Raw genomic sequence first — 65,854 nt, forward strand, 5'->3', positions numbered from 1 at the left:
TCAGTGCTGTTTATTGGGAATGTATTTCCACGCAATCGTTGTTGTAACATCTTAACTGTCGTCACCTTTGAAATTTTAAAGTTGTACCAGTTCATTTCGCACATTACTATTTTTATTTGAAGCATATCTTTGCAGTCTCTGTTGTAAATAGCTACATAACCTACGTCATGGTTAAAAAAAAAATTAGAATTGTACAAGCGTCTCTATGATGTTCAGTTTTGACTGTTTTATTGTATAAATTTCAAGATTATTATAGTTTTATAATCAGACTAGATTGATATGATTCATTTTACATCGTGATTATACTGATGAAGGATATCTGTTATCGTTATGTAAAATTTCGTATGGGGACATACTCGTTTATTTCTATACTGAATTAAGGTTCTATTGCATATGAACTTTATATAATTTAACGCTTTTAGCTAAAGCGAGCGAACTAATCATAAACGTCAAAAAGAAGATGGGACATTCTGTATATTTTACCATTTAAAAACTCTGTTTCAAAAACATGATTTTTTTTTAAAAGAACCCTTTTCTTCCGTATACTTTGGTGCATTGTACATCACATTTTCTAATGAATATTTTGTATACGCAAACATTCTTATAATCAATACAACCTCACCATGTATTCAATATAACATGACTGTATGTGTAACATAGGAATAGCCAAGAATGATAAAAAAAATTATACATATTCCATACAATAAGTCATATAGTCTTACAGTTTTAAAGGGCTACCAGTATTGTATTTGAATACAAGATTAGCTCTTTTTCGAGTAGTTTGTTTGAATATAATGCTTTCTGTCTATCTTTTATACGATATAGGATATAGTTTTTCATTTGTTTTAATATCTGACTTTTTAATCCGATGAGTTAAGTCCTTTTTAACTGGTTATGTGTAGGTTGTTCTTAGGTTGTACTGTTACATCATTGTCCCATGTAAGGACGGGGGGGGGGGGGGGGGGGGGGGGGGGGGATAAGCAAACATGTTTAACCCCACCGTATTCTGCACATGTGTCTGTCCCAAGTCAGTAGCCTGTAATTCTAATTCAGTGGTTGTCGTTTATTGTTTTGTACATACATCAGGCCGTCAGTTTTCTCGTTTGAATTGTTTGACATTTGTCATTTGGAGGCCTTATTTAGCTTACTAGGCGGTTTAGATTTTGCTCATTGTTTAAGGCCGTACGATGACCTATAGTTGTTAATTTCTACGTTAAACATTTTTGGTCTCTTGTGGAGAGTTGTCTCATTGGCAATCATACCACATCTTCTTATTTTTATAAAGTCATAGCCACTTACTACTCCCCTCCCATCATATATTATTTTCAACGCTTTTGTCTACATGAATTTGTCACGAACTGTAAAATACGGTAGGTTCCATAAGAATACAAGCTTCTTTAAAGAATTTAAAGAAAGAAGATGTATTTATCTATACTAGGGACAGTTGGTATAAAACGTTTCACATGAATTTATGCGATGTACAGTTACTCCATAAATAAGTAAACAGAAAAGACCAGACACAGTATTTATCATAGAAGTCCAAAGAAGTCGTAAGATAGAATTGCAGCGTATATTTAGAGCTATTTTTTTTCCTAATGCTTGTAGTTTAAAGGTTTGATTGGCTTGCTTGCTTTGTTTGTATAAATGTTTGCTCAAGCATTGTAATTAAGATTGACATCTGCAATCAATAGATCGGCGGGGCTTCAGCTTGTATACATTATACTCTGCATTATACTTTACATCCAATAACATTTAAGTATAATGTATACAAGCTGAAGCCCCGCCAATCTTTTGATTGCAGATGTCAATCTTAATTACAAGTCGTGCGCACCATTTATGAAAGTCGTGTACACCATTTTTGAAAATCGTGCGCACCATTTTTGAGTCGTACGCACCATTTTGAAAGTAGTGCGAGCCAGTTTAAAAGTCATGCGCACCAGTTTGCAAGTCGTGCCCACAATTTTTGAAACTGGTGCGCACCAGATTAAATTTCAGGCAAACGAAAATATTTATATGTAAATGACACTTTAGGGGCTCCGTAACTATGCTTTACTATACTGACTACAAAAAGTTTCTTGTTGACGTCTTTGTTAGATTTGATTGTAAATGTGTTTGAACGTTTAATTCAGTTGTGTTGTATGTCTGTGATGTATGTTTACACAGTTTTTGGCAGCTGGATCCCAGTGATGGCCACCTTAACTAATTATGTCTGTTTGGGTTGCTTACCTAATTTGCCAATTTAACAGAACATTAAATAACTGTCATACAAGTGGGCGTATTAGCTAGCATGAAAGCCAGATTTAACCCAATATTTTTCTATTTTTACCAAAAATCAACAAGGATCTTCAATTTATTGATATGACTGTGCATAAAAATTAATGGAAATCAGATGAGACCATCTTTATTTTTCAAGCGACATAAAACTTATGCAGGACGGACAGACGGACTTATATTGTTATAAGAAAACTAGTCGGTGTGGTATTATCAAATAATCTGATCCAATGGCATTAAACCATCATAGCCCTATTCACAAACAAAAGTGAAGCGGAATAAGTCATGCAAATCTCATCTTTTGTTATACTAATTACAAATATAAATTATCATGTGTTTAAAGAAAAATTTGATTGTTTTCTTGGATTTTTGCAATAACGAATAAGCGGCAACAGATCCTTCACGATCCTTTTCACGATCATTAAAATGCGGTACCCGATCTTTCACGATCCAAAATATCAAATTTTTACAAATTTATGCAAATATTATCATTGTTTGCAAAGTTTCTGATTAAACTAAAACAAAATAACTCTAAGAACTATTTTAAACAGTAATATTGAACGATATTTTTAAGAGAAAAGTAATTTATGCATTAAAAATTAGAAAAAAAATCATGTTTGTTTACATTTTTATTTCTTTGAAAGATGAGCAATCTGCCTTTTGTAGTTTTGTAAAAACAGTGTACTTTTAAACCTTGACTTTCTCGGATACTGATCACACAGTTGAACCATTTTGACAGACAGTTTTATTTTTCCAATATTTGTCATTATAATTGATTAAATCAGATTATTAACTGACGATGCATTTGTCTTCTCGATAAGATTTCCTTCACGATCCTATACCAGATCGTTCACGATCCAATCGCAATACTTTGCCACCGTTATTATTTCACGATCTTTTTTCTCGATATACCGAATGACAGCCGTGTATATGCTTCCTAATAATTCATATTCAGTTTTTGAAAGCTTCTCCAACAGTAAACACCGGACTCAACATTGTTACATCTTTTATATTCTTGTAAGATCGTTTATTAAATTGTTAAACTTTATACCGACTTGAATCTTCATTTGATAGCCAGCAAAAAGTCTGGTTTTAAAAGCATGTAGTATAAAACAACTTAAACACAAGAGCACAAATATAATCATAGACGCACAAAAAAAAAGATAATAAGAACCACGTAAATATGAATGCGATATTTGCATTAAACCAAATTAATTGTACAATCAAGTCACAACTCTTTTTAACTTGCGACTAACAAATGTAACTAAGGGTTTGATTGAAATAAGAAGAATATACTAGATGTTTTGAGTCGAGATTCAAAACTTGCTGTGTCATTAAAATCGATTTTTGCACATTTGAAAAAGTATGTTTCAATGGCATGTTAGCTATGCAGAATGCAAGTTTCCTTCCTCCCTTCATAGGAACGAATACTACAATGTATATATGAAATAAAATTTCCTCTCGGAAATACAAACAATATTTAAAATGTCACAGGGTCCTACCTTCAATAAATAGCCAGAGTATTGGCCCAGTTTTTAATCAGCAGTTTGACATGACTCTCGCGCATGATACCACACACAGACACTGATATATTTCGGTTTAAATTTATTAAGAGGCCTGACATCGATACAAGACGTTTCGTATATGCACACATTTGTATACATAATAAAATATAGTTTTTCACATTTTAAGGTTGTATTCTTATATTATCACTGTCTGTTAACATAAATATGTTTTGTTACATTTTAGTTTAAAAATAATGCAATATTGCTCAAAATTATATACATTTATATTTTTGCCGTAATGACAACTATGTTTACTAGAGCTTTATAATTATATGTAGACAGAGTTTACATTGCTACACAATTCATATACTATACTGTACTGCGCAATAAACACAAGTATTTAAATTCATTGTAATATTATACCAGGATACCAGGATAATTATACCTTGAAATATTTTAATACTTTGAGACTGATAAGATCGGTATTTTATCCTGTTATATTATCAAATTACAACGATCTTGGATCAAATTCATGTATTACAATTGAATTTTATATAACAAGCGTTTTAACTAAAAAAAGATCAATCTTACAAACATGAGGATTTCAGTTTTCATTTTATGAAAATTAACATACAGTAATTCTGTATTGGTACTATATGCCATAGTATGTTCTCTGTATGGTTGTATCATTAGAAGTCGTAACCAAAAATTGCTTCAAAGGGTTATGATGTAAGAAAAAGACAATGGACTTAAACCGTCACTGGACAAGTGGTTCAGTTGCCACCTGTTGCCACCACGAATTAATTGATTGTCACGATTCATCTCGACAGATTGACTTATACACTAGTATTCTACTTCTAATTTATTGATATTGATTTTTAAATGTGTATCTTAACAAGCATGATGATGCAGGTTTACAGAAACTTTGGAATTTATTTACCTTGTCGACGCACTTGGGCTCACTCCGTTGGGAGTTCATGATACTATAATTGTTTTCTTTGTCATATGCATGTTTTTTTGGAGAACAAAACTGACTATTTGCATGTTTTCAAACTATATTTTAACAGTCTTCATAATTGAAAATAGCATGTTCTCTAGTTGTAGAAAAACGTTTTATCTGATTCTCAGGTCAAAAAGATAACCTTAAATTTATTATGCATTAAAGTCTCAGATCATTGAACACTTTGACTTTTGCTTTCGTTCGAACTTCTTGTGGAGTATCATTTTCCTCTGCCACCCATATTCTGTCGTCAGGGTCGACACAAATTGACCACGGTTTCGTTATTCCATCAACCACTGTCAAAATGTATGCTATAAAATGTCCTTCTTGATTTAAAAGGTGGATGAAGTTATTGTCTTTGTCGGCAACGAGAATATTTCCTCGACAGTCTGTATCAATACCACGTGGACTGAACGGTGAACAGGTCTTCAAATCTAATTGACCTCCATACCTGAAGCGAACTATACCGAATGCATTAACAACTATCACTTTTCGTACAGAACAGTCTGAAACACAAACGTCTTTATTTGTATTTTCGCAAACAAACTTTGGTTCGCGATAAATTGGATTTTTTTGTCTATCATAGTTTATCTCTCTTTTTATAGTACCAGTTCTATCAAACTCTACAACTAGTCCACATTTGTCCTCCGTTGTATCAAGACTTGAATACGGAATTAGACATACAAGAAAATTACCAGATTTCGAACAGCAAATGTCCCATGGGTCCGCCCCAGGATATGTGAATATAGTTTTCCTTGATTTGTCAATCGCAACTTCTACAACTCCAGCGTTTCCGTCTGAATAAATTAGGATCTGATTATAAGCTACTGTAAAACCTAGCACTTCCCGGGAGGTGTTGATTGTTTTAAGTTTCTTTCCTCTAATATCAAGCAGTGTGATATTCTTACCATTACCACTTACATAAACTTGATCTTGTCCACAGTAGGATATGTGAAATAACGGAATATGGGCTGTCAAACTCTGCAATACAGCCAGGTAATTCCTTAAAACCTTTCTGTGACCTTGGAGTTGTAGCAATGTCAAGTGATTGTCGCAAGAAAGAACTGTCTTCAAGATTTTCTTTTTTGCGTTGTTTTACTGGTGCTGTTTTAGGTCTTTGCATTAATGTTGTCGTTTGACATTTGCGTCCTTTATTAAATGGTTTCCATTCAACTTTCGAGGGGGTTAAAGTTCCAAACATCTTCTCAGTAAGTGTAACGTCACCCTCCTTAAATGAAGGATTGGTGAAGTTGAAAGTGTCTTTAATTTTAGTGTCTGAAATTTGTAAACCATACTTGCAGAACAATATAAGATCCAATGGAGTACTTTTCTCTAATGCTACTTCGGAAGTCTCAATGTTTACTTTCAACTCATTCAATTTCTCTTTTAACATTTTATCATACTCTTCTACTTGAGATGCATCGGTCTTTTCCATTTCGTTGAGTTTTTTCAAATTCTCTTGCAAAAGGGCATCGGCATTCTTTTTGCACAGTTCCACTTGTTTTTTCATAGCTTTTCTCACATCATCATATATCTTTGATTGGTCTTGATTTGTATTAGTAAGAAAAGATTCAACCTTCCTTTCCTTTTCTTTCATTTTCTTTACGTTTTTTAGTATAAATTTCTTTGTTTCCTCAAAAAGTTCATCATTGCTAATATATTTGTGATTTCTGTGTGTTTTGATTTTACACTCTGCACAAATTGGAACTTTACAATCATCACATCCATTTTCAATACGGAATGAAGGATGATGTTGACATTTTTGATCCAAGGACGAACTTTCACGAATCAAAACAATTTCATGGCTGGCAAAGTAAGCATCTTGATTGTGCGATCTTCTGCAATTTTGGCACATGCGATCCCCACATGGAACACACCTATACTCCGCCTCTGCCCGATCGCAGTGCATGCATCGTATAACATCTTGAGCTTGGCATGTGTAAGTTGATTCAGCCATCTTGTTCCTTTAATTTAAACACGAAGTATATTTGAGACAAAATATATAGATGTTGATAAAAAGGTTTAAATTTCTTTCATATTTAACAAGTAATTTTAAAATTGATAATTGATCTAGTGTTAAGTGTTTTTTATATTAAATTTGGAAGTCGGCCAATATCTTCAATGTTAACAAAACATTTTACAAGAATTCTTTACTTTTTAAATTGCTTGCTTCTAGTACTTGAAATGTATTTGTTGACATTTTTAATACTGTTACTTTTATTCACATGAAGATAAAATCAAACACATGTATATATACATATATCTTTCTCTTCATATTTTATATATATGTCACTCTGAAGGTACAACGTGTATATAACGGGAATTGCTTTCCATTTAGGCATCTGTTCCTGTAGGATTAGATACCGTTGGATACATTTTCCCAGTATCACAGTTTCCCGTGGAATTTTCTTTTTATGAAATTAACATCACCTGCTTTCGAAATAATTGCTTGCATTCATAATTTCCGGTTTCATGCCTTTTCTATGTACATTTTAAATTCAAAATCTATTCGGGACTAATGTTTTTGAAAATAGAAAAATCGTCACTTTCATCACTATAATAATAGAAAATATTAGATATTGAATTAAGGTGGCTGGGGCGTCTTAATTAAAATTGATAGAATTTTTTGATAATTTGTCAAAATGAAGTTGTTATCATGCTTTTTTCAAAAATATAATAAAAAGTATGGGCCACCGGACTTTTTTTCACGCTACAGGTCGTGCAAAATTGTCAGATTTTGTATAGATTATGCATGGAAAATCAAATTTTGTGTGATAAAAAGAAAACTACTTGATAGAACTTTAAGATAAAATGTGAGAAGATAGCTGTTATAACATGCTTTCATATAAGAAAAAGAAAAAATGGGGTCACCGAACTTGTTTTCTTGCTACATATCAAAATAGGTAAATTCACAACACTTTCTATTATAAAAATTACTTTATCTGAGTTATCTCCAATTATTTGGCAAAGTTGAAAAAAATCTAATCAAACACAAAAAAGGTGTTTTTGAGAAGTTACAGCTGTAATTATGATAAAACACACAATGCTCTATATTGACATCAAAAGTCTTTTACATAAATTATATACTACTCTCAAAATATGCACATTTCATCAAATATCTAGACCAACGTTATCTGCTACTTCAAAATCCAAGATGGAAGAAGACACCCGAGCCACCTTAATTAAGTAAATCTTGACTGGATTCACAACTTGATAGAGTCGTCTTGACTTTCGATATCATACCTTGCATATATGTAATGCATTTGCAAGGGCAACTGGATATGATTCTAACATGATTATCTCCCTTTGACCAGAAAAAAAATCAAGTGAAAAAACTCAACTGTTCCATCGCCCATTCCAAATACGTTATTAGTATGTCTGTTATGTAAGTAGCGCCACTAGGTTGGCTATTTCGTGGCGGCCATTATTGGTTGAGGAAGCCGGATTGCTTTCTTTTTTTGTCATGGCGTTGACAGTTTCTCTTGACTTATGAATTTTGAATGTCCTTTTGGTATCTTCCGTCTCTTTAAAAAAAAATTTAATCCAGACTTCAAAGTGAGTTATTAACAATATTATTGTTCTGTTGCCTAAAAACACTTATATGTGTACCTTGCACATGGTCACTGCTTCTGCTGTTTATAATCTTAATCCGTTATAAAGATTAATATGTTAGTCTTTGAAAGCATGGTCTGTTTATAAGTTGAAATTTGGCTTTGCAAAATCTTTCTTTTTTGTTTTTTACATTTTGTTTTATTTTGTTTTAATATTTAAATCATTTTCTAGATGACATGCCATGTGGCAAAGAAAACCTTTTAAAATCTGTCATGGTTGCATATTTTGTTTAAAAATAAATCATATTCTATAAATATATCCTTTTAAGTTATGATAATGAAATGGCATTTTCCTTTTCTGTTTAGGAATATGGAATGGCATTATAAAAGTGGCATTAGCTGTCAAATTCATGTTCACATATTCGACTCAAATTCTCATATTGGATTTATATCATACTAAAACGTATATCCAAATTATAACAAGTCTTAAATGAACAATTTACAATGCACGGACTCGATAGTATGTATCTATCAGCATTTCGTGTGTATTTCAGTCTAGAAGCCATCTAATTAACCATCGAAGCGACCTCCGAAGACTGCCGACGGTCATATAACCCAATGTAAAGATAAATATAGATATAAATAGATAGCGAAAACGTTCAATTGGATTTGTGTAGGTCTGTTTGATTTCATATCATAGGTTAAACAAATATGTTAATCATCGTTTTTATCTGTATAAGAATAAATTTTTGTGGATCGAATTAGTCTACGAAATTGTTGAACCTAGTTTCATTTTCAATGTCGACATTCTTTTCCTTTTAATAGCTAAACACGCCTAGTGCATGCGTAACCCATCTCCAGCTAAGAAGTTAAATTGGAGTTCACGTAAATACGGTTTCAATGAGGTCGAATTATTCACTTGCAAGTAAATAATGATGTTTCTAAGCTTATTTTGTCAAAATTGAACCAAACTGGCTGCTAAAAGCGTATTATTATTTCATTATTTCACATTCATCTCGTAGCTAATGCCCCTTTAACTAATACTATTATTTTCTAAGCGTTTTAAGAGATCCCACACAACATAATGCACGTCTTTGTTTGTCCGTTCATGGAAATATTATCAATATAATACTGCCATGGACCGACGCAGTCTCTTTTTTACCCGATAACTCGAATAAAATGACCAGCTGATTGAAAAAAATCTCTTGGCACTCTTTTTAGGTTATAACTTTCATTAAAAATTCTTTATTAGATATTTTATTTTTGTTTAGAAAAGTTAAAGTTGAGATTTCATATCCTGACAAATAATACATAACATAAATATCAGTATCACTGATAAGGCATGCCTAGTGTTACATTAATCATCTTATCTTACCAATCAGAAATGTATACTGAGAGCATTGCCTTCTGAACATGTGAGTTCAAACTATAGTAATAAAAATCGTTAAATGTCTGGAATGTGAAATATGTGTAGTAAATAAACTCATAATAGATATCAGGATTAAAATTTGGTACACCGGACAAAAGACTCATCAGTGACGCTCGAACAAAAAAAGGTAAACACGCCAAATGAAGTGCGAAGTTGAAGGGCATTGAGGACCAAAAGTTCCGAAATTTTTTGCCAAATACAGCTAAGGTAATCTATGATAATTTCTGGGGTAGAAGATCTTTAGTATTTCGAAAAATTCAAAGGTTTGTTAACAGATAATTTATAGTTATAACCATATCAATGATAATTCAAGTCAACACAGAAGTACTGCAGACTAGGCTGTACTGAACTAAATGAACACACACTTTGATGATAGATGTTTGCTAAACGTTCAGTGGCTGATAATTCACGAATAATCAGGACGAACATGAACATATTTTAGAGATAGTCAAAACCTGGACGAAGTAAAACTATTTATAATATTTTTATACTTAAAAAAAATCAAATATTATGATGAATATAGCATATAAACTTTCATCAACTTGCTGAAAAAACCATACCAAAGAGTATTATTATTTTAAGTGACTCTACGACTTTCTACGATAGTAAATACATTTGTTTAAAAGTCACAAGATGACCAATATGTGAAAAATTCAAAGGAAGAATTAATACCAAATGTATGTCAATCAATTTCGATAATAACAGAACTACATTAGTTTTGCTGAATGAAGACAGACACTTTAAGAGTGTAATGGGATGATGGTAACAGATTAAACTGCCGGATTAATCTACATGAGGAACGATCAAAGAATAAAAATTGGGAAAATCAACTATTTAAAAATATAGCTTTACATAAGGAAATTTCAGCCATTATTTTGTAAGCTTAGAATTTAACAACTTATATCTTTGCCAAAATATGACCTAGCTTAACCAGTGATAGAAATTTACAGGTGCTCATTTTGTGAACCACGCGCGCATTTCGAAATGCAAAGCAATATAAGCCATCATCAAACAAAGAGGTAGAATATTCTTAAAATTAACACTTATTTGATAATTTATAAATATTCAAGCTCCTCACTTATTTGATAATTCATAAATATTCAAGCTCCTCACTTTATTCAAACCGACACATATTTTAACTTCATATTAGTCTGTACTTGAATTTACACCGTAATGCAAATAGCTTTGATTTATTTATTAAAGCGGGTTCTTTTTTAAGTGAATGGCTGGTTTTTTGTATTAGTTGTGATTAGGTCTGTTTTATGGTTAACCACTAGTAGTACATCAGTGATATTTAACATGCAGTTGTATTAGCATTGGCACATCTCATTCCAATAGATATTATTTGGCCCCGCCTCCTCATGCATAGTTTAATTACATTGGCACTTTTGCTTAGTTAACACGTATTAGTTTGTGATTAGGTCAGTTCAAGGGGAACCATTAGCGGTAAGTCAATGATATTTGGTATGCAGATATATTAGTATTGACACATCTTATTTCCATGCAGTTTATTTGGCTTATCCCCTCAGTCATGGTAAATTGACATGAATATTTCCATAGTATACATGTACATGTTAGTGATTAGATAAATATGTATATATCATCGTTTTACTACCCAAAAACAGCAAATGAACATGGCTATTTGAAAACAAATGAAGCATCGACCAAACAGCAAGTATAAAGAACTGCTTCATTGTTTCAGCTGGCGATTTCAACATTCCTGGATGGGACTGGAAAGCAAATTGTTCAAAAGAAAACACACACCATGTTGGAATACATCAAAGATTCGGAGAAATACTGGATGATAATGGTCTTTCACAGTTTGTTGAAGAACCAACAAGGCAGACAAAAACACTTGACTTGCTAATAACAAATGATCCTAATAGTTTTACAAGGGTGGAAACACTTCCAGGGGTATCTGATCATGACATCGTCTTTGCCGAAATAAGTGTCATTCCTTCAGGAAAAAAGCAAGCAGCAAGAAAGATTCCTTTATACAGCAAAGCACTTTGGGATAAGATAAGGGAGTATATAAATAATATTAAAAAAGAAATTGTGATAATGACAACCAGCAATAGTAACATCAACGACATGCATATGGATAGAATTTAAAACAATTTTGGAGAAAAGCGTCAATTTGAATATCCCGCACAAACAGGCAAGAATCAAGGACAGCCCACCATGGATATCCAGAGATCTCAAACGACTCATCCGAAAGAGAGATCGACTGTATAAGAAAAAGAAGAAATCTAATGACAAAAAAGACTCTGCGATATACAAAACAATCAAGCGCCAGGTACAACAAGGCCTGAGGAGGTCATACTGGAAGTATGTGGAATCTATTGTAACACCACCAGAAGATAACACCACCGAAAACGTGGCTATATGAAGAGATTCTGGACATTCATAAAGCACAAAAGAAGTGACGGAAATGAAGTCTCGCGACTGAAAAAAAGATGGTCTACTTTGGATAGAGCCAACATACTTAACCAACAGTTCCAGTCTGCTTTTTCTGAAAAACAGGAATTCCAAGATAAATGTGGATCTTCAAATAAAAATCTATGCCAGAAGTTAACATCACATATAATGGAATAATGAAAATACTAAAACATCTAAATCCACATAAGGCAGCTGGTCCCGACCAAATTACATCTAGGGCTCTGAACGAACTAGCCAACGAAAATGCAACCAATATTCAGTATCGTCTTTCAAAAGTCATATGAATCTGCAGAATTACCAATAGACTGGAAATTGGCCAACGTCTGTCCTATCTTCAAAAAAGGGCAAATGTACAAAGCAGAAAACTACCGTCCAGTATCTTTAACTTGTTAATCCTGCAAAATCATGGAACACATAATTACCAGCAACATCATGTCCCACTCAGACAAACATAATAACCTACATCCTATGCAGCATGGGTTCCGCAAAAAAAGGCACGTGAAACTCAACTCATCGAGCTCATAGATGATATAACACAAAACGTAGATGAAGGAAAGCAAACAGATTGCTTAATTATGGACTTCTCTAAGGCTTTGGACAAAGTAAGCCATTCACTTCTGATCCATAAACTAAGGCAATACGGGATCGAAGGTAGAACCAACAGATGGATTCTCAGTTTTCTAAGTGGGAGACAACAGTCAGTAGTGGTTGAAGGAGTAAGCCCTGGCCTCGTTTATGTTGAATCAGGTGTACCACAGGGCTCAGTCCTAGGTCCTGCTCTTTTCCTCTACTACATCATTGATATGCCAGAGAGAGTTCGATCTAGAACAAGATTGTTTGCCGACGACACTATCATTTACCTCACAATAACAACAGATGCAGATACCACAACACTACAAGAGGACCTGAATAAATTAGCAGACTAGGAACATCGATGGCTCATGAAGTTCAACGCAGTCAAATGCAATGTCATGATTATCAGCAAGAAAAGAAATATCATCACCAAAGACTACATCCTGCACGGCCATGTACTGTAGAGAGTATCAGCTGCAAACAACCTTGGAGTTACCATCAACTCAGATTTAAATTGGAGTACCCATGTACATAACATCTGTCAAAAAGCATATACAACTATTGGGTTTAAAAAAAAATTTAATCATCATCATCAAACAACCGAAAGAAAAAGCAAACAAGTTATTAGTAAGACCAACACTAGAATACGTAGGCGCAGTTTGGGACCCCCATCAACAAAACAACAAGAAAAAAATTGAGATGGTACAACGCAGAGGGGCTAGGTATGTTACTAACAAATATCGTAATACATCATCAGTAGACGCCATGATAAAATAACTTGAGTGGCAACAATTAGACGAGAGAAGATCAACGACAATGATGTGTATTATGTACAAAATTACTAATGGTCTAGTCAATATAGATGCAACATCTAGGCTAATTCCAATAAGCCGAGCATCAAGAGCAGCTCGTACTGGATGCTACCAGGTTCCCCTTTGTAGGACTGACATAAGGAAAATTTCATTCTATCCAAAATCCATACGGGGATGGAATGCCTTACCACTTTCCACTATCACTACCCCGAGTCTTGAATGCTTCAAGGCTCGGCTTACAAAATAGACAAAAACACTGTTTTTAAAGAGCATCTGTATATAGGATTTAAACTTTCACAGAACTGTATACAGAAGAAGAAGATCGGTTTAAGATAAACCACTAATGTTAAGTCAATGATAATTGGTATGCAGTTGTATAATAATTTGTTGGTCTCATTGCCATGGAGATTATATAGCCCCGCACCATAATCATGGTTCGTTGACTTTAAACTTAAGTTAAAGTTTGTGTTTAGGTTAATTTAAAAGGAGCCACTTATGATAAGTCAATGGTATTTGGTATGCAGTTTTATAAGTATTAGGTTTTCTTATTTACATGGAGGTTATTTGACCCTGCACCTTCAGTCAGGATTCATTGACTTTGAATGTTTTCCATAGTTAATATGTTTGAGTATTGCCATATTAATTTCAACATTTTTTTTATTTTACTATCAAAATTACAAAAAGCGAGACATCTTTGTGTCAACAGTTTATTGCCATTTGCATTGTTGCTTAACGAAATTATTTGTAGAATAATAAGAACATTGCTAACGGTGAAAACTTCACAAAACTTTATGGTCCCCTGGTTTCTATAGACTTTCTTGTTGTTATCCTTATTCACACCAGGTGTCAAGCATTGTGCAGTCTAAATTATAATCAAAAACTATAGACGGATCGGTTTTATGGTACAAAAAACGAATGTCTCCCCCTCATCCTAAGATGTCATTCTGGTAAAGAAAATGCACGCCTAACGCATTCTTGAACCGGAAAGTTGTTGTCAAGGAAAATAAGAGTATACTGGTATAATTTTAGGATTTTACCTGTTTTCGAAATATTTCACAGTTTATGATACGAAGGGGACAGAACAGAACACACCAGAGAAAATTTATACGGTGCATTAAACAGGTCTTGTCGGGCAATTTAGAAAATATATGGTTTAGTGGTGGACATCTGAACAGGTGTAGAGATATTTAAACAATTTTTGATATAAGATGAGGCGGTGCATGAACCTTGGGAACTAAACCTATGGTTAACTGGAAATGTTTTATCATTGTAATTAAAATATGTATGGTTTAAGGGGTTAGGAGCTGAAAAGTTTTTGATATATTTATCATTTAACGATATAAGGTATATATAACTTATGGAGCACTATTCATATTTGTCAGGAACATTAAGAATACATATGGTTTTGGGGATGGGGATGTGAACATTTGTTTCTATTCTAGAATTTTAGCAAATAATTATATTAAAGGGCGCCGTAGCATGTTACCAAAACAGAAAATATGGTAGATGGTTTTAATGTGCACATGAAAATGGTACTAAATATCTACCATTTGATCTTGAGATGAAAGTTCAAATGTTAGGGGTCATCTTAAATGGTAAACGACACACCGTCTTTTTGTAATGTACCCACGTGCTTAGTATTGCTAGCCTATTTCAAAGGATAGAAAAGATATGTTGAGGACACAAAAAATGTCCCAACAAGTCAAATATTTTGACCTTGTGGTCAATGTTCAGGATGATTTAAAGATACGCGACACACCGTACAATGTACCTACATACCAAATATCATAAGTCAATGAATGAATGAATGAATATTTTATTGCAGAAGCAAACATAATGCTATAGCAAAATAAAATAATATATGATAATGACAATAATGACAGTAAACATGCAGAGAACAACACAATAAAGTCATAGCAGGCACAGAACTACAACTGTTATGCAATAATAATTTGTAATCTTAACTTCCATGCCGCATTAAGAAATTTACACAATTTTTTAGTTAAATTCTTTGAGCTAGCCTGTAAAAGAAATACAAGCTTTCTATGATTTGGCCATGAACAATAAAATGTTGGTAAAAACTGTAGCCTCAATGATCTAAAGGCAGGACATACTAAAACAAAATGGTACTCATTTTCAATACAATTCATATGACAGCATATACATATACGATTTTCTCTTACAATATTGTCAAAACGACCAACTTCTATATTCAGTTTTAATGTTCCACTACGTAGTTTAGTGAGTATAGTACTATTAAAATCATATTTTAAGTAATCTTCTAAACAAAACTTATTTTTTAATTTCCTATATAAACACAGTTTTTCACAATCGTTCAAAATAGCAAACCAGTTCTGGTAGTATTGATCATTTATACGACATTTTATATATTCAAATGTTACATTAATGTTCTCTTGATCAATCCATACATAATTCAGACCTAAACTAAATAATAAATCGCGAACATTTGAAACCCAGTTTCTCTTGCCATTTAAGGCATCAATGCGTAAGAGGTTATAAATATCATATACAATATTAGGTTTATCATATATTATATGCAACCAAAACTTTATAATTTTATCTTTCCTTAAAATAAACATAGGTAGATGACCAAGTTCACCACATAAAAAGGCGATTGGTACATTTTTACCAAGCTTTAATATAAAACGACAGAAACGATTATGAACGAGTTCAATGTCATTGGCTCGATGAAATCCCCAAATTTCAGACGCATAGTTAAGTATAGAGGCCACCATACTATTAAATAAAAAACATGCTTGACTATGTTCAATATAAACTCGCTTAAGAGTATCGAATAAGGAAGAAAGTGCCCTTGCTCCTTGCTGAGAAATCCTCTTCTGTGAGTGTAAGAACTTTCCATTGAAATGTAGCACCATGCCTAAGTATACATATGAATTTACAATTTCTAGCTCCTGGTTGTCAAAGAAAAAGCGGTTATGAAGAGGTTGCCAACCATTTCTGAAAACGACTACTTTTGTCTTGTCGGTATTAACAGTAATATTCCACTTTTTACAATAGAATGAAAGTTTTTCTAGTAAGACTTGTAATGTTTCGGCAGATTTTCCGAACAGGACGGTATCGTCTGCAAACAAAATTAAATATATCAGATATCCATTGATATTAAAAACTCCGTTATCATTGTCCATAGGAATATCTTGAATAATGTCATTCACGAAGAATAAAAACAACAGAGGTGATAATGGTTCACCTTGTTTCACTCCCAAGAAATTATCAAAAGCCTCTGAAAATTCACCCTCAGTGCGAATTCGTAGACGAACAGTTTCATAGACTGCCTTTATGATTGAAACAAATTTCGTGCTTATACCACTTTTTAATAGTTTGTACCATAGAATTCTCCTGATAACCTTGTCGAATGCCTTACGAAAATCGACGAATGCGCAATATAATTTTAATTTCTGTTGTAGAATATATGTTATAATACCATGTAGTACAAATATAGCGTCTACAGTAGATCGGCCAAGTCGAAATCCAAATTGGTTATCGATAAGTTTTTCCTCCTCCTCAGCCCAGCTGAGTAATCGTTCGGTTAATATCGATGTAAACAGTTTTGATAAAATACTAACTAAGATGATAGGTCGATAATTATTCGGGTCTGTTAAGTCACCACTTTTTGGAACCGCTATTACATTGCCTTCCGACCACATATCAGGAAAAAGCCATTTTCAAACATAAAGTTGAAGAGAGTTTTAAAAATAGGAGCGAAGAAAACTGGATTCGATGACAACATTTCGGTGATAATGGAATCATTCCCAGCAGACTTTCCAGATTTAAGTTTATTAATAGCACGTATAATTTCATCTTCCAAGATTTCATTATCTAAAGAGTCTATTGTAATAGTGTCTAAAAATGAGCTATTTTCAATCAGATCAATGACTTCTTCACATATATCTGAAGGGTCTCCCTCTAGCAATTGTTCAAAATGACGCAACAACAAATCACTATCAGCTAAACATTTTGATTTCTTTCGCGGCTTAACTGCAGACCAACATTTACGTGGGTTCGTTTTAGCTATTTTGCAAAGTTCAAGTCCTTTGGCACGTTTGAAACTGGCTCGGGCTACACGTTTAGCCTTATTGTAACTATTCCGGGCTAAGATATATAATTGTCGATTTGCGTCCGTAGAATGACGCTGGTACAAATTGCGAGATGAATTAAATTTTCGACGTTCAAGGGCACAAATGCATTAAACCATTCGTTGTTATGTCTTTTCACATTTGTAGAATTGTTCACCAATATGGTTTTCCCAAAAACTTTAAATGCATTGTCATATAGAACACAACTTATCTCCCTTACAGCATCGTTGACATCGCCTGCGCTGGATAAGTTATTTACAAGCGTCAAAAGTGATTCACTGTGTTGTAAAAGAAGTTGATTATACTCGTGACTCTTACTTGAGTCCCACTTTATAATGTTGTGTGTCTTAGGAAAATTGTTTGTTAGCAAACGGGGGGATAGACGAAGTGCATGATCGGAAAATGCATTAAATTGCAAAACGTTGAAGTCTGCGATTCTATTGTAATTTTCTGGAAAAACAAGAACATAGTCATTAACACTTTGACCTTTAGAAGAGCAAAACGTAAATTTTCCGTCGCCATAATGTCAGAAGATAAAACAGTATTGGTTCCGAACCAGGTTGTAAGAAGAAGTACAACTTATATACATAATGTCTACCTAAAGCTTCGTCGACGGGAGTGGACGTCGTAATTCAAAAGTTTGGCCCACAATAAAACCTAATAACCTCATTTTCATAGACCATAAATCAAGTTTCATATAACAAAGCTGATTAATTTTATTCGCAAGAGCATTGGATCTTTTATAAAGCTTATATGTACCAAATGTTAGCATTACATTGGAAGCCGACAACGAAAAACAAATTGTCAATTTCATAAATTTAAAGTACTAAATGCAAGTCAATACTTAACCGAAATTACCATTTCCAGTTTAGATTGTCTTTCAGTTCCGGCAATCGTAATCGACAAGACACATTGAGGGGAACAATATAACAAGTTTATTATCACATTTTTATCGTGGAATTGTCATAATGTTGAATATGAGATGTGCAATAAGGAAAAATGAAGATTTTTTTCTTTCAAGCAAAGACGGTTTGAAGTACATTGTAGTGTCAATATTCATATAAAAAATATATTAAGAAGATACAAAAGGGTGTCTGTTATTGGCAAATGGTCTGAAGTCTACTTAGGTCAATCGCAAATATGATAGCAGTGATTTTGTATTCGTTAAACTTCATTTGTTACAAGGGTTTAAATACTTGAATTATAAATAAATTTGGGATAGTAAGTGCAAATGTGATGTTTACACAATTGTACCTATCTCTTTCAAATAATAACAAATTAAGGACTTTACAAATATCTTAGAATTATCTGTTTTTACTTTCAGAAATTTCCTGATATTCTACACGAGAAAGCTTACCTTAAATTATGTATAAAAATGTAACAGAAATAACTATATCCGTAGACAACGAAGCTACCAATGAACACCTTGATGTGGAGCACAAGCAACTGCCCGGAAACGGTGATTTTAAAAGCAATTTTTCACTTGACAAAATTCAAGACGGAAATATTGATGGAGGCTGGGCATGGAAGGTTTTGGCGGGTATATTGCTTTATAGAAACATCTGTTAATTCATTTTAGGTTTGAATACGAAATGTTGTTCGAATAAATGATGCAAGTAGTCAAAAGATTAAGATAAATCGTACAGGAAGGAGAAAATTTCTAGATCCGATGTAATGCACAGTATTCCGCCCCATATACAAAGGTACTGAACACATATTTATTGAGATAACCTTGTTTTTGCATTGCTGAAATGGAATGCTGGCAGCTACGCTGTGTTCTAGCATACAAATAGACAATGATCATGGTTCATCTGAGGCTGTGAGTAGAGGTTTTGTACTTTACCGACCCGATTGTTGATTATACAGTTGTTCCCATGAAATTTTAACACAAATATAAGGGATGTCACGAGATAACCATAATAAATTATTAAATAACACACATTTAGATACATTTTACATTCATAACCATGTATATGTTTTCTGCCAAGTCACACAAGGGTCGAAACAAAAAAGTCCACTTTGTCTAAGGGAGTTCTAAGTTTTTATTTCAATATATTAACTGGAAAGTGTGACAAAATGTATATTTAATTAAAACCAATATCAAAACGCTAGCTAGGCGCAAATAGTACCCTCATTTAACATGTTTTCTCATTTCAGGAGCTACATTAACATTTTGTGTTTTTGGAGCTACCATGAAAGGGTTCGGTGTCTTCTTTAATGGATTTATTGAAAAATTTAATGCTAGTTCAGTAGTTACGTCAATGATAAGTGGTGTGTTACATACAACATATAGCATATGCAGTAAGTTAGCTTTATAGATGTATACACAGACACTCGTCTGAGACACAAACATCGTTGCAGGACATATTTTTGTTAAGCTAAAATGAGCAAACCATTAATTGTTATATCCGTGGTAAAACAAGTTTTATAACACAGGAGTAATGCCGTATATTGTATCAGAAACACGTTTCGAAAACCAAATAGTGCTTATCTTCAGACAAGATCCTTTTAAGATTTAACATGTCAAAACATATCTCCCCGAATTCGTAATGTCGACCCGTAAAAAAATGTGTATTGTCGATTTCAGTCGTTCTTCATTATAACCCTTTTAGGTGAGATTATATTTATAAGAACACCCCTGTGACTGAAATCAATATAATATAAACACAATCACCCGCGTGAGGTTATGTTACTTTTGAGATATGAAAAATTGATAAGGTGGTTTAGGGAGTGGGGATATGAACATTTGTTTTAATTTTAGATTTTGTGTTTTTAGAGCTACCATGAAAGGGTTTGGTTTCTTCTTTAAATGATTTATTGAAAAAATTAATGCTTGTTCAGTAATTACGTCAATGATAAGATATTTGTTTCTATTTTAGATATATAGATATTTGGTGGATAGTTGTCTCATTGGCAATCATACCACATCTTTTTATTTTTATAAGGGAACAACCGAAATTGTCACATTTGTCGTAGATCATTGATTGAAGTCGCCGATCTATGTTTATGCCATAACAAATCAAGATATAATAATAAGAGCCAGCAAGGAGTATGCATTGCTTTCTACATGTGTGAATAAATCAAGATTTTAAATTTACAGCCATAGTTAGAAAAAAAAGTTACTTATTATACATAGACATGTCAAACAACATAATTCTGGAACGTGGCGGTTTGAGTAAAAAAACTACAATTTTCAAAGACACAATAGATAATAAATAGTGACCCCCTATATGGTCGTTTACAATTTAAACTTATATTGGATTCTCACGTTTAATGTCCTGACTTGTTGACTAATACAACTGTATTTCTTCTGTAAGTTGGTTGTCTATTTTTTATGTCCATATATATGGAATGATATTTTTTTGTTATACAAAAGCATCGACTTAAACAAAGGAAACAATTGCTGACCCAATGAAACTTTTAGAGGAATCCTTGAAATGCATCTAATTATACTTTCAGCACTGCCTGTTCTTACAGTAGGTCTACGGTATCTGACAACAAGACAGTGTGTAATAATAGCAAGTATTTTGTGCAGTGGAGCTTTTATTGGTGGAAGTTTTGCTAGTAGCATAGAAATTCTTGTAATAACGAACGGAGTAATGGCTGGTGAGACGCTTCGTTTGAATATAATATATAGCATTGGTGGTTTATTGAGAAGGACTTTTTAAATAAATACTGATGTCTTTAAGTTTCGGACAATGAAAGCAAGTGACGTAGCCCATTTTGCATTTTTCATTTGCAAATGGGCTACGCAATTCACTTTTAAATCGTTTAAAACCTTCAAATGTCATTGATTTTTTTTAGCTCACTTAAAGGGCCAAATTTGCTTTTCTGATCACCGTCGTTTTCCGTTAAGTTCACAAATTGACAAAAATCTTCCCATCTAAAATAAAAGGGCCAAGGTCATTTGGGGTCTATGATTTAAAAATGTTTCAGATGATTTCGCTTGCAAACCAACATGGCCACTAAGGCTAAAAATAGAACGTATGGGGAAAATGTATGTATTGTCTATTAATTATGAAAACCGTTATAGATAAAGAAAATCGGACCGAATCAAAAACATTCAGAATGTCAAGATCTTACTAACGCTTATAATGGTCTTAATTGTCGGACAACTCTTTACAGGAGGTTTTACCCTTAATTGATGATTTTTAAAATTTTGTTTTGTTTTTGCCGATTATCTTGAAAAATATGATAAATAGAGATTTATCAGCCAGACAAGATCTACCAATAAATCATGGTCAAAATCGTTAGTCGATTCCTTGTAGGGGTTTATAGCCCACTAAATGGTGATTTTTTTACTATTATTTTTTAAACTATAAAAGACAGAGAAAAACACCAAAAATATCAGCAGGACAAGATCTATAAAAAAAATTATTAAGAAATTATCAGTCGACTAAGAATTAATCCCCTTTAACATATAACATAGGCAAAATCTCTTTGTTCATACTGTGCTATAATCTGAATAATGCAGCGTTAAGGTGTGCATTACCTTCCTCAGATATACTGCACCGTTCATACAGTTTACTGTATGTACTCTTATAATTAGGGGCGGATACGGGATTTTTCAAAGACATAGGGGCTTTATTCCATAGAATAAAAGAAATACCGCCGAGGGTAGCGAGGCTAAACAAAAATTATTGATGATTTAAGGCAAAAACATTATATATTTTCCAATCAAAGGGGGTTGTGGGGAGGGGGGGGGGGAGTTAGCCCTCATCGACCCCTAGTTCGACATTGACCTTGCAATATTACGACAAAACTAATCAATTAACAAATTTGTACAAACTTCGTCGATCCAAAATATGAAATAGAATGTGTTCCTCATACCTTGGAACACTTTATGATATTTTATAATATTTTAGAATATCCTAATATTGAAATCTGATTTGGATTATTTTCATGCTCAATGGAATTTATTACGACTTAAAAAAAAAGGATTAATTCCATTTCAGGAACTATTTTTGGGTCGAATTTAATGAGGTTTATATTCAAGTTTCTGCCAAATAGGAAAAACATGTACTATGATATATATACAGTATAGATTTTTCTCATTGTTGAAGGCCGTAAGGTTGCATGTTATTGCTAACATCCACTTTGAACTTGGATAGTTGTCTCATTGGCAAACATATCTCATCTATTTATCATTATATAGTAAGTTGGAGATCAAGCAGATTTCGTTTACATGCGACATGTCCTCCAAATTAATTCAGTTGACAATTCTTTTTTTTGGGGGGGGGGGGGGGGGGGGGGAGGAAGGTGGTTAATTTAAAGATAATAAAGGAAATCTTTTTGTTGTTGTTTACTTTGCACTATAAATCTATCTCTCTTCGATTAATCTTCCGTTGGCATAATATTCTTTATCACCGGATGTGTACTTACACAAGCAACACGACGGGTGCCATATGTGGAGCAGGATCTGCTTACCCTTTCGGAGCACCTGAAATCACCCCGGTTTTTCGGTGGGGTTCGTGTTGCTCAGTTTTGAGTACTCCTTGTTGTTTTTTGTGTACTGTTTGACTTTTTATCGTTTTTTGTTTGTTTGTTTATGTCATGCCATGGCATTGTCAGTTGTGTTTTCCACTTATGAGTTTGAATAATTTCCTTTGTCATCTTTCGCCTCACTTTTAGGGAAAGCAATTTATCTCTACTCAGTAGCCCTTTCAGTTATAATTTGTCATAAACTGATTTAAAAGTACATCACACGGAACTAAAACTGTAGGAGATTTGGGTTATATGTCAATTAGACAGCAATCACACGACAAAACACCTAAGGACATCTAGAGGGCAACATATAGTGTTCGATAGACAGGTGTCTACATGACATGTCAAGTTCTAAATCATAAAACTTAATAATATATGAACAAATTGAACAGAAGCAATCAAAGATCTTCCATTAAAATGCAATTCTCCAAACAATGTATCAATTTAGGAAAAAGCCTGAATATAAAAAAAATAATAATTTAAAAGTTACCAACCTTTTACTATTTATAAAGCCGTATTTTCCCCTTTTTCACCATACAAGAACACTTTCACAGGAGCCGAGGATTGAACATCGTTCGAATATTTCCAAAACATTCATGGAAATTAATGGCGTCATGAGCTAAAACAATTATTGGCCAATCAAATCGGTATATATCAATAATAATCATTTAATCTGCACGGTCGGGATGCCCCTTTAACCCGAACTCCTACGTCGTTCGGGTCAAGTAGGGTCACCCGAGACGTGCATATCAAATGACATATACCGATTTGCTTGTTCAATAACTACAACTAAATGTTGATTTTTTCAAGTTTTGCATTTTTGGCAAATCCTATAGTAGAGACATACCAGCTAAGAACTTCAAATATGTCATGTAGCTGAAATTGTAAGTCTACTTCTTACTGCCCCTGATTTAAAAAAAAAACGTTTGCGTTTTGGGCAAAAACTATTAAATAAAGAGGGAAACTGTAAAAAGCAAAAACGACAAAAAAGACGAAGATCTAGTCTAAGAGATAGGTCAACATTTCCGAAATGGTCAGTCCATTTCGCATAGGAGTTATCACCCTTTAATTATTTCCCATGTTTTACGTTTGGAAAAAACTTAAAGTAGATAGAGAGAAACCGTAAACATAGAAAAAATCAACAAAAAGTGAAACTAGTCGTGAATGATATTCGTCTGTAATATTGGAGAGAGGCTATTGTAGAAGATGCACATCTATATCTGTGTGAGCGATACAGGCTCTAAAGGGCATCTAGTTATACTTACATTTAACATGGATTAATTCAGCACTTAGTTGATGTGATAATTATAAAATAAAAGAATTAATAATCAATCGTACCAACTTAATTCGATATATGTACCTTTTGTATACAAAACACCGCTAATGGCATGTGTTTCCAAATGGTAACCTTTTTTCATACTACATGAAAGCATGTAATCGTACGCGTAGAAAGATTGCTGACATTTTAGTCAGTAATATATTATATGAAAGTCTGTATAAAATTAAAACATTTTTAGATATAATATAATATTGTGAAAGAATTTTTTAATGCATATATGCTATATCATATCGGCAAACTCAGAACATACGAAAGTAAAGATTGAGTGACAGTACACCTCTTAGCCAATTCGAAAATCTTGGATATTTGAAAATTATCCTTAATTTGTGTTGACAATGTCTGCATTCTACATAACGGATAAAAGTTGCAATAATTTGCAGAAAATGTAGATGAGTATGCCAGAAAATGAAAAAAAAATTCTCTCAGTTATGTAGAGCATGCGATGTTCAATTTTTCATGGATCCATTATGTAACTGTAAGACATGAATTATGGATAGTTCTTGTATTATTTGTAAAACATATTCACTTGATGTATATTGCAGTTAGAAAACGTGCACGTTATCGATTTTTCAAAAGACAATTAAACTTCAACCAATGCCGTCACTATATCAGTCAGTATTATTCTTCGTCAGAATTTATTTATCTCCCCATTATGCCACCAAATGATGATGGAAGTTTTTAACGACCATGACTGGCTATACAGCCCTCGCACGGTCGACTACGCCACCAAATATTTTCAATCGTAATTTAAAAGCCATTGTAGGGATGACACGCTGTCAATTTAGTTCTTGAAAACCGATAAATTTATCAACATAGCATCATTACGATCCTTATATGCCAGTTGTATATTAAAAAAACAAATGTATCTACTAGCTATTAAGAATCGTTTAATATACCTTTAAGCCAGGGGGAATTTTTCAAAGTTCAATAACACCAAAAAAAAAAAATCAAATTGAATTGATTTGAATATTCGTGGAACGGCAGATTAAAAATTTTTAGAGGTTGAAGACGAATTACCCGAGATAATACACACAACAAATGGAACTTTTTTTGAAGTTATGCATTTTTAAGATCCACTTGTAAAGTCTGTCGTCAAGGGTTTCCAGTAAAAATTTGTTATTTAAGCACACCAACTCTGTTGTTTTTAATCATTAGAATGGTTTTTTACTTGACCCATATATTTCATTTTTTTAGTACTGTGAGTTTTTAATGTGATAATATCAACCTGTAGCCCAAATATATAAAAGTAGTGGTATAATAGAGATAAGCCGCCAGTTGCGCAGTAGACCAGTTTCACATAAGCGACTTATCAACGCTGATCTCGAAATCATATGCGCGTTTGAGTTTAAATCCCGCGATAATTAACGATATCATACGTGACAGGGGGCTAAATCAAATTGACTCTGATATTTAGCAACACAATAATGAATCAACTAATAATACACATCTCTCTCATGGTGTATGCTTGAGTTTATTTAAGTTTAAGATATTAATAATCGTTTATTTGATTAACAAATTTAAAATGAAAAGATGTGGTATGATTGCAAACGAGACAACTATCCACCAGACCCAAATGACAGATGAAAGCAACTATATATCACCATACAGCCCTCGACAATGAAAAAATCCATACCAAATATTATGCTCTATAAAGGTCTCGACTAAAAACAATTCAAACCTGAAAATAAGTCATCTTGTTGCTAACAGTTGTGTTTTAATATTAGTAAATGGTTTTTAAAAAAGTATTTATCTTGTAATTGCTTTCTTTTGCCTAGTGCGCTATGTACATTGCAGTATATCAGTTTGATGTTTCTTGAAAAGAGAAAAGTATTTGATAAAAAGAATTTAATTTCAGTTCTGTTCCAGTATCAATTCGCAGTTTTTCTGAAATATTTTTTTGCATCTTCGGCTTGTGACATGCATGTAAAGGGGTTACGGCCTACATATAGGTTTAGTATCATACACTCGAACTTTTAATTTTCTTTAAAAAAAACAGGTTAATATTATGGTGACTTTTACGTGAAATTTTATGGGTACAAGGACAAGTTACAGGCATTACTAAATAATCGAAATTTCCACTAATAGTAGTATGGAAGTGTAAACCAAAATTGATAGAATTTGTCCTTATATCCTTTGTCAAAGATGTGGTATATATTGTGATATGTTAAAAATATGAAAAACACAATGATAGGTCACCGAGTTTTGTTTTAAGCTACAGGCTGTGAAAATATGAAACATTTTGTATGGACTATACAGAGAAAAATTTTAAGGTATCATTATATGAATATTTGAAGGTAAAATGAATGATAGAATATCAAAATAAAATGTGGGAAGATATAGCTCTTATAAAATGCTTTCAGAATACCAACAGAAAAATTTGACATGTAGTAGATAGGGCTTCGGCTCCGTGTTGAAGACCGTAGTAGCTGTGACCTATAATTGTCAACTTCTTATACATTGTGACTTGGATTGAGAGTTGTCTCATTGGCGCTCATACCACATCCTCTTATTTGAATGTACATTTGTTTCAAATATTTCTGCGTCAGTGATATTTTAAACGGCCATGATAATGAAGAGAGATATAAAAGCAGTTTTAAAATACGTATCAGAAATACAGGTTTATCTATAATTTCAAACATCAGACTATAGTACAATGCATTCAATACCATTTAAATTTCTAAGCTATGTTCATGATCGACTTCGCCTATGCAGAAGTTCAGTCCCAGCAACCAGAGTAATTTTCTACATATTTTCAACTCTATCATTTTTCATGCCATTAAAATTAATTGGATATCCTATATTTACCACGCTTTGCCATAAAAAAAGATCAAATTGCTGAATGACCCCTCTCCTAAATTATTAAAATATTCCCAGTGACATTAAGGTCCGTAATGGCCATGACAAATAAGTATAAATTAGGTACTAGGGTTAACATTTTAAATATCTGTATAAGGGGATGACCATTTGATTTTTAGGGGGGGGGGGTGGTGTTTAGAAAATTATTATTCTAGTAGGAGTTAAAAATAAATAAGTATGACCAGGCAGGATGGAAAAGAATAATCTGCAGGATGCAGGAAATAACTGTGTACAAAAGTTGAATAAATCAATCAAATAGTCGCCCTTTATCAGTATCTGTATGTTTAGATAAGGGTACGTTTTTATCAATTGTCACCTGGTGAGATTGTACAAGGTAAAACGAGGATTCCACATGGCTAAGGTGTTAATTGACTTCTTAATTTATGACCTAAATATCATGTAGATGAAGTGAGCCCCGCTTATTAATCTAATATATTCTTCCCGCTAAGTGAACGACCTCAGCGTGAATTTGTGACAATTAAAGGTACAATTAAAGCCAGGCGGCATATCAGATCGTATATTACCGCAACCAACAACACAGCAGTAGTCCGTTTTGAAATCTTTAACTGTGTCATTGTTAATAAAGTTCTTATATTTTGATTCAAATGATGCTCATGTTGCTTTGACATGTAAACGCAAACATTTAATAAGTTGATTTTTTTCCAAGTCTGCATGGTCACCGCTTATCAACCGTTAGCCCCCAGTTGATGAACTCTCGGAAATTATCGCATGATTTCATAGTTTGGCTAATTAGATAGACATGCGCAGTTAAATGTTAAACTGGTGTGTTGTACAGGGATCTTTAGGGTTGCGCAACTGTCCACTTACCCCATTGTGTTGCGCAACTTTCCACTTAGAGCCCATTTGGTTGCGCAATTTATTGTTGGTGAATTAGCTTCCCTTTTATGGATGATTGATCTGCATAAGGGTTAAACTATCTGCATTTGCCAACAAAACTAAACTAACACCTGATATTCATGATCATTGTATGGTTGTTAAATTCAACTATAACAAGAAAGATAACTCTAATTATCTAGTTATCCATTACCTGTCTTGCATTAAGATCAGTGTCACAGCCTTCAGATTATCACATTAATCATTTAATGACCATTGATACAAGGAGTGAATGAACAAACAACTAATTAAAGTTCATTATTCAGTAGTCTAACACCATTCATAAAAAGGGTTTGTATAAAACTATAAAAATCACAGTTTTTGTAACATATATACATCTAACATAAACAGCAGCAGTTGTCCTTTTCTAGATTTAGACATTTCAATTTCTAAAGGGAAACTCCATACTAAAATTAACGACAAAAGAGACGATTTTTCATTCCCTATTGTTAATTTTCCTTTTTTAGACGGCGATGTGCCATTGGCTCCATCATACGGTGGTAATATTGTACTTAAAGCGCGGAAATCATTATGTGACCCGTGTAAACTCATCGAACCTTTAAACACACTTATTAGTAAGGGTTATCGTACCAATTTTGTAATTAGATCTCTGAATATAGTTTACATTGGCACTAATATCGATTTTGTCATTAGCAAATTAAAACATAACTAAATTTGTATTTTATTTTCAAACGGGATGTATAGAGACACACACACGTTAATTTTTATCTATAAAGAAGTCACTCCTAACTATCCTACTACCTGTCAATACATTTATTTTTGGCATTGCACAAGTCATGTCTTCTCTGACGTTAAAATACTAAATCCATGGGATGTATTTTAGTTGATTTTAGTCTCTGATGCATGATTTTTTATTATTAATTGTTTTGGCTTTAAACTAGCTGTCAGTAACTGCGAGTACTCTCAAATCGTACTTTCTTTTTAATTTGACCTGTTGATACTATTTGTAATGCTTTTTTGTTATTTAATGTTAACATGGATCTTGTCTGTATACCAGCTTTGATTATTTGGTATTTAATTACTACAAATTTTCACTTCTTCGTACTTTGAACATCAAAATTATTTCATTTTTCCTTAGATGCTGTTCTTGGACCTGTACAGGAAGTTTTATCTAGCACCATTTGTATATTTTTATTGTTGATATTCACCCCATATGTACCAAGTGTTAGATTAGTTTTATTGATATTAAAGAAATTTATTGGTATTCCTAAACGGAATATTTTATACACACAGAAGAAGAAGTATACTTAACAACAAAATTATTTTCATTTACCTGTGTATAATATGACGCAGGTTTCTTCAAAAGTGATGATTTTCTATAAATTGTTTGAAATTTCACAGTGATATCATACTTTAACTATCATGTTTAAACCTGTTTATTTACTTTTGACTTTAATTATTTATCCCTTGTAATTTTTTATTAACTGTGTATTTGCATTCAGGTGTCATAGGTCAAATTTATTCGTTCATTGTGTGTTAATTTACGTTTTTTGATTGAGTTAAGCCTTCCAATTGTTATTTTATAGTGTGTTTTTCTATGTTGTGATGTTATACTATTGTTTCAGAAAAGGGAAAAGGTTTGGTACCATTACAACGTTTAATCCCGCTGCAAATGTTTGCACCTGTCCTAAGTCAGGAATCTGATTACAGTAGCTGTTGTCTGTTTATGTAGTTCATACATGTTTCTCGTTTCTCGTTTTTATATAGATTAGACCGTTGGTTTTTCCGTTTGAATGGTTTTACACTAGTAATTTTTTGGGGCCCTTTATAGCTTGCTGTTCGGTGTGAGCCAATGCTCCGTGTTGAAGGCCGTACCTTGACCTATAATGGTTTACTTTTATAAATTGGCGCTCATACCACATCTTCCTATATCTATGACACTAAAAATGTTCACACTTCAATAAAATGTCTTACCCTGAGTATTAAATCATACTTATTTGTAAATGGCTTTATTATATACCACTGGAATGTAAATTTAAAAAGAAACCACAGTTTAATACTATCATAACATACTATTAGAAAGAAAAACAAAGATTAAAATCTTTAATTAATAAAGCTGATTTAAATTGTTTATTTTAACTGGAATATGTGTTACCAAAATAAATGAAGGAGACACCTTTCTGTTTATCTACCCTTTGGACCACAGTGATGTTAACATTGGTGATTGTTACTTTGAAAATCTTATTTAATATAGAAAAAATGTTCACATGGGAACCAAGATGTCATTACTTGACAAATTTCAATCTTACTTTTGAACAAACATTAATAACCATTTAGTATCTACAACATACTAAACAATTAGCAATAAAAGATAAACAGTTTAATACTGAAAAAAAAACTTCATTTAAGGATATAGATAAAAACCAGTTTGAAAACCTGCTTTCCACCCTTTTCAAACAATATTAAATAAAATTAACAATCCTTCCAAGTTTTAGACACCTGCTATTAAATTTTTTTTTCTGCTCACTACAAAATTATCATTTTTTTTTTACAGCTACAGAATTATATTTTTTTATCACACATACATGATAAATTTTTTTGGAAGTCATCTTTTTAAAAAAAAAATAATTATGAATTTTTTATTTTTTTTTAAATTGCCCTATGTTATATATTTTTTTTATTTTACACCAAATTGGAAATAGTATTTTCTGAATTCAAACTTCAAGTAGAGGTCTCAAAATGTTACCAAAAGCATACATGTCATCAATAGGTACAAATGTAAACTTGACAGACTTCAAAAGTTTGATGAAAAATTTTGTCTTGCATTTTTTTTAGTTGTAATCTCTGTCCTGCCTTTTTATTTTTCACTCTATTCGGTCCTGCCTTTTTCTTTAGTAGTTTATCCTGACTTTTTTTTACATAAATTGTCATCCTACCTTTTATTTTTGCCAAGTTGCTCATCCTGCCTTTTTTTTTGTACTCAAAACTCCTGTCCTGCCAAATTTCATCCTAGCCTCCCTATAAAAATCAAATGGTAGCCCCCTTACATTACATATCATAATGTTAACCCTAAAATTCAGTTATTGACAATCTATGCTTCAGCAGAAGTTATGGACATATATAAGCAATTTTACATCTTTCAACTCACTATTACTTCAATACTTTTAAAATATTTACTAAATCTTTCACACATTTTTTAAAATGTCTCTACCTTCTACATTTCACTTAGATGCATTGAAACAATGCAAACTTAGCAACTTTTGTGATTTGTTTAAGGAGGAAAAAATTTATCCATTTCCTCTTTAAACAAATCTCAAGAATTGCAAATTTATAGACAAACATAGTTTTCAGTGTTTACAGGGGAGGTAATATTTTGTCACTAGATTTCCCACTGCTACCACAATCGACTGTTCTGTGAAAAATTGTCTTTTTAAATTAAAAGTTAACTAATATCTCGAAGCTCCATACTTTATTTTAAGTAAAAACACGTATATATAAGATGCATAAAATCCCAAAGCATTCACCTACATTAAACTTTTAAAGCCTATAGAAACAGATATAAACAATTCAAACATACCAACTTGGCCCTTTTTTTACCTTCTCTGAGTTCCATTTCTTTTGTTTAATTTTAACTGGATATCAGCCTGTATATTAAACGATATTGGTTGATAGTATTTCTTACACATTAATGTTGATGTGGATGTTGATGTTTATGTGTTAATGAAATATTTTTCCAGATTCCATTGATTTGCGTTTCGTCAATGATGACAAGTCTTCTTTTTCAGGTTTAGCATTTACTTTTTGCCACGGTCCACTCATGTATCTAACTGGGGTTTATTTCATGAAACGACGTAATTTAGCACAAGCTATAGCAATATCTGGATTTACATTTGGAGGTTTAATTTTCCCGCCAATTTATAGTTACCTTATCAAACATTATGGACTTCAGGGTGGAATGTTGATTACTGGAGGAATACAGCTGAATCTAATAGCTTTTTCTATGTTTCTTAGACCTAAGACTATCAGGGAAAAATTGAAACCGAAAAATGAAGAAGATGACAGCGATTTTATGCTACCGGAAGCAACTACTTTACTAAAAAATAACAACAAGACAGATGTTTTCAAAGAACAATCACATACAGGAAGAAAAAGAAGTATAAGCCTTAGTATTCCCCAAGCAAGAATTGATGAAAAACAATTATTTGGGAATGCTTATTCAGAACAATATTTAGCCACAGGTGACACAGGTTCCTTAACAAAGATAATTGACACATTATCGAATTCAAATATATCACGTGTTTTGAGTGAATGTACTTTCAGCATATCTTTACTCGACTTTCGTGACAAAACTGTTTCAAATGACTCAAAACAAAGTATCGAAAAAGATTGCAGTTGTAAAAATAATTTGGTTGATTGCAGTCTTTTTAAGAAACCGTTCATGTGGATATACGCTTTGGTTTATTGTTTCGGAAGAGTGCCGGCAGCCTATCTCAGCATCTTTATAGCACCGTTGGCAAGAGAAATGAACACTGATAATTCTAGAGTCGCTGTTCTTGTTGCACTGGTTAATGCATGTGACTTTGTTGGAATGGTAATGTGTGGCATTATAACTGACAGGAAAATAATAAAAAATCACGTAGCCGTTATACTTACACTTAGCTTAACCAGTGTTTGCTTGATGTTGACACCGCTTTGTAAAGAGTTCTGGCATTTTGTACTCCTCTGTATTGTAAGCGGAATTGGTGCAGGAGGGATATTCGCTCTGACTCCAACAGTTTTGATAGATTTCTTAGGACTTGAAAACTTCAGATCTGCTATGGGGATTCTAGTATTATTACAAGGAGTCAGCTTAGGAATGTCAGCTCCTTTCATGGGTGAGTCTAGCAGTCTATATGTTATACTACATAATGAGTGCACCGTATGTTTCAGTAGATTTGCTTCTTTTGATGATGATATTTTCTCTGCATTTTTACTATCATCATTTATTGGTGTAAAATGAATTGAAATGTTAAATAATGTTCCTATACATTTAAATAAGAAGATGTCGTATGAGTGCAAATGAGACATCTATCCATCCAAGTCACAATGTGTAAAAAATAAAAACTTAAAAGTAAACAATTATAGGTCACAGTACGGCCTTCAACACGGAGCCTTGGATTACAACGAACAGCAAGCTATAAGGTCCCAAAAAAGACCAGTGTAAAACAATTCAAACAGGAAAACCAACGGTCTAATCTACATAAAAAACGAGAAACGAGAAACACTTAAAAACCACAACAACAAACGACAACCACTGAACAACAGGCTCCTGACTTAGGACAGGTGCATAAAAATGCAGCGGGTTTAAACGTTTACACGTTTTAACAGGCGCCAACCTTCATTTACTCACTTATACTGTGATATTATGTAAATTGCGACACACTGTACATTGTGTTGGTCATTACGGGAGATTAACTTTGTTCGAATCATTTTTTGTTTTAACTTTGCTATTTAAGGGGAGATAACTCTAGTAGAAACATTTTTATCAAGAAAATCCAATGTTAAAGAAGTCTTCATCTTTTATGAGTAGCAAAAGAAAACAAGTTCGGTGACACCAATTTTTCTTTTTATACTTTAAAGCATATTATAAACACATCTTCTCATATTTTATTTCGAAATTATTTCTCATAGATTTTCTTTCACAAAAAAGTGTTTTTTTTATGAAAAATCTATGCAAAATTGGCCCTGTTTTTTCGACTAGAAGCTTGAAAAATAGCACGGTGACCGAAACTTTTTATTATATGTTGGAAAGAAAAGCTTAGTAAAATCTACATTTTGGCAAAGTATAAGAAAATTCTATCTGAGGAGATATATGCCATCCACCTTAAAAAAAAACCATAAAAATATTATCATGAAACCTTTTCAGAAATTCGACAAATATGTTAACAGGGTAGGTATTTGTTTTTTTAATGTTATCAATAAAAAAAAAAAAATACTAAAGCTGCCAACTTCAATTTATATCGAGGGTCAGTGCATCTGAGGTGTCCATATAATTTTTGATTTCAAACAATAGAACTGCTTCACAATACTTCAGAAATATTTGATCAAATAGAAATTTCCGGGATAGGAGTTACTCTTATTACTCAAAGATTGACATGCACAGCATTGAAAAACAATTTTAGGGTTATGCATTCGAGAATTTTTTTCATGAACGCTTTATGAATGTAATGAAAAATTTCTTTTTATAATTGCCTTTAACCTATTTTAAACCATATCCGTTCGTCATAGGATGACATAGTTTCCGGATTCGGACCAGTAAGTTCTTTCATTTTAGGTTTTAGGTAAAATTTTATGAAATGTACTCAACAAAAGACCTCGCGGGTAAATTAGAAATCCTGGACATATATTATCACAACAGAAGACCTCGCGGGTAAATTAGAAATCCTGGACATATATTATCACAACAAAAGACCTAGCGGGTAAATTAGAAATCCTGGACATATATTATCACAACAAAAGACCTCGCGGGTAAATTAGAAATCCTGGACATATATTATCACAACAAAAGACCTCGCGGGTAAATTAGAAATCCTGGACATATATTATCACAAAAAATTAGCATTCCTTTACTAATGCAAGAAGCTAAATCATTTGCTAGAACGTACTTGTGATTTTATATAGTTTAATTATTTATTCAGTATATATAGAAACTTAAAGGATATGGAGTAAATGTACATGGGACAAAATCGCACACAATACATAGAAAATATAGTATCTTTTAATTTCAGGATTTTTAAGAGACGTTACAGGTACCTACGTCACATCATTTTACTTCATGGCAGGTTGTAACTTTTTGGCAGCGATAGTCTTTGTGATTGGTCTTTACATTATACGTAGAAGCAATGAAGGAAAATAAACAAATATCTAGTTATACATGCATGGTAACTTATGGCAAAGATTTTTTGAGTAGTTCATCAGAAAAGTTGAAAACTCTCTCTCTCTCTCTTCTTTAGGTTTACACAAACATATTGTTGTCTTACATGTTCTTTCGATACAAAATACGAAAGTTATAAATTTTTTTAATCGGTTTCAATTATGTCTTTCACAAGAGCACTTTTTTGAATATCTGATTGGATAGAATATTCACATCACGATCTGATGGAATTATGTAAAAACCCGCGACTTTAGTCCAGAATTGATTGCTTTTGTGTCTTTGATTGAAACCGCAATATACTCTCTGCCTCTGCAGGTTCAATATTTCATTGTAGTATCACCACATACAAACATACAATAAGATTCACAAGAGAGCATATAGAATGAATTTCATAACAGCGTGGACATGGACTCATAGTAATTAAATGTTATCGTGTGTATCACTGGCTGTCGACAACAAAGACTTCACGCAATTACAGTATTTCAGGGACCTCTCAATGGGGATATATACATAATTACTATCTTTACACATGTTTATTCATAAAATAAAAGTTTTTGCATGAAAGTTTATAGGAATTTGTTTTGAATATTTTCATATACTCACAACAAAAAGTTTCTTTTGACAGAATGAGTATACTCAGAGGTGATATCACCAAGTAATCGAGAAAAAAAAACGTTATATGTTTTTTCTTGCACAAACGTTGAATGAATGAATGAATCTTTATTTCAAAAGCATAAACATGCTATGGCAAAATTAACAACATATATTACATAATATAAAACATGAATAGACAGCAGAGAACAATAGTATAATACAATGACATATAAAGTTATGAGACTATATTAGATCGAATATTCCATGCAGCTTTTACATAATTACATAATTTGATCGTAAGAGACTTACTAGAAGCTTGTAGTATATTTAATAGTTTGCGATTATTAGGCCAAGAACAATAATACTTTGGTAAAAATTGTGTTCGTACAGATCTATAAACTGGACAAACAAGAACAAAATGGTATTCATCTTCAATAACACACATTTTACAACATTCACATAAACGATTTTCTCTAGGAATATTATTATAACGACCAACTTCAATATTTAACTTTTATGTTCCACTACGTAACTTTGTTAACAGACTAACATTATTGCTATAAGAAAGATATTTTTCAATATAAAAAGTTAATTTAAATCTACAATAAAAAGACAGTTTACTACATTCCTGAATAGTTGTTGACCAATTCTGCAAGTATTGACCTTTAATACGAGTTTTAATATTATTTATACATATTGTGCTAGCATCTTGATTTAGCCATACATAATTTAACCCAAGATCATATAATATATCCCGTATATTTGACGCCCAGTTTACATAACCATTGATAGCATCGTCATACAAGAGTTTATACGTATCGTATACAACTTTTGGTTTATTTGTAATAATATGTAACCAATATTTCAATATTTTTTGTTTTCTAACAATAAAAAGAGATAAATGGCAAAGTTCGCCATATAAAAAACATGTTGGTACATTTCGACCCAATTTTAACACAAATCTACAAAACCGGTTATGGATAAGTTCGATATCTTTAGCACGATGGAAACCCCATATTTCTGATGCATAGCCTAAGACGGATCCGACCATACTGTCGAAAAGAAACATCTGTTCTTCTGGAGTGATAAAGAATTGTTTGAGAGAGTTCATTAGAGATGACATGGCTCTAGATCCTTGTTGTGCTAAACGTTTTTGAGTATGTAAAAACTTTCCGTGTAATGCAATAATACCCCAAGGTACACATATGGTCACACATGAATTAACAACTTGCAGTTCCTTGGTATCATAGAAAAAATGAGTGTCTACTGGTCTAAATCCATTTCTAAATACCACTACTTTGGTTTTATTAGCGTTTACTTCGATATTCCATTTATTGCAGTAAAGTAAAAGTTTATCAAATAAGTGTTGCAGAACAGTCGGTGTTTTCCAAATAAAACGGTGTCGTCAGAAAAAAGTATTAGATATATAAGAATTCCATTCAAAGATATGACATCTTCGTTTACATCAGTGGAGATATCTTGAATAATGTCATTTATAAAAAATAAGAAAAGTAAGGGAGATAAGGGCTCGCCTTGTTTTACACCAAGATGGTTATCAAAAGTCTCTGATAGTACTCCACCAGACCGCACACGTAAACGCACAGATAAATAAATATAATTTACCATTGATACGAATTTACTGCTAACTCAAGGTTTGAGAAGTTTGTATATCAAAATTCTTCTGTCCACCTTATTAAACGCCCTTCGGAAGTCTACGAAACCACAGTATAATTTTGATTTATGCTGAAGAGTATGTGAAATAATTCCATGCAGAGTAAATATAGCGTCACTGGTCGAACGTCCTGGCAGGAATCCAAATTGGTTGTCTATTATATGATTTTCGTCCTGAGACCACGATAACAAACGGTCAGTTAGAATACTAGTGAACAACTTCGAAAGGATGCTTACTAATATTATAGGTCTATAATTAATCGGATTCGTAAGATCGCCACTTTTAGGAACAGGAATAACTAAGCATTCAGTCTAATTTTCTGGATATATTCCGATAGCAAATATCGAGGTGAACAAAGTTTTTAAAATAGGTGCGAAAAATAAAGGACATGACGAAAACATCTCACCTACAATTTCATCGTTACCTGCACTTTTTCTGGATTTAAGTCTCTTTAGTGCTTTAATAATTTCGTTTTCCGAAATCTAGTAAGTCTATATTTAAACCAAAAATAAGCGTTATTTAAAAGATCTTATACTGAACGTTATGTGGCTCATTAAAAAAAATAAGAAATCATTTATTCGTGCGAGTTGATGTAGAGTAACCTACGATCAACTTTCATACTAAGATTATTTTTGTTGGTAATAAGAACCCCGGACCTTCAAAAAAAATCATTTTAGTCCTCTTGGCTGCATAATTTTTTGTACGGAACATTTAAAAATCATTCTAGCAAAAATAACTCGTGAAAATATCAAGAAGCATATGAATCCGGTATTGTGTGCAAAATTTACGTTGATTGGAGTCAGAGTAGCTTTTGTGGAAACATTGATATTTATTTTAGATTTTGTTATACCTGAACATGCATAACAAAAGTTTAGGGATCTATATTCTTTTACTACAAATTACGCAGGTAATTTCAATGAATTTGGTCTTACTCAACTATTTTTATTTTGTTATTTGAGGACACATATTTGAGACAATTCTGCATAAACGTTTATTTGCAATTTTATTCATGCTGATTTGAAAAGCCTCTTGCTTAGCCACCCCGCCCTTATTTTAACTGAATCAGGAATGGTCGCCCCCTTACAATTTGAAATTGTACACACTTCTTTTTCGGTTTCAATATATCCATGAATTTAATAATATGTTCACAATACATCTGTTTTGGAATAATAAATCATGTGCGCAAGACTAAACTGGTCAACTGTAACACGAAATATGTACAGGTTATTATGTCAACATAACAGTAACAGTGTAATAATAACCTTTAAACTGGTTGCACTCGTTTAATTATTCTAGTATAAAAGGTATTGTGAACATATTTAATTCATGGATAGATACTGAAACACAAATTTCAAAAAAATAATTACAATTCTAAATTAAATCGCTGTGATCCGTTCAATCGTTTTTCAAATCAACAGCTACATTTAACAGGTCGGGCAAATTTCCTTATATGGACATGTATTATTTAGCATACTTATGCCCCCGTCAATGCATGTATTAGTGTTTGTTTACAAATAAAGCTTTTTTAATTTTGTCGATTGACCAATCTACTGAACGATTTGCAATGCATGATGGACTACTTGTCTATAACTGACACACTACTTATTTTTTCACTTATTGCCAGAAAAGAATTTTTCTTACTTTTTATCTCTTGATTACTTGGTGATATCACCTCTGAATATACTCATTCTTTCAAGAGAAACTTTTTGCTGTCAGTATATAAATATATTCAAAACAAATTCCTATATTAAATCTTTCATGCAAAAAAAATATTTTATGAATGGACATGTGTAAAATAGTAATTATATATATCCCCATTTAGAGGCCCCTGCCATACTGTAATTGCGTGAGGTCTTTGTTGTCGACAGCCAGTGACCGACACGATATAATTTAAATATCAGGTGTCCATGTCCACACTTTTATGAAATTCATTCTAAAACAGTAAAACATTTGCAATGTATGCACCAACCTAAAAAAATAATTAGGAGAAATTTAGGACACGATATATATCAGGTTTGGTAACTACAGGTGTAGCAACATTATCATTGTTAAATAAAATTATAATTTTTACACTATCAGATAGAAAAAAAATGATAAAAAAAACACTTTATAAATTTGATGTGTCCGAAGCGCTTTTCTGGATTTACCTTCACCTTCTTATGATACATGAAGGATATAGTTTCTAAAGATTGATTCATGCTGAACTACATTTTGTGAGAGTTTGCATCATATTAAGCTACAAATTGTGTACATCATCAGGAACGCTCAATGTCGCAAGTGAAAACGTTAATTCTAAAAAAAACGTATAGCTTCATGAATCATGCTTTGCCTAAAGTATACATATAACGGAAATCTTAACATGCCATGAAGTTCATCTTCTATGATAGGATATCAGTTAAACATGTCATCATATGAACTGTTTTCGTTCATACCTTCCAGTGTCTATTTTAATGGGAGCTGCCCCACATCTAAAGCATGCAAACAGCACTTCTGTTGTTACGCACGACATTGGTATCAGTAAGCGTTACATACGTACCAAAAAAAAAAAAAGATTTTGGCATGGTTACAAAGAATGTTTTAAGCGTTCAGGGGTGTCTTCCTCGAATGCCAACATTTTATATGTTACCTATTCCTTGAATGCCAACAAAAATAATTCAATAGATGTTTATATAATAACAATAGGTGTTTTTATAAGTATTTAACTGTTAAAAATGATTAGTGAACTTGATAGAATAATAAATAATAAATTTTATTTTATTATTGTGTCACATACTGATTGAACATTATACAATGACATAATAAAAATATACATTAAAACAATCAGTACCCAGCCATAAGATTGGCTTATGAGACACATATCTACAAAACATTTCACATTTAAATATATGTAAATATAACATTTCCTAAAATTTGTTTTGCAATGAAATGCAACATTTTATCACTTTTTGCTAAGAAAAAATAGAAGACTTTAGGGTTAAAATCATTATGAATTTTAAAGAAATAAAGAAAATTAAAACATTTTTATTACTTTTTATTAAATAAAAAGATATATTTGGAAATGAAATGTTTATAAACATCAGACATATTAGAAATATTAAAGACATTTTAATTAAATACAATTATTTCAAATTGAAAAAAAGATAATAGAGATTTATTAAATTCAATATCATTTTAAATATTATATAGTTAATATGAACTATATGAAGATTTCAATTGAACAATTAATTAAACATTAAAAAACCATGCATCAGAAATAATTAAGTAAATTTGATAACTTCCAATCTGGAAACCCTACAAAGTTTCAAGAAAATCCATAAAATAGGGTAACAAGTTTTCATTATTTTTTCTTAGCAAAAAGTGATAAAATGTTGCATTTCATTGCAAAACAAATTTTAGGAAATGCTATATTTACATATATTTAAATGTGAAATGTTTTGTAGATATGTGTCTCATAAGCCAATCTTATGGCTGGGTACTGATTGTTTTAATGTATATTTTTATTATGTCATTGTATAATGTTCAATCAGTATGTGACACAATAATAAAATAAAATTTATTATTTATTATTCTATCAAATTAACTAATCATTTTTAACAGTTAAATACTTATAAAAACACCTATTGTTATTATATAAACATCTATTGAATTATTTTTGTTGGCATTCAAGGAATAGGTAACATATAAAATGTTGGCATTCGAGGAAGACACCCAATCCAATCTGGAAACCCTACAAAGTTTCAAGAAAATCCATAAAATAGGGTAACAAGTTTTCCGATGAGTTGCGAACATAATAAACACCTAAACAATATTATTTTATGAATCACTTACAATAAAAATAGATGTGATATCATAACCAAGAAAAATATCCTGAACAAACTGTATAAAATAAAACATAGTAATCTAACATGAGATACAAAGTTTCAAGAAATTCCATCATGTAATATGGGAGGATATTACATGCAGCACACACAACTATAGAAATATCGAAAAAAAACTTCAAAGTCCAAAGAGGCTATTGTAGAATTTGTGAAAACTGGAATCCCTGACAATATGCACATGTTGACTTTGTGATGCAACACTTTTCAAAGTTTTATTTTAAGAGAATTCATATTTGTTCAAGCAGTAACAGCAAAAAATGATTTTCAATAACTTGACAAACATGAATTATATTTAACTACCTGCAATTTACATATCTGTTTAATTATAAGTATGATTGTTTTGATAAGCATGAACTTTTGTTGTGATAACTACTTACACCTATTCCTCGAACGCCAACATAATTTTACAGGTAAATTGTCGGTAGATCAAAGGATGTTGGCATTCAAGGAATAAACCCGTTCAGGGTAACAGAGCGTGATTAATTCTTTGCATATGTTTACCTAATTTCTATATCGGGTATTTATTCCAGATGTTTAATTACGCCAAAAGTCGAAGTAATATTGCCGTCGTATGATTTTTTTTGAAGAATATTTATATACCTTAGTCTAGTACAAAACTTTTCAAACTTGAAATTATTGAATAATTAAAAATTCACATTAACAAATGCAAACATTAATTTCAAAAGTTACACAGGATTTAAAAAAAACTTTGAATTAAATATTGAATTGACCATTTATTTTAACTACTTTCTGATTCATTTCTTGGCATTTCTTTGCAATCTTTTATTTTCATATTTTCAGTCTTTTCTATTCGAGATTGGTTGCTGCAAGACATCCATGCTAGTATATCGGTGTTTTTTTCCTTTACATTTCTGTCTCTTTGTGGCAATTTTCGTGCTGTGTGTTCGCTATAACAAAGCATTGTTTCCCCCTATTTAAAAAAAATAAGAGTAAAATAAATATTCAAATATCTTAACCCCGTAAATAGATGTTCCTGAAATAAAAACAATGTACTCGAAAAGATTGACTTAATGATCACGATTTTATTTGATGAACATTTTGTTAGCAATTGATCTGCTGTATTTATTTTTCACACAACTGGCTTTAATTGTTAGTTATATTTCATATTTTTATAGGATTAAACTGAAACAGATAATCCTCATGTTATACATTTTAGATCACGATCACGAACATGACATCAATTACGCTTGTGGACATGGTGACAAATTAAAATTGCCATATGTTTTGATGAAATCGGAGAATCCTTTTTTCTAATAAATAAATCTATAATATTTATTCTGAAATAGAAAAAAAAAACGTGTGTACTATTATTACCCATCTCTATATTTTTTTTATCTAATCATGTTCTAGCCTTTGTTAGTCTAGTGTTTTTTTCCTCAAATTTTGGTTCATTTGTATGTTTCGGGGTTTAGTGTGGCGTCTCTATCGCTGAACTTAAAATTGAGAATGGAAATGGGGAATGTGTCAAAGAGACAACAACCCGACCATAGAGCAGACAACAGCCGAAGGCCACCAATGGGTCTTCAATGCATTTTTGTACACATTGTTGTTTGGTGATTAGTTGAAGCACGCTTCCTGGTGCGGGAATTTCTCGCTGCGTTGAAAAAAGTTAAATCACAAAAATACTGAACTCCGAGGAAAATTCAAAACGGAAAGTCCCTAATCAAATGGCAAAATCAAGAGCACAAACACATCAAACGAACGGACAACAACTGTCATATTCCTGACTTGGTACAGGCATTTTCTTATGTAGAAAATGGTGGATTGAACCTGGTTTTATAGCGCTAAACCTCTCACTTGTATGACAGTCGACATAATAGGTAAAAATGTCAAAATAGGGGTACAGCAGTCAACACCATGTCACAATCTTAATCACAACAAAAACAAACAAATATTTAACAAAGAAGCACAAAAAAGCATATATCACATTTAACAACCTCGTTCATTGCTAACTTATTTTTGTATTTTATTTATGTATGCTAAATCAACCCATAAAGGATCGAGGGATTTTAAGCACTGGGACCGAATCGTAATTTTAACATCAACTCTGGCGTAGAATCGCGTGTTTGACGTCAGAATGTAAACGTCACACAGGTAGAAATATAAAATAATTTTGTCGTTCAAAGTATGCAAAAATTATAATAGAACAATAACACAATGGCGGGATGTTTAAAGTACAGAGACACGTCATATGTATCAAAGAAACATAAAAAGTCACACGGACAAAGCACACAAGTAAAAATGAAAAATAATACAAACAACACAATGACGGGATGCCTAAGTACAGAGCCACGTCAAATGTATATCACCAAAAACAGACCAAACAGTAAAAGTAATACTAATAAAGACAAATAAAAGAACACTTTAACACGTTATTAAGATGATAAACATATAGACACAAAATTCTGATAACATAAAAATGAAACCTTGGAGACGGAGTCCTCGAGTATTAATATTTGGGTATTTAAATTGTTATTCTTAGTTTAAAAAATAATCTATATCAAAATGGATATTGCACCAACACAATACATCTTCTTCAATTTGTTTAATAATATTTTTTTTTATTAATAAACTTGTCTCACAGTATTGCCCATATTTATATATTTTTAACATTAAAACTTTAAAGCTCAAATTCTGTATTCTAGTATTGCACTTTTACCAATTATTATTTTTAGAAATTTATTCAATGTCGGTCAATTATCATAATGGATCACATTGCCTAATGTCTTTAACACATGGTAGTTTTCAGCTCATATCACCACCTATTGCATCATTCGGTTTGTATTTACCAACTTCCATGAACATCTCATGATCCTGTTTAGGATTACATTTATGCAGGAAAAATCTCTGGTTCCCTATTGCTAATAACTGACCCGGCAAACCCTCATAACGTACTGCTTTGAAGAAGAAAAAAATGTGCTAGAAACCTCCATGAGTTTTTTTCTTAAATTTACAACTAACAACCCTAATGCCCTACTGGCTGATTTTATAACTGTAATATAGCCTAAAAATTTAGTCAACAGTTAGCCTTAATATTGATATTATTATATCTCATGTATTACAACATTTCTCCACTCTCAACAGTAAAATTTTAAATAATTAAAAAGCTCGGCAAGCCTCGCGTTTTAAATCTTAAAATTTAACTGTTTCGATCGGAGAAGTATCATAACACACTAGATGCAGTGGTGGAATCTATATATAATACATTTAATTTTAAAACTGGTCCAAAACACATTGTTATAAACATTTAACGGTGTATAAGTTACCAATTGTAACTTGTATCCGTTTATACCAGTATATTTTAACTAAGCAATGTCTTTACTCGACGTTGACACAAACAGTCTCTGTTCGAAAACAATTAACTGTTTACATATCTTTTTTCTGAGAATACTTAGTTTGGTAACAACCATTAACAAGCTGAAAGACAACGCAATTGGAAGAGAAAAGAAAATCTGTCAGTAAATTTGAACTTTCTGCAAAAGGACGTTCATGTAGTATTAACCGATTCTGAAATAAAAAAAATAATGATATTATTAAACCAAACCATTTAACAACTATTATGACAAAGCTTAATTAACAAATGGGTACGCATGAAAAACATAAAAAACAAACATATATCGCTCTATCGTCTCACTTATTTCCCACGTGTTCCGTGATTTTGTGTGGATTTATCAATGGGTAACGATCGTTAAACTTCGGCACCAACACCCGAACATTTTCTGTTAAATAATTTGGTGTCTAAAAGCTTCAATTATGTAAAGTAGCGATGGTATCATACGTGCATGATTTCATCAAATCTCTCTAGATAGTTTAATTTCGGAATATGAAAGAAATAAAAGATTGACCATGCTATAATTACTAACAAAACGACGTTTGTTCTCTCCTGTGTTTTAGTATTATATATAATCATTAAATAGATTTAATATTGCTTGAGCAATATGTTGTCAAGAGAATTCAGTAAGATTTTCTGATACTACCGTTTACAGATTAGTAATAATTATAGTCCCAGTTTTATATGTACGTGTATGTATCAATTAAGCGAGATGTGAAACGACCAATGCCAGTGTAATAACATCGATTAAGTACAACTAAAACTGCATTTTTAATAAGATTGTTATCTTATGAACACCACATACGATTTGGGAATAAAATCCCTTTTTTTCTAAATATTTGCTTGTGTTCTTTTTGTAAGAGCAAGAACACATTAAATAAGTGAAACTTAGTTAAAATATCACAGAAAATAAAAAAAGTTTTAAAAAACACACACGTTATTAAAAACCAATTGTTCAGAGAACAATTGAAGGTCTTTCCACAGCAATTTTAAAATTTATTGAAAAGAAGCTAGTTCGTGTTTACTCAAAGTTAAAATTGGCATCTTATCACCAGTTTCTTCATACTGATGCGATAAATAAGTGGTTTCTATATACTTCTGAGTGAAATAAAGGAGATAATTAGCTACTTCCGGTGAAGTAAATGTCACTTCAGTTCTCATACAATAGTTTCTTTCACACTGATTCCAAAAATATACAGTTTCTATATACTTTTGCTTGTAAACCAGGAGATAACTGGCCACTTCCGGTTTATCGAAAGTCATTTCTGGTCTTCAGTGATAAGTTAATGTATTAAAATTACAAAATATATGGATTCCGAGTACTTTTCCATGAAGAAAGTGCAAAAATGGCTACAGCCGGTTTTCTCAAGGTCACTTTCGGTTGTCATTTTTCAAGGTCATATGTCATCCAACCTTTTGTAATAGGTCATATGGCTTTATAATGAACTAAGTTGAAGTAATAATCAATTAACCTTATAATTAGACATTTCAGGGGAACTTAATCCTATAAGATGCCTTTAGATTGTTTCAGACAAAATATAACATATCTTCATTACAATAAAGCAAACATTTTGCACTTGTTGTTTCATATATATCTTTAAAAGTGTTTGAGAAAATGTAAAAGCAAGGAAAAGTCAAAATTGAGAACTTGACCTTGACCTTTGACCTTGACCTCATTTTCTAAGTTAGGACCTAGGGACCTCAATTAAACGAACAATTTAGAAAAAAAATTTTGTCAATATCTTTTTTTGTTACGAAGGAGATGCACACACTTGATAAACAGTGAATAGGGAGATAACTCTTTACAAAGAAAATTGTTCGGCTTAGAATGGGTGAAAATAAAAAGCGCATAAACTGTATGATACTATATAAGAAATATCTTAACGACATATTGCGAAAAAAAATTTTTACGCGATCACAAAATTTGGAGGACGAAAAAAATAACAATCAGAACAAATACAATAGGTCTTTCCACAGAAAAGTGGAAAGACCTATATATTTAGAAAAAGCACATGTGATTAATACGTAAATCTGAATGTTTATCCACGATAGTGACATTAGTAAAAAAGACTGTAATGATTCAGATTAAGAGATTAATGGGAAAATCGGAAAAAAGCGACAAACAACTATAATCAAGCCTATTTGAAAAAACTATCACAGTGATAATTTAGGCGTAAACATTATTCTCCAATGACATTTTAATTATATGCGTGTTGACTGTTTGATGTTACACAGTGGAAGAGTGAGTGATATTAGTATTACCTTCTACATAATTATAAAACAAATCACAATTTTAAAATTGAAAATGATCACTGCCTATTACTAATAATTATTATCAAAGCGACTGAGGCAATATGCAGAAACAACAAACTTCATCCCGTCACAATTTGAACTGGAAAATAAATTATATATAAATATACTAAATAAATAAATGATTTGGAAAATACGTTGAAGGTATAAAAAGTCATGAGAATTCTGAATGCAAAATACGTTGAAGGTATAAAAAGTCATGAGAATTCAGAATGCAATTAGGTAAATTTCCGTTAATATGTTAACATGTTGAACTTCGACCCCAGGTTCAACCGGGGTTAATAACCCAATTCACAAATAGAGATCTCCTTGCGCTCAAATGTAATTCTTAGTGAAGTATACTGGCAACTTCTTTTACAGAAATATATACACATTTTATCAATAATATATTGTCATGCTTCTGCATATTCACTTTTGTTTACCCTGAACTTTAGTTAAATTTGATTCTTAGACTATACAAATTTTATTACGTCAAGCAAAAGGAGTAAGAATATTTTTCGCGCCAAAATAACCTGCATCCCCGCCTGCACCAGTATTATATCGTAATCTTTCTGACATTTCATTTAAATAGCGTTTAATAATATAGAGTAATTTTGGTAAGTATTACTTATTAATGTTAAGGTTCTCTAGAGGTGGTTCTCTAGACCTTCTTGACAGTCAGTTTAATACCATTTATCAATTATCCGCGATGACAGAAATGTCAATCCAGTCGATGTGTGTCATGAGTGAAAATCTTATGAAGAAATTACATGCAATATTTTTCAATTATTTGACAACCAATCACATTCACTTTGCATGATAAATGGGTTATGATCGGTTATGTATGTGTGAATTGTGTAGTGTATTGTAAAGGCGATGCAAATTTGTGACGTCAGTGCGCGATCACGTGACATTATTATTTGTAAACAAACGGGCTCCCCATGTAACACGAGTGGGAATTATCCATTTAAAGTGCAATCAATCTTATATTTCACTATTTTATGATATTTTTGTGTCTGTTTGTAGGTTTGCAGATCAGTAGTCAAAGTAAAATAGACATAGTGTTATTGTTCCTGTTCTGAGTTGTGATTTTTTTATATAGAATTAGAAGGTAAGTATACATTAGTCATTATTTAACTTAAGTCTCATAGTCTGAAAAGATGACCCAACTTTCCCTGTAATTTTTCCTCAATTTTTTAAACACGCATAATTTAAAGAGCATTTGCTTCCCTTGAACACTGTTTGACCCCCTCTACGCCCCATTTCCCCCCAAATTTGCTCTAATGTCATACTCAGTCCAACGGCTGTATTGTGATTTTGACATTTTAACTATTATTTTTATATTGAACACATCCAACCATTCAGCTTCCATGTATTTGCATCTTATATGAACGAGATGTTACGTCATGTTTTCCTGTACACCTTATTGCTATTTGTCTGTCATTACTGGACATCACCCAGGTTCCTGTAAAATTTTGACGTCACAATACAAAATATCTGATGCCACAATTGAAAAATGATTGTTGCATGACATCAATAGTTCAAGCAGGACAGATTATCCGTTCAGCTTTCATGTATTTGCATCTTATATGAACGAGGTGTTAGTTTTATAACATCAGTGAAACATTTCAGCATCGCCGGAAAATAAAGCTTTGAGGTAAATATCTTCTTATTTAAATTATTTTGACATTGGAAACTGGACAAAAATATAGAATCTTATGATATTTCCATCAACCTAGATATACAGTATATCGCACATCCTTTTCTTTTTAAATCAGTCGAAAAGAAACTGTCAGTTTCATTTATTTTTTACCACTCATCCCTTATTTCCGTCTATATTTTTTTTGAAGTTTTATGGACACCAAATAGACGTGTTAGGAAAGGGGTTTAAATAGAGCATTTGCATTATTCACGTATTTGCTAGCGTATCCGTATCGACGTATCGTATAACACGTATACGAGGAAAGGATAAATTAAGTCACGTTGGTCCCGATGAAGATATTTTATAATGCATTCAATTTTAATTTAATTTTAATTGAGGTCGGGGCTAAATCATTATTTTATACAAATCTGTCCGATACGTATACGTCGATCCATTTAAGTATATAGATACGTGAATAATGCAAATGCTCTAATAGAGCATTTGCAATATTCACGTATCAGGATACGTGAACGGATCGACGTATACGTATCGGGAAGATTTGTATAAAATAATGATTTAGCCCCGATCTGAATTAAAACTAAATGCTTTGTAAAATATCTTCATCGGGAACAACTTGACTTAATTTATCCTTTCCTCGTATACGTGTTATACGATACGTCGATACGGATACGCCAGCAAATACGTGAATAATGCAAATGCTCTATTACTGCGCTGATGTTAACAATACCGATACAAGATTTAAGTGTGGACTTTCTCAAAATGCAATTGCACTGAAAAGTATCCCGGCGTAGTATAATAGTTTACCTTTGTGGTGTGTTTGATACAACATGAAGCGAACAGTTAACTTCGACTCCAAATTTTAAGATGTGCATTGGCCTTACGTAGATCTTCATACATTCATTTGTATTTGTTTGATTTAAAAGTGCAAAACAAAACTTAACAAAAATACATGTAAGAGTCAAGAATGGGAATGACGGATTTTACGGCCACAAGTCCAAATATATATATTAAGCGATATGATTAGAATATGTTTAATAGTTAAATAACCCAGTTTGTCTCTCCACAATAGATATGTCCTATGTCCGTTGCAAAATATAGTTAGCATGCATTTTGCGTCCAGGCGGATACAGGGACGCGTATATATGTGTTGCTTAAACAAATCAGTACTAATCTGAACTCATCGTTATATCTATATATAAAAAAGAAAATAAAAAGTGGACACAAGTGGATACAGACTAGACTCAAGCTGGCAGCCACTTTTAGCAGCCAATCAAGATAGCAGCCACTTTTTTCCAGCAGCCAATTTTGATGATATGTCAAAAAACCCAAAAACTATATCAGACTCGAACGTTCCAAAAATCTCAAAATCTAAGATAAATGTAATTTAAGAGCGGAATTCGACAATTTCACGGCTTGTAGTGATTCTCAAAGGATTTCAGTCCGTTTTAAATACAAATAATGATAGCAGCCACTTTTTTTCGAAATTCTAGCTACCAATACGATATGTATTATTTCACAGAGATGTTCAGCCGTAGAAGTGAATGTTAAATAAACCAACACAAATGACGTCAGTAAATGAAAGCACTCACTAGCTTGATTTCTAAATGCCGGCATATTAGTATCAATGTGTATAGAAATATCTAGTTTCTACATAACTAATATATGTGCAGTTAGCGGCCGGTTCGATATTCAATCTATTCAACTAGCTGTTAGCAGTCGGTTCAATATTCAAATTTATTTGAAAATCATAAAAAATTGAGAGTTAAGAGGAATGAAAAGATACGTAGGAAATCGTTTTATGACCTCTTCAAGATGTCGTAAATTCTCGTTGTCCTCGAATGTAAACCCTTATGTAAGTTGCATAATTGTCTTTATGTAAAATATAGTTTTTATCAATAAAACAACATTACAGATGTATTTTACATAAAATATTTCTTAAAACAATAGAAATATAACCTTAATGCTCGAAACATTTGAAAAATATAAATATAAATATTTATGGAAAGCCCCCTCCTCTCCCAAAAAATGTATAGTGAGAACTTACCATTTTTGAAACCCAACAATTTCCGAATGGGCCTAACTCCCAAAAATTCCTTTCACCGTGGCCTTTCTCAAGTTATTACCCTACATTTGAGCCATGTCCGGTGGCGAACTTTACCGTACAGCGCTGGAGAGGCTTACCGAAAGAATGTAGGGTGTATTCATATTTTGTTTCCTTAACAGCAACTTTGAACCACAACAATTTCCGAATGGGCCTAACTCCCAAAAATTCCTTTCACTGTAGCGTCCCCCAAGTTATTACCTTTTATTTGAGCCATGTCCGGTGGCAAACTTTACCGTACAGCGCTGGCGAGGCTTACCGAAAAAATGTAGGGTGTATTCATATTTTTTTCCTTAACAGCAATTTTAAACCCTAACAATTTCCGAATGGGCCTAACTCCCAAAAATTCCATTCAGTGTGGCCTCCCCCAAGTTATTACCTTTCATTTGAGCCATGTCCGGTGGCAAACTTTACCGTACAGCGCTGGCGAGGCTTACCGAAAGAATGTAGGGTGTATTCATATTTTTTTTCTTAACAGCAACTTTGAACCACAACAATTTCCGAATGGGTCTAACTCCCAAAAATTCCTTTCACTGTAGCGTCCCCCAATTTATTACCTTTCATTTGAGTCATGTTCGGTGGCGAACTTTACCGTACAGCGCTGGCGAGGCTTACCGAAAGAATGTAGGGAGTATTCATATTTTTTTCCTTAACAGCAATTTTAAACCCTAACAATTTCCGAATGGGCCTAACTCCCAAAAATTCCTTTCAGTATGGCCTCCCCCAAGTTATCACCTTTCATTTGAGCCATGTCCGGTGGCAAACTTTACCGTACAGCGCTGGCAAGGCTTACCGAAAGAATGTAGGGAGTATTCATATTTTTTTCCTTAACAGCAACTTTGAACCACAACAATTTCCGAATGGGCCTAACTCCCAAAAATTCCTTTCACTGTGGCCTCCCCCAATTTATTACCTTTCATTTGAGTCATATTCGGTGGCGAACTTTACCGTACAGCGCTGGCGAGGCTTCCCGAAAGAATGTAGGGAGTATTCATATTTTTTTCCTTAACAGCAATTTTAAACCCTAATAATTCGGATGGGCCTAACTAACAACAATTCCTTTCAGTATGGCCTCCCCCAAGTTATTACCTTTCATTTGAGCCATGTCCGGTGGCAAACTTTACCGTACAGCGCTGGCAAGGCTTACCGAAAGAATGTAGGGAGTATTCATATTTTTTTCCTTAACAGCAACTTTGAACCACAACAATTTCCGAATGGGCCTAACTCCCAAAAATTCCTTTCACTGTGGCCTCCCCCAATTTATTACCTTTCATTTGAGTCATATTCGGTGGCGAACTTTACCGTACAGCGCTGGCGAGGCTTCCCGAAAGAATGTAGGGAGTATTCATATTTTTTTCCTTAACAGCAATTCTAAACCCTAACAATTTCCGAATGGGCCTAACTCCCAAAAATTCCTTTCAGTATGGCCTCCCCCAAGTTATTACCTTTCATTTGAGCCATGTCCGGTGGCGAACTTTACCGTACAGCGCTGACGAGACTTACCAAAAGAATGTAGGGAGTATTCATATTTTTTTCCTTAACAGCAACTTTGAACCACAACAATTTCCGAATGGGCCTAACTCCCAAAAAATTCCTTTCACTGTGGCCTTTCTCAAGTTGTTACCCTACATTTGAGCCATGTCCGGTGGCGAACTTTACCGTACAGCGCTGGAGAGGCTTACCGAAAGAATGTAGGGTGTATTCATATTTTGTTTCCTTAACAGCAACTTTGAACCACAACAATTTCCGAATGGGCCTAACTCCCAAAAATTCCTTTCACTGTAGCGTCCCCCAAGTTATTACCTTTTATTTGAGCCATGTCCGGTGGCAAACTTTACCGTACAGCGCTGGCGAGGCTTACCGAAAAAATGTAGGGTGTATTCATATTTTTTTCCTTAACAGCAATTTTAAATCCTAACAATTTCCGAATGGGCCTAACTCCCAAAAATTCCTTTCAGTATAGCCTCCCCCAAGTTATTACCTTTCATTTGAGCCATGTCCGGTGGCAAACTTTACCGTACAGCGCTGGCAAGGCTTACCGAAAGAATGTAGGGAGTATTCATATTTTTTTTTCTTAACAGCAACTTTGAACCACAACAATTTCCGAATGGGCCTAACTCCCAAAAAATTCCTTTCACTGTGGCGTCCCCCAAGTTATTACCTTTCATTTGAGCCATGTCCGGTGGCGAACTTTACCGTACAGCGCTGGCGAGGCTTACAGAAAGAATGTAGGGTGTATTCATATTTTTTTCCTTAACAGCAATTTTAAACCCTAACAATTTCCGAATGGGCCTAACTCCCAAAAATTCCTTTCAGTGTGGCCTCCTTCAAGTTATTACCTTTCATTTGAGCCATGTCCGGTGACAAACTTTACCGTACAGCGCTGGCGAGGCTTACCGAAAGAATGTAGGGAGTATTCATATTTTTTTTCTTAACAGCAACTTTGAACCACAACAATTTCCGAATGGGCCTAACTCCCAAAAATTCCTTTCACTGTGGCGTCTCCCAATTTATTACCTTTCATTTGAGTCATGTTCGGTGGCGAACTTTACCGTACAGCGCTGGCGAGGCTTACCGAAAGAATGTAGGGAGTATTCATATTTTTTTCCTTAACAGCAATTTTAAACCCTAACAATTTCCGAATGGGCCTAACTCCCAAAAATTCCTTTCAGTGTGGCCTCCTTCAAGTTATTACCTTTCATTTGAGCCATGTCCGGTGACGAACTTTACTGTACAGCGCTGGCGAGGCTTACCGAAAGAATGTAGGGTGTATTCATATTTTTTTCCTTAACAGCAACTTTAAATCCAAACAATTTTCGAATGGACCTAACTCCCAAAAATTCCCTTCACTGTGGCCTTTCTCAAATTATTACCCTACATTTGAGCCATGTCCGGTGGCGAACTTTACCGTACAGCGCTGGCGAGGCTTACCGAAAGAATGTAGGGTGTATTCATATTTTTTTTTCTGCAACAGAAACTTTAAATCCCAACAATTTTCGAATGGGCCTAACTCCCAAAAATTCCCTTCACTGTGGCCTTTCTCAAGTTATTATCCTACATTTGAGCCATGTCCGGTGGCGAACTTTGCCGTACAGCGCTGGCGAGACTTACCGAAAGAATGTAGGGTGTATTCATATTTTTTTCCTTAACAGCAACTTTGAACCACAACAATTTCCGAATGGGCCTAACTCCCAAAAATTCCTTTCACTGTGGCCTCCCCCAATTTATTACCTTTCATTTGAGTCATGTTCGGTGGCGAACTTTACCGTACAGCGCTGGCGAGGCTTACCGAAAGAATGTAGGGAGTATTCATATTTTTTTCCTTAACAGCAATTTTAAACCCTAATAATTCGGATGGGCCTAACTAACAACAATTCCTTTCAGTATGGCCTCCCCCAAGTTATTACCTTTCATTTGAGCCATGTCCGGTGGCAAACTTTACCGTACAGCGCTGGCAAGGCTTACCGAAAGAATGTAGGGAGTATTCATATTTTTTTCCTTAACAGCAACTTTGAACCACAACAATTTCCGAATGGGCCTAACTCCCAAAAATTCATTTTACTGTGGCGTCCCCCAAATTATTACCTTTCATTTGAGCCATGTCCGGTGGCGAATTTTACCGTACAGCGCTGGCGAGGTTTACCGAAAGAATGTAGAGTGTATTCATATTTTTTTCCTTAACAGCAACTTTGAACCACAACAATTTCCGAATTGGCCTAACTCCCAAAAATTCCTTTCACTGTGGCCTCCCCCAAGTTATTACCTTTCATTTGAGTCATGTCCGGTGGCAACCTTTACCGTACAGCGCTGGCGAGGCTTACCGAAAGAATGTAGGGTGTATTCATATTTTTTTTCTTAACAGCAACTTTGAACCACAACAATTTCCGAATGGGCCTAACTCCCAAAAATTCCTTTCAGTATGGCCTCCCCCAAGTTATTACCTTTCATTTGAGCCATGTCCGGTGGCGAATTTTACCGTTCAGCGCTGGCGAGACTTACCGAAAGAATGTTGTGAGTATTCATATTTTTTTCCTTAACAGCAACTTTGAACCACAACAATTTCCGAATGGGCCTAACTCCCAAAAATTCCTTTCACTGTGGCGTCCCCCAAGTTATTACCTTTCATTTGAGCCATGTCCGGTGGCAAACTTTACCGTACAGCGCTGGCGAGGCTTACAGAAAGAATGTAGGGTGTATTCATATTTTTTTCCTTAACAGCAATTTTAAACCCTAACAATTTCCGAATGGGCCTAACTCCTAAAAATTCCATTCAGTGTGGCCTCCCCCAAGTTATTACCTTTCATTTGAGCCATGTCCGGTGGCAGACTTTACCGTACAGCGCTGGCGAGGCTTACCGAAAGAATGTAGGGTGTATTCATATTTTTTTTCTTAACAGCAACTTTGAACCACAACAATTTCCGAATGGGCCTAACTCCCAAAAATTCCTTTCACTGTGGCGTCCCCCAATTTATTACCTTTCATTTGAGTCATGTTCGGTGGCGAACTTTACCGTACAGCGCTGGCGAGGCTTACCGAAAGAATGTAGGGAGTATTCATATTTTTTTCCTTAACAGCAATTTTAAACCCTAACAATTTCCGAATGGGCCTAACTCCCAAAAATTCCTTTCAGTATGGCCTCCCCCAAGTTATTACCTTTCATTTGAGCCATGTCCGGTGGCAAACTTTACCGTACAGCGCTGGCAAGGCTTACCGAAAGAATGTAGGGAGTATTCATATTTTTTTCCTTAACAGCAACTTTGAACCACAACAATTTCCGAATGGGCCTAACTCCCAAAAAATTCCATTCAGTGTGGCGTCCCCCAATTTACTACCTTTCATTTGAGTCATGTTCGGTGGCGTACTTTACCGTACAGCGCTGGCGAGGCTTACCGAAAGAATGTAGGGAGTATTCATATTTTTTTCCTTAACAGCAATTTTAAACCCTAACAATTTCCGAATGGGCCTAACTCCCAACAATTCCTTTCAGTATGGCCTCCCCCAAGTTATTACCTTTCATTTGAGCCATGTCCGGTGGCAAACTTAACCGTACAGCGCTGGCAAGGCTTACCGAAAGAATGTAGGGAGTATTCATATTTTTTTCCTTAACAGCAACTTTGAACCACAACAATTTCCGAATGGGCCTAACTCCCAAAAATTCATTTCACTGTGGCGTCCCCCAAGTTATTACCTTTCATTTGAGCCATGTCCGGTGGCGAACTTTACCGTACAGCGCTGGCGAGGTTTACCGAAAGAATGTAGAGTGTATTCATATTTGTTTCCTTAACAGCAACTTTGAACCACAACAATTTCCGAATGGGCCTAACTCCCAAAAATTCCTTTCACTGTGGCCTCCCCCAAGTTATTACCTTTCATTTGAGTCATGTCCGGTGGCGACCTTTACCGTACAGCGCTGGCGAGGCTTACCGAAAGAATGTAGGGTGTATTCATATTTTTTTCCTTAACAGCAATTTTAAACCCTAACAATTTCCGAATGGGCCTAACTTCCAAAAATTCCATTCAGTGTGGCCTCCCCCAAGTTATTACCTTTCATTTGAGCCATGTCCGGTGGTAAACTTTACCGTACAGCGCTGGCGAGGCTTACCGAAAGAATGTAGGGTGTATTCATATTTTTTTTCTTAACAGCAACTTTGAACCACAACAATTTCCGAATGGGCCTAACTCCCAAAAATTCCTTTCACTGTGGCGTCCCCCAATTTATTACCTTTCATTTGAGTCATGTTCGGTGGCGAACTTTACCGTACAGCGATGGCGAGGCTTACCGAAAGAATGTAGGGAGTATTCATATTTTTTTCCTTAACAGCAATTTTAAACCCTAACAATTTCCGAATGGGCCTAACTCCCAACAATTCCTTTCAGTATGGCCTCCCCCAAATTATTACCTTTCATTTGAGCCATGTCCGGTGGCAAACTTTACCGTACAGCGCTGGCAAGGCTTACCGAAAGAATGTAGGGAGTATTCATATTTTTTTCCTTAACAGCAACTTTGAACCACAACAATTTCCGAATGGGCCTAACTCCCAAAAATTCATTTCATTGTGGCGTCCCCCAAGTTATTACCTTTCATTTGAGCCATGTCCGGTGGCGAACTTTACCGTACAGCGCTGGCGAGGTTTACCGAAAGAATGTAGAGTGTATTCATATTTTTTTCCTTAACAGCAACTTTGAACCACAACAATTTCCGAATTGGCCTAACTCCCAAAAATTCCTTTCACTGTGGCCTCCCCCAAGTTATTACCTTTCATTTGAGTCATGTCCGGTGGCGACCTTTACCGTACAGCGCTGGCGAGGCTTACCGAAAGAATGTAGGGTGTATTCATATTTTTTTTCTTAACAGCAACTTTGAACCACAACAATTTCCGAATGGGCCTAACTCCCAAAAATTCCTTTCAGTATGGCCTCCCCCAAGTAATTACCTTTCATTTGAGCCATGTCCGGTGGCGAATTTTACCGTACAGCGCTGGCGAGACTTACCGAAAGAATGTAGTGAGTATTCATATTTTTTTCCTTAACAGCAACTTTGAACCACAACAATTTCCGAATGGGCCTAACTCCCAAAAATTCCTTTCACTGTGGCGTCCCCCAAGTTATTACCTTTCATTTGAGCCATGTCCGGTGGCGAACTTTACCGTACAGCGCTGGCGAGGCTTACAGAAAGAATGTAGGGTGTATTCATATTTTTTTCCTTAACAGCAATTTTAAACCCTAACAATTTCCGAATGGGCCTAACTCCCAAAAATTCCATTCAGTGTGGCCTCCCCCAAGTTATTACCTTTCGTTTGAGCCATGTCCGGTGGCAAACTTTACCGTACAGCGCTGGCGAGGCTTACCGAAAGAATGTAGGGTGTATTCATATTTTTTTTCTTAACAGCAACTTTGAACCACAACAATTTCCGAATGGGCCTAACTCCCAAAAATTCCTTTCACTGTGGCGTCCCCCAATTTATTACCTTTCATTTGAGTCATGTTCGGTGGCGAACTTTACCGTACAGCGCTGGCGAGGCTTACCGAAAGAATGTAGGGAGTATTCATATTTTTTTCCTTAACAGCAATTTTAAACCCTAACAATTTCCGAAAGGGCCTAACTCCCAAAAATTCCTTTCAGTATGGCCTCCCCCAAGTTATTACCTTTCATTTGAGCCATGTCCGGTGGCAAACTGTACCGTACAGCGCTGGCAAGGCTTACCGAAAGAATGTAGGGAGTATTCATATTTTTTTCCTTAACAGCAACTTTGAACCACAACAATTTCCGAATGGGCCTAACTCCCAAAAATTCATTTCACTGTGGCGTCCCCCAAGTTATTACCTTTCATTTGAGCCATGTCCGGTGGCGACCTTTACCGTACAGCGCTGGCGAGGCTTACCGAAAGAATGTAGAGTGTATTCATATTTTTTTCCTTAACAGCAACTTTGAACCACAACAATTTCCGAATGGGCCTAACTCCCAAAAATTCCTTTCACTGTGGCCTCCCCCAAGTTATTACCTTTCATTTGAGTCACGTCCGGTGGCGACCTTTACCGTACAGCGCTGGCGAGGCTAACCGAAAGAATGTAGGGAGTATTCATATTTTTTTTCTTAACAGCAACTTTGAACCACAACAATTTCCGAATGGGCCAAACTCCAAAAAATTCCTTTCAGTAAGGCCTCCCCCAAGTTATTACCTTTCATTTGAGCCATGTCCGGTGGCGAATTTTACCGTACAGCGCTGGTGAGACTTACCGAAAGAATGTAGGGAGTATTCATATTTTTTTCCTTAACAGCAACTTTGAACCACAACAATTTCCAAATGGGCCTAACTCCCAAAAATTCCTTTCACTGTGGCGTCCCCCAATTTATTACCTTTCATTTGAGTCATGTTCGGTGGCGAACTTTACCGTACAGCGCTGGAGAGGCTTACCGAAAGAATGTAGGGAGTATTCATATTTTTTTCCTTAACAGCAATTTTAAACCCTAACAATTTCCGAATGGGCCTAACTCCCAAAAATTCCTTTCAGTATGGCCTCCCCCAAGTTATTACCTTTCATTTGAGCCATGTCCGGTGGCAAACTTTACCGTACAGCGCTGGCGAGGCTTACCGAAAGAATGTAGAGTGTACTCATATTTTTTTCCTTAACAGCAACTTTGAACCACAACAATTTCCGAATGGGCCTAACTCCCAAAAATTCATTTCACTGTGGCCTCCCCCAAGTTATTACCTTTCATTTGAGTCATGTCCGGTGGCGAACTTTACCGTACAGCGCTGGCGAGGCTTACCGAAAGAATGTAGAGTGTATTCATATTTTTTTCCTTAACAGCAACTTTGAACCACAACAATTTCCGAATGGGCCTAACTCCCAAAAATTCCTTTCACTGTGGCCTCCCCCAAGTTATTACCTTTCATTTGAGTCATGTCCGGTGGCGACCTTTACCGTACAGCGCTGGCGAGGCTTACCGAAAGAATGTAGGGTGTATTCATATTTTTTTTCTTAACAGCAACTTTGAACCACAACAATTTCCGAATGGGCCTAACTCCCAAAAATTCCTTTCAGTATGGCCTCTCCCAAGTTATTACCTTTCATTTGAGCCATGTCCGGTGGCGAATTTTACCGTACAGCGCTGGCGAGACTTACCGAAAGAATGTAGGGAGTATTCATATTTTTTTCCTTAACAGCCACTTTGAACCACAACAATTTCCAAATGGGCCTAACTCCCAAAAATTCCTTTCACTGTGGCGTCCCCCAATTTATTACCTTTCATTTGAGTCATGTTCGGTGGCGAACTTTACCGTACAGCGCTGGCGAGGTTTACCGAAAGAATGTAGAGTGTATTCATATTTTTTTCCTTAACAGCAACTTTGAACCACAACAATTTCCGAATTGGCCTAACTCCCAAAAATTCCTTTCACTGTGGCGTCCCCCAAGTTATTACCTTTCATTTGAGTCATGTCCGGTGGCGACCTTTACCGTACAGCGCTGGCGAGGCTTACCGAAAGAATGTAGGGTGTATTCATATTTTTTTTCTTAACAGCAACTTTGAACCACAACAATTTCCGAATGGGCCTAACTCCCAAAAATTCCTTTCAGTATGGCCTCCCCCAAGTTATTACCTTTCATTTGAGCCATGTCCGGTGGCGAATTTTACCGTACAGCGCTGGCGAGACTTACCGAAAGAATGTAGTGAGTATTCATATTTTTTTCCTTAACAGCAACTTTGAACCACAACAATTTCCGAATGGGCCTAACTCCCAAAAATTCCTTTCACTGTGGCGTCCCCCAAGTTATTACCTTTCATTTGAGCCATGTCCGGTGGCGAACTTTACCGTACAGCGCTGGCGAGGCTTACAGAAAGAATGTAGGGTGTATTCATATTTTTTTCCTTAACAGCAATTTTAAACCCTAACAATTTCCGAATGGGCCTAACTCCCAAAAATTCCATTCAGTGTGGCCTCCCCCAAGTTATTACCTTTCGTTTGAGCCATGTCCGGTGGCAAACTTTACCGTACAGCGCTGGCGAGGCTTACCGAAAGAATGTAGGGTGTATTCATATTTTTTTTCTTAACAGCAACTTTGAACCACAACAATTTCCGAATGGGCCTAACTCCCAAAAATTCCTTTCACTGTGGCGTCCCCCAATTTATTACCTTTCATTTGAGTCATGTTCGGTGGCGAACTTTACCGTACAGCGCTGGCGAGGCTTTCCGAAAGAATGTAGGGAGTATTCATATTTTTTTCCTTAACAGCAATTTGAACCACAACAATTTCCGAATGGGCCTAACTCCCAAAAATTCCTTTCAGTATGGCCTCCCCCAAGTTATTACCTTTCATTTGAGCCATGTCCGGTGGCAAACTTTACCGTACAGCGCTGGCAAGGGATACCGAAAGAATGTAGGGAGTATTCATATTTTTTTCCTTAACAGCAACTTTGAACCACAACAATTTCCGAATGGGCCTAACTCCCAAAAATTCATTTCACTGTGGCGTCCCCCAAGTTATTACCTTTCATTTGAGCCATGTCCGGTGGCGACCTTTACCGTACAGCGCTGGCGAGGCTTACCGAAAGAATGTAGAGTGTATTCATATTTTTTTCCTTAACAGCAACTTTGAACCACAACAATTTCCGAATGGGCCTAACTCCCAAAAATTCCTTTCACTGTGGCCTCCCCCAAGTTATTACCTTTCATTTGAGTCACGTCCGGTGGCGGCCTTTACCGTACAGCGCTGGCGAGGCTAACCGAAAGAATGTAGGGTGTATTCATATTTTTTTTCTTAACAGCAACTTTGAACCACAACAATTTCCGAATGGGCCAAACTCCAAAAAATTCCTTTCAGTAAGGCCTCCCCCAAGTTATTACCTTTCATTTGAGCCATGTCCGGTGGCGAATTTTACCGTACAGCGCTGGCAAGACTTACCGAAAGAATGTAGGGAGTATTCATATTTTTTTCCTTAACAGCAACTTTGAACCACAACAATTTCCAAATGGGCCTAACTCCCAAAATTTCCTTTCACTGTGGCGTCCCCCAATTTATTACCTTTCATTTGAGTCATGTTCGGTGGCGAACTTTACCGTACAGCGCTGGCGAGGCTTACCGAAAGAATGTAGGGAGTATTCATATTTTTTTCCTTAACAGCAATTTTAAACCCTAACAATTTCCGAATGGGCCTAACTCCCAAAAATTCCTTTCAGTATGGCCTCCCCCAAGTTATTACCTTTCATTTGAGTCATGTCCGGTGGCAAACTTTACCGTACAGCGCTGGCAAGGCTTACCGAAAGAATGTTGGGAGTATTCATATTTTTTTCCTTAACAGCAACTTTGAACCACAACAATTTCCAAATGGGCCTAACTCCCAAAAATTCATTTCACTGTGGTGTCCCCCTAGTTATTACCTTTCATTTGAGCCATGTCCGGTGGCGACCTTTACCGTACAGCGCTGGCGAGGCTTACCGAAAGAATGTAGAGTGTACTCATATTTTTTTCCTTAACAGCAACTTTGAACCACAACAATTTCCGAATGGGCCTAACTCCCAAAAATTCATTTCACTGTGGCCTCCCCCAAGTTATTACCTTTCATTTGAGTCATGTCCGGTGGCGAACTTTACCGTACAGCGCTGGCGAGGTTTACCGAAAGAATGTAGAGTGTATTCATATTTTTTTCCTTAACAGCAACTTTGAACCACAACAATTTCCGAATGGGCCTAACTCCCAAAAATTCCTTTCACTGTGGCCTCCCCCAAGTTATTACCTTTCATTTGAGTCATGTCCGGTGGCGACCTTTACCGTACAGCGCTGGCGAGGCTTACCGAAAGAATGTAGGGTGTATTCATATTTTTTTTCTTAACAGCAACTTTGAACCACAACAATTTCCGAATGGGCCTAACTCCCAAAAATTCCTTTCAGTATGGCCTCCCCCAAGTTATTACCTTTCATTTGAACCATGTCCGGTGGCGAATTTTACCGTACAGCGCTGGCGAGACTTACCGAAAGAATGTAGTGAGTATTCATATTTTTTTCCTTAACAGCAACTTTGAACCACAACAATTTCCGAATGGGCCTAACTCCCAAAAATTCCTTTCACTGTGGCGTCCCCCAAGTTATTACCTTTCATTTGAGCCATGTCCAGTGGCGAACTTTACCGTACAGCGCTGGCGAGGCTTACAGAAAGAATGTAGGGTGTATTCATATTTTTTTCCTTAACAGCAATTTTAAACCCTAACAATTTCCGAATGGGCCTAACTCCCCAAAATTCCATCCAGTGTGGCCTCCCCCAAGTTATTACCTTTCGCTTGAGCCATGTCCTGTGGCATACTTTACCGTACAGCGCTGGCGAGGCTTACCGAAAGAATGTAGTGTGTATTCATATTTTTTTTCTTAACAGCAACTTTGAACCACAACAATTTCCGAATGGGCCTAACTCCCAAAAATTCCTTTCACTGTGGCGTTCCCCAATTTATTACCTTTCATTTGAGTCATGTTCGGTGGCGAACTTTACCGTACAGCGCTGACGAGGCTTACCGAAAGAATGTAGGGAGTATTCATATTTTTTTCCTTAACAGCAATTTTAAACCCTAACAATTTCCGAATGGGCCTAACTCCCAAAAATTCATTTCACTGTGGCGTCCCCCAAGTTATTACCTTTCATTTGAGCCATGTCCGGTGGCAACCTTTACCGCACAGCGCTGGCGAGGCTTACCGAAAGAATGTAGAGTGTATTCATATTTTTTTCCTTAACAGCAACTTTGAACCACAACAATTTCCGAATGGGCCTAACTCCCAAAAATTCCTTTCACTGTGGCCTCCCCCAAGTTATTACCTTTCATTTGAGTCATGTCCGGTGGCGACCTTTACCGTACAGCGCTGGCGAGGCTAACCGAAAGAATGTAGGGTGTATTCATATTTTTTTTCTTAACAGCAACTTTGAACCACAACAATTTCCGAATGGGCCAAACTCCCAAAAATTCCTTTCAGTAAGGCCTCCCCCGAGTTATTACCTTTCATTTGAGCCATGTCCGGTGGCGAATTTTACCGTACAGCGCTGGCGAGGCTTACCGAAAGAATGTAGGGAGTATTCATATTTTTTTCCTTAACAGCAATTTTAAACCCTAACAATTTCCGAATGGGCCTAACTCCCAAAAATTCCTTTCAGTATGGCCTCCCCCAAGTTATTACCTTTCATTTGAGCCATGTCTGGTGGCGAACTTTACCGTACAGCTCTGGCGAGACTTACCGAAGGAATGTAGGTTGTATTCATATTTTTCTCCTTAACAGCAACTTTGAACCACAACAATTTCCGAATGGGCCTAACTCCCAAAAATTCCTTTCACTGTGGCCTCCCCCAAGTTATTACCTTTCATTTGAGCTATGTCCGGTGGCGAACTTAATTTACCGTACAGCGCTGGCGAGGCTTACCGAAATAATGTAGGGTGTTTTCATATTTTTTTCCTTAACAGCAACTTTGAACCACAACAATTTCCGAATGGGTCTAACTCCCAAAAATTCCTTTCACTGTGGCGTCCCCCAAGTTATTACCTTTTATTTGAGCCATGTCCGGTGGCGAACTTTACCGTACAGCGCTGGCGAGGCTTACCGAAAGAATGTAGGGAGTATTCATATTTTTTTCCTTAACAGCAACTTTGAACCACAACAATTTCCGAATGGGCCTAACTCCCAAAAATTCCTTTCACTGTGGCTTCCCATAAGTTATTACCTTTCATTTGAGACATGTCCGGTGGCGAACTTTACCGTACAGCGCTGGCGAGGCTTACCGAAAGAATGTAGGGTGTATTCATATTTTTTTCCTTAACAGCAATTTTAAACCCTAACAATTTCCGAATGGGCCAAACTACCAAAAATTCCTTTCACTGTGGCCTCCCCTAAGTTATTACCTTTCATTTGAGGCATGTCCGGTGGCGAATTTAATGTACAGCGCTGGCGAGGCTTACCGAAAGAATGTAGGGTGTATTCATATTTTTTTTTCTGCAACAGAAACTTTAAATCCCAAAAATTTTCGAATGGGCCTAACTCCCAAAAATTCCCTTCACTGTGGCCTCCTTCAAGTTATTATCCTACATTTGAGCCATGTCCGGTGGCGAATTTTACCGTACAGCGCTGGCGAGGCTTACCGAAAGAATGTAGGGTGTATTCATATTTTTTTTTCTGCAACAGAAACTTTAAATCCCAACAATTTTCGAATGGGCCTAACTCCCAAAAATTCCCTTCACTGTGGCCTTTCCCAAATTATTACCCTACATTTGAGCTATGTCCGGTGGCAAACTTTACCGTACAGCGCTGGCGAGGCTTACCGAAAGAATGTAGTGTGTATTCATATTTTTTTCCTTAACAGCAACTTTGAACCACAACAATTTCCGAATGGGCCTAACTTTCAAAAATTCCTTTCAGTGTGGCCTCCCCCAAGTTATTACCTTTCATTTGAGCCATGTCCGGTGGCAAACTTTAGCGTACAGCGCTGGCGAGGCTTACCGAAAGAATGTTGGGTGTATTCATATTTTTTTCCTTAACAGCAACTTTGAACCACACCAATTTCCGAATGGGCCTAACTCCCAAAAATTCCATTCACTGTGGCGTCCCCCAAGTTATTACAGTTCATTTGAGCCATGTCCGGTGGCGAACTTTACCGTACAGCGCTGGCGAGGCTTACCGACAAAATGTAGGGTGTATACCAATTTTGTCAACATTTTTGTTGATGACACTGACCGGATTGCTTATGAAAATTAACAATTTATTTACCTAACATTTACTTTTTTCACATAGTTTGATTTTAACGTTTTTGAATCATTGATATTTTTCCTTTGTATCACATTTCTTGGAAATAATACCCGAACGCTATTTCAACGAGGCTGATACGTCAAAAAAAATACTTCCTTAATGCATATTAAAAACAAAACACTAAACAACTAATAATTGACTTAATTAATATTTAATTTTTGACAAATATAGTTATGTATACCTTCAATCATATAATATGAGACATGTGTTTATTTTTTATAAGGAAAACGAACGATTGCTTTTCAATATCAATTAATGTACATTTTTAAGATTAAGAAGTACAAACAAAACAATATGTGTGATTGTCTATCCCTGACATATGAATTAACGCAGTGATGGATTCATGGCAAATGCCATGTTTGTGTTCAAACTACATCTATTTGGGTCACTTATAAGGTATTTACTATTGCAGCAAATATATATAATTATTTGATAATTTGCAGTAATGTTGTTCTATTAAACAAAAATATCATGTTGAATTTTGTGGTTCATACAAAATGTAAATATTACACTAGCAAATTTGGATATCATTTGCAGTTGGGCTTACTGCAACAATTGACTATACATAAAATTTTAAAAATGAATATAATAAACTTACGTTCACAAACTAGTCAATTGCTTTTCAGCAAAACTCAATTGAATCACAAATAATGAGATTATTTGAACTCTTTTCTGCCTGCAATATAATTGTCTTTGAGACATGAAATCGGGTAAACAATCACTCACTTTCAACAAGTCTGCTGCATGACATGATGCACATATGTACTAATTAGGTTTCAAACTGCTGTGATAATGACTAAACGGCGATAAATAATAACATGAAAATGTGATTGATGTTAAATACTCATATCTAGTGACCTTGAAATACGATTAACAAAAACTA

At 34.5% G+C, this 65,854-nt stretch overlaps 2 protein-coding genes across 2 annotated transcripts; one reads left to right on the forward strand and one right to left on the reverse strand.

Moving 5' to 3' along the window:
• Positions 1-5,561: 5,561 nt before the first annotated feature.
• On the reverse strand, positions 5,562-6,741 carry LOC127737842 (tripartite motif-containing protein 42-like). The gene has a single exon (XM_052248785.1). The coding sequence runs from the start codon at positions 6,731-6,733 to the stop codon at positions 5,687-5,689; it is 1,047 nt and encodes a 348-aa protein (XP_052104745.1). The 5' UTR covers positions 6,734-6,741; the 3' UTR covers positions 5,562-5,686.
• A 12,283-nt stretch (positions 6,742-19,024) lies between these two features.
• Positions 19,025-35,139, forward strand: LOC127737823 (monocarboxylate transporter 12-like). The gene is made up of 5 exons (XM_052248759.1): positions 19,025-19,235; positions 19,853-19,996; positions 21,155-21,301; positions 32,015-33,103; positions 34,997-35,139. Exons 1-5 carry the CDS (start codon positions 19,061-19,063, stop codon positions 35,122-35,124), a joined length of 1,683 nt encoding a protein of 560 aa, XP_052104719.1. The 5' UTR covers positions 19,025-19,060; the 3' UTR covers positions 35,125-35,139.
• Positions 35,140-65,854: the final 30,715 nt, after the last annotated feature.

This window comes from Mytilus californianus, unplaced genomic scaffold (genome assembly GCF_021869535.1).
Source record: "Mytilus californianus isolate M0D057914Y unplaced genomic scaffold, xbMytCali1.0.p SCAF_4, whole genome shotgun sequence".
Taxonomy (NCBI): Eukaryota; Metazoa; Mollusca; class Bivalvia; order Mytilida; family Mytilidae; genus Mytilus; species Mytilus californianus.

Coding starts and splice junctions, on each gene's coding strand:
- LOC127737842 (XM_052248785.1), bottom strand. CDS start 6,733: ATGGCTGAATCAACTTACACATGCCAAGCTCAAGATGTTATACGATGC.
- LOC127737823 (XM_052248759.1), top strand. CDS start 19,061: ATGTATAAAAATGTAACAGAAATAACTATATCCGTAGACAACGAAGCT. Junction 19,997..21,154: donor TACAACATATAGCATATGCA/GTAAGTTAGCTT, acceptor TTATACTTTCAG/CACTGCCTGTTCTTACAGTA. Junction 21,302..32,014: donor AACGAACGGAGTAATGGCTG/GTGAGACGCTTC, acceptor CTTCTTTTTCAG/GTTTAGCATTTACTTTTTGC.